General features: G+C 40.4%; 1 protein-coding gene, 3 long non-coding RNA genes and 1 other non-coding gene across 5 annotated transcripts; 1 reads left to right on the plus strand and 4 right to left on the minus strand.

Moving 5' to 3' along the window:
- Positions 1-6151: 6151 nt before the first annotated feature.
- LOC148668512 (uncharacterized) lies at positions 6152-7534 on the minus strand. Its single transcript, XR_015937020.1, has 3 exons — positions 7332-7534; positions 7115-7201; positions 6152-6641 (listed from the first exon to the last, which is right to left on the minus strand). It is a non-coding gene; the product is annotated as an uncharacterized LOC148668512 (long non-coding RNA).
- A 38-nt stretch (positions 7535-7572) lies between these two features.
- On the plus strand, positions 7573-10257 carry LOC148668513 (uncharacterized). Its single transcript, XR_015936966.1, has 4 exons — positions 7573-7683; positions 9091-9238; positions 9320-9433; positions 9542-10257. It is a non-coding gene; the product is annotated as an uncharacterized LOC148668513 (long non-coding RNA).
- A 2190-nt stretch (positions 10258-12447) lies between these two features.
- Positions 12448-12519, minus strand: trnaa-ugc (transfer RNA alanine (anticodon UGC)). The gene has a single exon. It is a non-coding gene; the product is annotated as a tRNA-Ala (tRNA).
- A 4650-nt stretch (positions 12520-17169) lies between these two features.
- LOC148668515 (antigen WC1.1-like) lies at positions 17170-49091 on the minus strand. The gene is made up of 15 exons (XM_088632412.1): positions 48971-49091; positions 35313-35624; positions 34380-34694; positions 33224-33451; positions 33051-33149; positions 30797-31111; positions 28591-28893; positions 28342-28410; positions 27714-28025; positions 27348-27386; positions 26962-27108; positions 21605-21694; positions 20835-20906; positions 19720-19791; positions 17170-18273 (listed from the first exon to the last, which is right to left on the minus strand). Exons 1-15 carry the CDS (start codon positions 48990-48992, stop codon positions 18182-18184), a joined length of 2487 nt encoding a protein of 828 aa, XP_088488538.1. The 5' UTR covers positions 48993-49091; the 3' UTR covers positions 17170-18181.
- A 4263-nt stretch (positions 49092-53354) lies between these two features.
- On the minus strand, positions 53355-59250 carry LOC148668516 (uncharacterized). Its single transcript, XR_015937044.1, has 3 exons — positions 59146-59250; positions 55542-55856; positions 53355-53663 (listed from the first exon to the last, which is right to left on the minus strand). It is a non-coding gene; the product is annotated as an uncharacterized LOC148668516 (long non-coding RNA).
- Positions 59251-60233: the final 983 nt, after the last annotated feature.

The raw sequence follows: 60233 nt of genomic DNA on the forward strand, positions 1-60233 counted from the left end.
TCTTTGAGGATGAATTACTGGCCAGCGTAACCTAGAAGACATCGGGGTTCATTTTTCAGCACCTATATATTTCTCTGACCTCGGAAGCCTTTACCCAACTATTGAATTTATCGCTCTATTTGCGCCACTTTACCAAAATCTGTTTGTTTTTTTCACGCCCCCTGGCTGCTTTAATCTTTTGGATGCGATAGACGCTCTCAGAATTGGGGTTTATCTTCTGTAGCTGTTCTGCGTAGAAAGAGCCCTTAATGTCATCACCTGCGTAGTCCTGCAGTTTGTAATAGAGTCTCAGAGCCGGGGTCCGCTCTTTGACAATGAAAATTTCATCTGTGAAGGTCTGTTCATACTCCTTCTCAAACATTCCCTTTAATTTTGGACACCCGCACATGATCACCTACATTAAATGAAAACTTTGACGGTTTTCGCTTAAAGTGTTCGCCATAGACGGTTCTCCACATCTCAAGGGAGTTATCAGTCGTAACAGAAGCCGTGGGTCGTTTAATAGTCATGTGGTAACTATGATTATAAAAGTAAATAAGATCAGACAGATCGATATATCGAAAGGTGTTTTTGTGTGTCAGGTACCTCCACATTTTTGTTTTAATAGTTTGGTTAAACCTCTCTATCACACTACTGCTCTGTGGGGGAAGGAGGGACATCCACCCTATAACAACACCATTGGTTGAAAAGGGGGTGGGACATGGGGTTTTAAAGTTTTGACAGACGCTGCACACCACAGTGGGGCAGACTTGAGTTTTAGTAGCTCTCAGTTACCAGCATTGGCTAGCAAGGTGCCCGGTACGTTGATTTCGGCCATTGCCCCTGTGAACACATCCCAATCTTTTAGCTTCTTACTGGCCTCAACTGATTGCTGTTGTGTGAGAGCCCTGACAAGATCAATCATGTGAGAGCCCTCAACGGGTGCCCCTTTGTACACAAATTTTATTTAATTCCCGGCTATTAACGGTTTATTGTGTGCCACAGTCTTTAACAATATCTCGGCATTTCTCTGGAACCACTGAGACGCACTGTCTAAAATATACCCAAAGTCAGCGTCGGTCGATGACGGCTGTTGTGGTAATGCGTGTGATAGATCGGCGGGTGCATTTTCGGGTCGTACAACAGTTAAAGTCCCCTCTTCAGAAACTTCCTGGCATACTAATGTCAAATACCGTTGTAACAGCTGATTATATAATTTCACGTTTTCATATTCAGGCAGATGCGAGTTCTGAAAAATGTCTCTCATTTCGTCATCCAACCTGTGGGTTGTTATTTTTCTCACATCGGTTTCTTTGCCGGACCAGTCTAGGAGTCGAGCTGTTTTTGAGGTACGAGGTACATTTTTTTTCAGTGTGGTCCATTATCGGTGTTGTAGAAGCTCCGTAATCAATGGTACTACAATACTCAACAGTGTCCCGATAAAACTGCCGGACTGGTTCACCAAGAGTCTCTTTCTTTTAAGAGAAAGACCCCTTTGACTCAAAGTCTTTAAAAGCTTATGCTTTCTCTTCAGGGTCCCAAACTGCTTAGCAGGCTTAGCTATTGCCTGTACAAGATCATCTGAAGCCCCACAGAGAATAGCTTTCCGGTGACTGGGGCTGGCTTTTACCAGAAAATGCAAGTGTCAGGTTTCTCCGAACGCGTGAAGACATGACGACGGCCCGAACGTGTTTTTTTGATTGAGTCTGTGGTTGCGAGATCACCGACTTTTAGATTCTTTAAATACATAAGCCACGGGTACATCTGGGGGGAAAAGACCTGTTCACAAGCGATAGTCATCTGGGGTGTCGGCATTTAAATCCACCAACAAGTAACCGAAAGGTTTTTTAGTAGTGTCATCAAACGCTTCCAAAAAAATCTGGCTTTACCGGGATACATATGCCGTGACAGGGTTGTAATCTGTAGTTTATCTCTAGGGTTTTTAAACAGCACCATGTACTTTGTATTTAACGCTATGGTTCTACTTTTCCGGCCTTGGCAAAACACATTTTGGACTATATACATGATGCTGAGGTTTCAGTGGTGTACGTATTTTGTAAAAGCTTTTTCTATCTCATTATTTTCACATGCAGACTCCATCAAATCATCAACTATAATCAAATTTACTCTATCCGGTGGCAGTAGCTGGTCATCGGAAAACGACGTCGGTAGCCCTTCTATAAACTGAATGTATGGAAATTTCACAAGCAACTTAGCGGATAGAGGTTGCCAGCAGCTGTAACACCAGACTATGTTTTCGGGTTTACGAGTCATAACGGTATCACTGTTCTCCAAGAGCTGTTTTATAAAATAACTTTGACCGCAATTCGAGGGTCAGGAAAAAATGCATGAAAAGGTGTTTTAACCTGACATCCATCGTGTTAATATCCGTAGGGCAACGATGTCAAATTTTCTTGCAGCACCCGCTTGTCGTACACCACCTTCTGGGTTTTCTTTAAGGTCCGGGTCTCACTGCGCCAATCCTTTTTAACACGCACGATCATCGGCTGTTGAATAGAAATGTGTTTAAATTCCCGGCACTCTGCATAAGGATTAATGCCATAGTCAAAAACCAAGTCCCGCAGACTCTCAAAGTTAACTTTTTCACAATTGTTCACATTGAGCGTAATGCCTTTCACCTTTAAACAGGCTTTCCCACCAGACAGCTTGTACCCGTACGACTTGGGTCCTGTTGATACAAACTCGGTGATGTGTTGTCCAGCATCGATTTCGCTGGTCAGCTCACCCAAATAGTCACCCAGCCCCGGATTCCACTCACCCTCCCGGCTCACAAAGATAACGGAATCTGTGTCGTGGTACAGACAGTGGCCTTGCAAAGCGTTTAGCAGATTGTATAACTCCCAGCGGGCATAGGCGGTTGTAAAGCTAGCGATGAAAATGTTAGTGTTTGAATGGCCTGTATAGTGGTGTTTAGTGTTTAGTGTGTTTCCACATAACACAGGCTGTGTTTTCATTGATAAACTTGCAGGCTGACACCTCATGATATGGCGTAAATAAGTACCTGAACAATTCATCGGGGTTTCTCACAATGGTGGTCTGTGGTAAATTGTCTCTTTGTCCATAATTCCCCCACAAACTGTTCAAGGCAATTTTTGAAAGCTGTCTTTTGGCCGGATTCTTTTTAATGTTGCCGGGGTCCAGCCGGACACCCTCTTTTTCATAATATTCGCTGATATATCTTTGTTGTTTCGCGACATCTGTACACCCCTCTGGAAACCCCGAAGCTTCCTGTTTCCCTTTCAGATGCAGTTTGATGTAGTCGGTAAAAAGATTGTGTGAGGACTTTTCGAAATGTCAAATTTCATAAATTTTACCCACTCTATACCCCAGATCTAAGGCCATAATTCAGGGGCGCACCAGACACCAGTCAAGGCGCGATCTTCATCACCGTGCTCACAGGGAGTGGTCTGTTTTGTTTCACCACATGTACGACAGTGTTGACAGTTTTTTTGTCAATTTTGGTTGGAAGAACTGGAAAGTACAAACATCTGGGTGGGTAAACTTTCACCTTTGCTAAACCGAAATATTGTTTTAAATCTCCAAAGTTTTTATAAATTATTCGGGGGTGCCCCAGTGGGTATTTTTTAGTTTTGTTCACAAATGGATACAGACTGGTGAAATCATAGTAATGGATTTTTTCACCGGGCTGCGCTGTGTAATGCAAACAAATCTCATTTGTTCTCCCCCCAAAAAGCGACTCGCTGTTAGAAATTTACCCAAGTCTCCATTTTCAACAAGCATGTCTCTGAACTCGTGCTCCCACAAAACACGCACGTTAAAACCTCTCATTTTGAGAAAATTAATTTTCACCATCGTCTTTCTGTACAACCAACCAAAAGTAGTGTTTGTCAGCGGATTAAAATCGTTTAAAATCGTTTTTACAATAACAAACGCTACAACCGTGAAAAAAGCAACCGTTGAACTCAAAGGCTGTCGGCACTCTGTCAATTACAGCATAACCATCCAGAAAATATGGGCCAACCTTGAACTCACTGGCCGTGGTTAACGCGTGTTGGATTTTAACGGGCTCTGTGTGTTCGATGTACATAAGCCATTGAATGCTGGGTGTAGAAAATCGTTTTTGCTGGCGGTGGTAATTTTCATGGGGTAGCAACGCAATCGTCTCTTCCTGTAAAAACATAAGTCTGAACATGGCCATGCAGACACTAACGATGGTCACAAACTGAAAGGGGTCGATGCAGACAACACAGGCGGCCCCTGACTCAGTCATGCGTGTCTGTCTGGTCATATTCATGACCTCGTCCCGAAACCTGATACAGCCTTCTCTTAGAATTGCCACATCCAACTGGCAGTAACGTTTCAACTCTCTCTGTAAGTTAAACACACTTCCCCTGCATTCTTCATACCAAACCAAAAACCCGGCTTTCTCGCTCGGCAGCATGTAGTTAACGCCGTAAAGTTCTGGCAGCGGCAGCGAGCTGTCATAATTTTGGTTTTCTGAAGTGTTCATCAAGTGTGGAAAATTCCCCTTAGCCCCAGGGAACCCCATGGCGGCCGGCAGTTTGCTTAATTTCATAGGTAGAACGTTTAAAGAATCGATAAATCTGATGTTCAGAGCTTTTACAGTCATACACATTATCTTACCACCCTGATTAATTAGTTCAACGTCCATCTTTTCAGCTAACAACTGTCTGATTACTAGGTAATTGTCATATCCCTTGCCATTGTGCGATATGAACGTATGGTTTTTGAAACGTTTATCAATAAATTTACACACAAAATCCTTTAGACAAGTTTCACCATAAAATTCCCAGCTTCGTTTATTGTCAATATGAAGGGCGTGGACGTAATTTGGTATGTGTGTCCCCGTTTCTTGCATGCATTCAAAGTAAAAAAAAAAATGTACTTGTTTGAAATTTTGGGGTTGTCCAAAGGCGGTATGTAGCACAAATGTGTGTCAGGGGTGTCGATCACGTTGTTACAACGCGAGCACATTTTCTCTTTACATTTGTGACTTGCGAGGTTATAAACCCCACATTTCTCACAAAAGACCCTGCGCTCACACTTACTCACACCCGTCGCCGCATTCCGCAAGTGTCTCGCCACACTGAGAGCTACGACAAAAGACCTTACAGGCCGGGCAATTCTGAATTTCTGCATCAATTTTGCAACATTGGGGATCTAAACAGGTTTTACAAGCTTTAACACAGGCGTGTGCGTTCTTGTGGCTATACGCCACATGGCAGTTAGTGCAAAAATACGCCGCCCCCACAAAAGCTTTAATATTTAAAACCCCATAAAAATGCTCTTCATGCAGTAGAACAAAAAGTATTTTAGAATTTGGTGGTGTGGGCCCCGTTGTAAAATATTTCCAATCACCCTGATCGTGGTACAAAATTTTTATGTCTGACAAACTAATTTTCCGATTCTCTGGAAAACCCAACTCTTTGTGCATTCGTTTAGCGCTCTGTAACATTTCCCTATTGGTACAACCTTCATTCAACAAACCGTACACACACCCGTCGAAACACAGATTACCGCCAGTGTAATGTAAGTCGATAAGGTGTGCTTTTTTCTGAGCAATTACCCGGCTGTACAGAACGGATTTAAATCTTCGGCGGGCACCCCCCTGCATATTCCTAACTATCGTCACCACTAAGCGGAGGCTGTCATCGGTGAGAACCTCTGTGTGGCTCTGTAAGAGGTCCGAGATGTGGCTTAAAAAATCGGCAGCATTTAATTCTCCGGGGTGTCTCCTGCGTGAGAACAAGGGTTTGTTAAAACCACCCGCAGTCAAACGCAGCTGTACAAAATCATTCGCCCCGATGTTTGGAGAAAATTCATCCAATATTCTCTGGATTGCACCATGCACAGCGTCTATAGCCTGTACATATGACATTCTTCATGGTGCTCTGTTGCTCTAAAATTATTATAAGACCTGTTATAACTACGTATACGCTCCAGGAAAACTAAGGGGTCTCTATTCGCCCCTGCACTGCCACCAACCTGATTCAGATCGTTCAATACAACCGGTTCTCGGTTACCGACATCCTGTTCTGCTACAACAGCCTCGGGCCTTAAGTTATTTTCTACCACGGCATTCTCATTGCGTGGTTCGGGCGGCTCTTGGGAAATCTGATGCCTCTCTCTGAATCTTTGACGACACAACAAACATGCTTTTGCCAGTTTAATTCTTTTATTTATGTACAAAAGCTTGTGGTTGGCAAGCGGTCGGTCTTTTAAGCACTTTTTAGACCGCATGTTTAGTCATTTATCACCGGGGATTTGCACCAATGAAGCATGAAATATCATCATCATGGTCTGAAATCCTGAGTTTAGAGCGGTATCTTCTGTAGAAATTATATCTAAGAGGTTAGCGGTGAAAACCTGGATCTGTTTTGGAAACAAGGTCTGTACACCGGCTAAAACCGCTTTTAGACGCTCTAAAGCTCATTTTTTGGCCACCTCATTAGTGATCGCCGTTGATAGTGACTGTGTAATACTGCGCACTGAATCTAGCACATCACCCAACACAAAGTCTTTAGGCACGTTATGATTTCTCTCCGCAGGCTTGACACGTCTGGCTTTGGTCAGCGTCTTAACAGCCGTCTCCGATGCAGTCACCACCTTGGGGTCCGACGTTTCCGCCACATTTGTTTCGCCGCTCGTAGATACAGCGGCTGTGTGAAAAAATAAAATACTTTTTATTACCACGCCAATGCTCCACATCTCAAAATCAGAAAACTACACGGTGATAAAAATAAAAGACTTTTCAACACAACAATCAATGAAATCTAAACTGTCAAAATCAGAAAACTACAATAACTATGATAAAAACGCCACACATGTGGCGCATCCTTACACACAGGGCTGTGGGTGAATGGAACAAGTTACCCAGACATGTTGTTACACCGGTTTCCTTTACGGCTGTGGTGGCGCTACTAGAGCGTGGTTAACGGCCTATAGACCCGCGCACAGACCAGTCGCTTTTAACTTTAAAAGCTAAGCAGTTTTAAAATAAGGTTTTTTAACACTCCCAAACAGAAAACTACGCGATGTAGGATCTTTCAGCGAATTAACATCCTAACAAAAGAAGCAACGTTTGCCGTAAGTGGATCATAACACATCTTGACCACGCTTAAATTATATTAACCTTTGCTTGTTGATTTCAGACGTTTTGAGCTCGTTGACCCAGTTAACATGTTGGCGCGTCACAGTTTATTTTTTGAAGGTCCGGGGTCTGCACGGAGTGGGAAAATACCATTAGTGAAAGAACTCAACACCGCAAATTACCAAAAAACGGTTGGTATTTTTTTATTATAGACACGTTTAAATGGCCATGCTAAAAGAATGTTTTATATAATACCGACCTCTTCTCTCAGGCGATCTGATAATATGCCCCGCACCCTCTGGTATGGCGTGAACATCTGTCTCCACAAGGTTTTGCGGTGGGATTGTAAACCCCAAACGAGTTTTTTTAAATGTGTAGCGACTTGTCCCTTCTCCCGCGTCTGTGGAATAGACACACGAGTTTTGGTGTGGAGTATATACCCCGGTGTCTTTAAGACTCACATGGTCGTAAAGTGTTATTCAAAACATTGTCGTAAATACTCACCAGTGTTGGACTGTGCGGTAACTGGCCTTTTTACAGCTGTGGTTTTTGGGGCTAATGGAAATGAATAGATACACACAGTCACGACCACATTATGGAGCAACTCCCTGGTAATTCCATTATAATAATTCAATATTGTCTAGTATACAAATATTATACAACGTTTTGTAACTATATCAAACATGAGACATGCATCGTGACGTTGTAATTGTCTCACAAAAAGCCGGATATACATACCGCTGAAATTCATGGAGTCCGGCCTTCGTCTACCAAGTCGAGCAGCGTTAAGTCTGTAAATAGAATATCTTCAGACTGTTTAAATTGATCGGTGTGATCCATTCTGACGAGTTAGGCGATAACGTGAGACTGTAAGAAATGGAATGCAGCCAAAACTTCGCCTGTTAAACCGCTGGTACTTATACACAAACCGATAAACTCTTCTAAGAACCCCCCCCACATAAAACCATTAATCTTTGGTATCGTTGGGTGTGCACGTACTGGGCTGTAGAAATTAAAAAAACATTTTAGAAAACATTTTAGACCGTTATAATGTTAAAATCTATATTATTTTAAGACATACAACGGTGTCTAAATTTCATAGCTGTTAAACGTGGTGAAAATGTGTCGCGGTGTCTGTGTTTGATTCACCAACAGACCGCTAAGAATATTATCAAACAAAATGTTTTTTATTAACGCTATAAGAAAATGTATCTGTTCTTTATAGGCATGTGTTCACAAACCAAGCTTGACGTTTTGAGGTTTTCTCTACTGGGAAACAATTTTAGAACATTAGGACCAATCTGTTAAAGTATGAAAAACAACACCCCATCATTTTTTGTCTGTTAATACCTTAAAAACTTTTACGCTTGCGCTGTGTGGAAATTTATCTCAAACTTTCAAAAATGCTGTGGCGCGAATGTGTTATTAAAAATAAACTGTGTCTTATTACGTTATTTTAAAAACTTTAAGACCAACCCCTGCGTGTTTAAAATTTATTTTCTGGGGAAACACATCATTTGTGTTTGCGTTGCGTGTTAATACTTTAAAACTTATAAACTGATAAGTGAATATAGACCGTTATAATGTTAAAATCTATATTATTTTAAGACATACAACGATTTCTAAATTTCATAGCTGTTAAACGTGGTGTAAATGTGCCGCGGTGTCTGTGTTTGATTCACCAACAGACCGCTACGAATATTATGAAACAAAATGTTTTTTATTAACGCTATACGAAAACTTATCTGTTCTTTATAGGGACGTGTTCACAAAACAAGCTTGACGTTTTGAGGTTTTATTTTTTAATAATGTTAAGAACATTTTTGCGTGAAATACATGGTGTGCTTGTAAATGAGAAAACTTAAAATTTATTTTCTGGGGAAACACAACATTTGTGTTTGCATTGTGTGTTAATACTTTAAAACTTATAAACAGATGTGTGAATACTTTTCGCGCTCGATAAATCGGGGGGGGGGGGGGTCATCACAACCAATTGAAAAATGTCTTGTGTTATGTAGGCGTGTTACACCATTGGCGCATATTCTTAAATGCTCCGGCCTGACAGAGTCGCAGTGCGTGCTTGGAGCTGTCAGACACCGCAGAGGTGCTGAGATGGCTTCTTTGTGTGAAGAAACAACGGGGTCCGCTACTCTACAAAGTCAAGAGGTAGGCGGCTAAAATATTTTTCTGATCGTACTTGTATCGGTGCTTAGCCTATGTCATTTTAATACTTGATCTTCTTTTTAGCAAAACCCGACCCCACCCTCTACACCGTGTGACAGCGGCGGGGGTGTGAGTTCAGCTGGGGTACCAGATGTTGAAGAACTGCCGGGTGCTAGCGATGATGCCACACTACAAATGGTAAATATTAACGAAAAACCTTAGCTCACAAGCGCGTTAAATGCTCAATATTTTAGGTACAAAGCATGTCTATTTTGTTAAGCCTTCCTTTTCTTTTTCCTTTAATAGAATAAAGAGGATGTGGACGGGTCAATCTTCAGCCTACCGGCACAAGTGAATGTCTCGTGTCTATGCTTGTGTGTTCGCCCAAATGTTAATAAAGCTGATGCTTATGTCCCTAATGAGCCCGATGTTATGCCCCAGATTGTGAAAGCAGTAGTTTATTGCATCTTCAAACACTGTTTAAAGGGGGTCCTGGTTGATGACTGCCGTCTGAATTCTTACTAAGAGTGCTTTACACACTTCTCTCTACAAAGCTTGATATGCAAAACAAAGAGTCGAATGCTAAGGTCCTTAAATTTGTTAAAGAGATAGATGTGTATGTCAAGAACTTGAGTGAAATTATTGCGGATCTGATGTTTTCAGATCAGAAAAGGAAGCCTGAGGGGTTCTACAGTGTGTATTCCAAAATACAGCGTGTTTTGCTCAGAACCTGTGGTAACACCATCCCGCTGATTACGCAGGCAAATTTTTTTGCCCTGCTAGATTGGATCACCCAGTGTGGTTCGCATGGCTTTAGACACGGGGAGCGGAAGGGGGTTATGAATGCTTTTTCAGATGCCGCAAAGTTTCTCAGCAATGTTGGGGTGGTGGTTATGTGTAGCGAACTAATTTTCCGCACCAACATTTAATTGTTGAATGCAAACAGGAGCCGGTAATGCATGTGTGCTGCGTTGTTTCACTGTTTGAAAACCCCCTGTTGAAGTAAAGCGGTTCACATTTCACATGGTGTTTGTCCTGCGAGTTCTTTCCGTGAGACTTTACGCAGTCAGTGTGTGTGTGCATGATTGCACCCCTGCTGCTTTGGAGACACGGCTTGTGCAGCCGGACAACCACTGGGCCACCCGGCTGCGGCTGGTGCCGCTCACACCCCGGGATCTCGCGGCCCGCACCAGACTCCCCGCGCCGCCGTAACTAGCCGATTTCCTAGGGTTATAATAGAGCGCACTCAACCCCGCGGCAGACATGGTCCCCTTCCAAACCAATACACGCCTGCACACACCTAAAGCGAGGGATGCGCCGCCTTGGGGCTTTGGGACCCTGAGGCTCCGGACCGACCGGCCGGGGGGAGGCGGGGGTTCCGACCCACACCATTGGCTCCTGAGGGGGCGGGACATGCACAAATAACAACACGCCATTGGATGGCAAGGGGCGGGACAACCAAACACCGTGGACGACCATTGGCTGGAAAAGGCAGGCGTGGTACCTGTCAAAAGTTTGACGAAAGGTGTCGCTTTATACTACTGATGTGCAGTGTGCCTTTCCTCTTGTCGTATTCAAGAGTACTCACTGTGTGAGCTCCTCACTGCGTGTTCTGTACTCTACTGTGATTTAATTTAGATGATTACGTGGAGTAGAGTGACAAGATCTACTTGAACATTTTTGGTTTGTGAAATGAAACACTAAATACACTACTGTAAATACAGGTAATAGACATTTAAAATAACCACAGTACAGCTAGAAGAGTGAAAGATAAAGGACTATTTAGAATGACATTCACAATAGACTTAAGAACAGTTCAACCGCCCGAATAGGGACTTGAACCCTGGGCCCTCAGATTAAAAGTTTGATGCTCTACCGACTGAGTTATCCAGGCTCTGAAAGAAAGTTGACACTGTCGGGATCCTCGCAAGTCACGTGTCTCTTGTGCGGAAGAGCAGTCATTACCTGACCCGTCTGGAATGACCACTGACAGACTTTATCCAGAAGCGACGGCACCACTCCCAGTAGAATGAGTGAGAAATACAGCATGACATGGGTAGTTAAGGGGCTCCCAGAATCCATCTTTCCTCACATTACTGATTTTTTTCAATAGCATTTTGACCTTTTTTCACATTCAGATTTTTTTCACATTTAATAAAATCTTTTAATCAACAACATTAAGAAAACAAATGGAACATTTTTTGGAACAATAATTAAAAAAAAAACTTTCAATGCCTTGGTTGTATACGTGTGCACACCCTTTATAAAGGGAGTTGCAGCAGTGAAGAATTTTAAAGAGCATTTCTGTAGAGAAAACAGCATTTTTTCTGCCTTGATGTTAAGCTTAGGGAGCCTGTCTTTTAGAAATTCTATTTCTAAAGACATTGCACAGCCTCCCGACAGACTAACAAATATTTTTTGGAGAAATTGGCTCACACACTGGAAGACACTAACGTTTATCTACGTTAGAATATGTGAATAACAGTTTAACAGAAAAAGTTTGTAATTGTGATTTTGTTAAAATTCAATAAATCGTCTATCAACAGTAAGAAATTATTAAGAAATTGTTTTATTTCATAAACTACAAGACAATTAAGAGAGTTTATAGGTCATATCCATCACTTATGTTCTTTTAACTCTAGCGTTCAGGATCCAAACCCAGGTGCGGACGGTTGTGTTTCTTGAATCTCTTGTAATCATCAAGAGTCGATGTGTAGTCCTTCAGTACTTTCTCGAGTTGTGCCATGGATATTTTATACGATCAATACTTGTCATGCTCTTTTTCATTTACCTTAACAAACGGAAAAAGTTCAAAGTGTGTTTATGGCTGTGCTTCACATTTACACGAGAGCAGTACAGGACACGGAGTGAGGAGTTCGTGAAGCTTTCAGTTTAGTGCGGAGTTCAGAAGGAGGATTCGCTCGCTGAATAATCTCTCAGGAAATCCCAGGTGAGATTCAACAGGTGTTTTCTGCAACAGCCACGACAAGTGTGAAGCAATCTCTGGATTTCCTGAATTTGAACTAAATTATTAGTTCAAATAATTTAAGATTAAACAGAACTAAATGAGGTACATTTAAAACAGCAGCGCAACTCTGCAGCACGTCGAGTGTGCCTGCATTTAATTTTGTAAACCTGTCTCTCTCTGAACACGAGCAAAGAGTTCTAACTCAACAGAAGATTGCGATGTGAGTACTATAACATAAAGCACCTGGAGATGCCAGGGATTGAACCCGGGACCTCTTACATGCAAAGAATGTGCTCTACCACTGAGCTACATCCCCGATGAAAAATTTTATGGAACAGACTTAGAGATGTGCAAATGCTCATTGATCACAATCCACCACTCACGAAGAATGCCTGCAGTTTCCCACTTTTGCGTTTCTTCTACTACAGAGTAAATTCATAGGAATGAAGAAATAAGGAAGGAAAAATAATCGCATCGAAGCTTCAAGAGACTGGGCACAAATTAATCTGTTATTTTTGTATCCAGTTACATGGGCGACGGTGGTTGATTCCCAGACGGGGGAGTGCTTTTTTCTACCTCCTTACTCGACTGTCTTTCAATTCTATTTTATTTGAAAGCTTTTTGCATCTTTTAAGTGCTCTTGATTAAACTATGCATAGAAAAACAGCAGTACTGATGATTTAACGTAAAAGGGTGAAACAACGCCCCGGCACAGGAATGGTAACAGGAAGGATCGTGTTCTTATTTAATATGTCCTTTTGAGATGTCTTGTCAATGCACACAGGCGGTAGAGCTGAATAATTTACTTTTAGTGGTGTTTTTAAACAAAGATGGAACACGTTCTTTCTATACCAGGAAGAAAGGAGCAGACTTTACCTTTAAGAGGCAAAAATGACACCTTATCAAAGCTAATATTAATTAAAATGACATCACAACAAAAGAGTGGAGCCTTGAGTGAATAAAGCCTTGAGTGGAGCCTTGAGTTTTCATTGGACGTCTGTGTCTCCATAACTTTGTAGGTGAGAGAGAGGATTGTGATAATTTCCAGGTGCTTCTCGGAAGTGCGTTGGTGGTACAGGTGCCTTCCAAATAATTAAGTCGTGTTTGAATCCCAGCCAGTACAAACCCAAATCTTTTCAAGATAATTTGTGGTCCGCTAACACATCTTTGGAAACACTACAAAAGGTAACACCCCGTGTGAAACACCATGAACATCTGTTAAAGCCTGAGTTTTACATACTCTCACATAAATAAACGTTAGTGTTTTCCGGTGTGTGAGACAATTTCTCCAAAAAATATGTGTTAGTCTGTCGGGAGGCTGTGCAAGGTGTTAAGAAATATAATTTCTAAAAGACAGACTCTCTAAGCTTAACATCAAGGCAGAAAAAATGCTGTTTTCTCTACAGAAATGCTCTTTAAATTTCAGCATTGTTGCAACTTCCTTTATAAAGGGTGTGCACACGTATGGCATTGTACAACCAAGGCATTGAAAGTTTTTTTTAATTATTGTTCCAAAAAATGTTCCATTTGTTTTCTTTTTAATGTTTTTGATTAAGAGATTTAATTAAATGTGAAAAAAATCTGAATGTGGAAAAAGGTCAAAATGCTATTGAAAAAAAACAGTAATGTGAGGAAAGATGGATTCTGGGAGCCCCTTAACTACCCATGTCATGCTGTATTTCTCACTCATTCTACTGGGAGTGGTGCCGTCGCTTCTGGATAAAGTCTGTCAGTGGTCATTCCAGACGGGTCAGGTATGACTGCTCTTCGGCACAAGAAGAGATATAACATCACAGCAGCACCATTTAAGGTGGAACGAAAAACGCGAATAAGAAGCCAACTTTAGCCTCGTAGCAGACCCTGGGAGGCACGCTCAAAATAATCATCTTTCCCAGTACTTAAGAGTCATATTTAGATCGCTTTACTGCAATTTTATTTGATTGATGGGAGATGTGAAGCCATCGAGCCTGTACTGCGCTTCACATTGAAATTGAAGCCATTTCTCATGCTTCTCTCAGTGTCGGGGCTGCAATTGCGTGTAAAGGAGGCGACTTGAAAATGTCGCTACAAAAAATCCGCCGGGTTAATTTACTTGTCCGACCACCTCCCTCCGTCCCCCTTTGCTGTTAGCACAATTCTTTCAGTTTCTTTTCTTGTATTTTCCTTGCTATTTTACTGTTGCTTTTCCCCATGAGGAGATGGATCCACAACCGAAACTGTTTTCACCCTGTTTGTGCAACGTCAGTCTGTATGAGGAGCATATTTTGCACAGCTCCAGTGGCGCAATCGGTCAGCACGCGGTACTTAGACAGCAGTGCACAGCGGAATCAGGACGAGGTTGTGAGTTCAAGCCTCACCTGGAGCAGTGCCTTTAGGTACCGAAAGCAACTGTCGAGTTTAGGTACTCTTAGGTATTTGATGGAGATAAATTAACATCAAACGAACAAGTAAAGGTAAAGGTTTATTTCGAGTCACAATCAAAGAAGACTCCACAGCTGAGACATTGTGTTTCCTTCTCTTTTCAGCATGGAATAAACCTATACTTTTCCCTTTGCAGCATGCCCACGCATGCTGACGCAGCTCCCTACTTAAATTACTATCAGCTGTGTACCTCCAGTTGACCTGTACACAAATATATGAGAGAGGTCTACTGAGATGAGAGGAGCACTGAAGACTTGATAAAGCTCTTGCATTAGATTCTGTTTTTGTTGTTCCCCAGATTTGTTTTTAAATGTTCTTTTTCTTTTGAAGTTGGTGCATTTGGTTGTTTTTTTATAGTTGTTAGACCACTACAGGGATTTACCTAGGTTCCCGGAAGACTTCTCATTTTGTGTTTGTTGTGTTTTTGGGTTACAACTATTTTTTTTCTGTTGATAGGACCCCACACATTACTGTGGGACTAGTTAACTTTAGTTCTTACATTGTACCTGAAATGACCTCAATAACTACTACTCTGTTTCCCTTTTTTAAAAAAAAAAGGCAAAACTGATGTTTGTTTCTCCTTGTTGCTGATTGGTAGCTACAACGGGTCAGTTGCAACAAACTTGGCCTCTGAAATTTGTCAGCAGCTCTGTACTGAACCTGTTCTCAATTGCAACAAACCTAAAATAACAGCTGCTGCCCATTAGATGTTACTGAAGTAGCAGACTAAGCGGAACAATAGATTACATTGGAACTGTCCTGAATGTAGTGGAAATAATATCTTCATTAAGTAATGAACTGATGCACCACTTGTTTGAAAATTATTTTTATATTTTACTAAAATTGCTTTCCAGACACTACAATTATTCACAAGGAATTTTATCAATACATATTTTATTGATAAAAGTGTGATATCTTAATAATAACGTTTAATGTTATCTTTAACATTAGTACTTTAGTAGCTGTATTATGCTTTTGGGAATTTCCAGGTATCCTGGTGGAGAGAACTGAAATTAAGGAAATACATATTTAAAGGGGTGTAAGTCTTAAATGTGTTCTGTTACATCTGGGTCTTAACTGAATAGATTTGTTGTATTATTTAATTTGATTTGACTCTACACTTGTGTTTCTCATGAGATAATATTGGGGATTTGCAGATACAGATAATAAGTTATAATAGGCCAAATAATAGGCCCTGTCTCTCTCACACCTGAAGAAGGCTCCACGGCCGAAACGTTGTGTTCTCCAGGGTGATGACCCCGCTGAATGGAATGAGTGGCATGTGCTCTACCACTTAACTGAACTCCCGACAACTACCTTTATCTGCAGCACTTTTAGGAAGAGTGAGGAGTCTACAAGTCCAGAAAACGTGAGGAGAATTCAGAACAGGAGGCTCTTCACCTTTCACTCGGCTTTCGTTGGACGTCTAAGTGAATGACAAATTTTCACTTTTTGATTAAAGAAATTAAAAAACACCTTTCTTTCAACCAGATTCATAATACATAAAGCACAATGTAGTGAAGTGTTCCTATTTATTTAAATCCCAGTTCAAAATCAAATCTCATTCCCATAGTCCTGATTAGTTTAAATTTAAGCAATTAACCAGGCTTCTACTTCTAGAAGATATTACAAATTGTTTGAAGGGACATCATTTCAGATGGAAATTGACTTTTGTTCTAGTGTGATCTCATTAAACCTTTCTTTTGGATTGAGAACAGGATCATTGTGAGATTCAAAACACATCTGTCTTTGCTTCTTTCAAGGATGAATGGATTATTGAGATGCAAACATTGGTTCAAATCAAAACAAAATTGTGATATACAGTACTTCTGTTTTTATTTTCAGCTACCAAAATGTAGTCTTAGTTGTAAAATTCCATATTAATATTCAATATTAAGTGGATTTAAACATGCACAGTAGAGAAACAGAATAAATGAAGTAATTGTTTCACTAACATCTAAGTGCAACCTATAGATCGTCTTTGGCCATTGAATTGCATAAGGCACCGCAAAACTTCTTACTGGGAGAAATACTGTGTGTTCTGAGTGGCTGCATCTGTATATAATGGTATTCAGATAAGTTTAGGTGGAGGTCAAATTCTAACCTCATACTTCTGGTTCCCTGCAGATAACAGCTCCCTGGCTACAGAGGGTCCACCGCAACACAACTGCTGCAGGATTTTCTCCCTGGAGAGGGGATGTGAAGACAGTGATCTCTTACCAGCACTATGCTTTCTTCAGCCAGGGGAGTTAAATCCAAAGCGCTGAGCACTCAATACCTTGATATTCATCATCTGGCTACAGTATTATTATACTTCTTTACCAAGCTGCTGGATCTGTGAAGTTCTATCATCATGGAAACATTATTTGTATCCGGAAGTGGATGTGGAAACACAATGTACGTCCTTTCAAAAGCTCACAGCTGTACTACTCTAAAACGTCATTCTAAATTGCTAGAGAGGAAAACAATCTTAGCTTGATACATTGTTGTGCAAGATTCTATTTTCACTATTTTATTACTGACCAGGAAAATGACTTTTACCAGATCAATGAAAAATAAAGCTTTATATAAAAGGTTAATTCAAGGTGATACAGTACATTCAATGTGTAGTAAATAAATCAGATTAACAACATATTAAAAATTTCCTCTGCAAATATAAAAAGCTAAATTAAACTAAAAGGAGAACCAGAAAAGCCACTGAGCAGGAATGAATCTTTCATTCTGTGTGTTCAGATGCCTGCCCAACAATCATCTTATCAACACTAGTCTTATTGTCTTATCCGAGTAATTAAGATTTTTTAAAAAATAATCATTCAGCACAAAAAACAACAACATATAGGTTACATTCAGTCTTTGAAAAGCTCATTAGAAAGGAAGGGTCATCAGTTCAGATTGAAAAGTCTAGAATTTGAGCCTTGCTGCTGTGTCCTGGGTTGAATGGTGGTCATTTTTCTTTGTGTGCAATGCTTTTATGCATCTAAATATACAGATGCAATTATAATGTATGCAGATTATTTTCCATATGTAGCATCTGTAAGTGGCAGTGACATGAAATCAGACCAGATTAACTGATCATTAATTAATGTTGTATCTACTTGTTCTGATAATGACACACATCTGTAATCAGTAGACAATGGGAAACAACAATCACAATTCAGTTCTTATCTTGGAATTGCAGGACATATAGACCTTCTGTTGTAGTGCAGTGTCTCTCAATGTAAAGGTATAAAAGTGCAGGTCAGTCTTACAGCCTGAGAGACACAGCAGGAGACACAATAACAAGGTCTCACTAGGCCAGTGACTGTGTGGGTACTGTACAGGTTCTCAGCTGTACAGTTACTGGATAATCTGAAATCAAACACCTCATAACCTACAGAACTATATACATTAAGGGAAAGATAACAGTATTTTAACAGGGATGACTCAGAAACACAAGGCATATTGTAATGGTATTATTCAGTTAAAAACTCTAAACTGACTTCAGGACGAATCCTCTACAAAGCTGCACAGTGCTCTGACATAATCATACTAAGATCCTTTTTCAGAGGGTAGTGTGGTCAGGAGACTCCGACATCATCATAGTCACATCCATCTTCAATGGACTGTGTGGCCAGGAGACTCTGCACTCCGGGAGAAATGGCGGAGACACCTGCCAGAGACACACAGTCAGCAGAAGAGGTGGACAGGGTATAGCAAACAGAGTAACTCATACAGAAACGGACCATATGTCCAAATTCCTCTATTAACACACTGTAATTTTCTTTTTTGACTATTTGCCTCATTCATCAGGATAAATACCAACAGTAATCTCATACTATCTTATACTGGCTAGATCTGCCTGCTGATCTCGTGGTAAAGTTCGCTGAGGCAGTGACTTGTGGAATAAAATAAATTGGTTAGAAAAAGAAACAAGGTTGTGGAAAAGATATAAATTGTGTGAAGCATCTGTCAAGAGACAAAATACATGTGGCATAATCAACACTGAGAAACTTGCAATGGGCATTCTTGCCATTATGTGAAAATTTAAGTGAAAGAAGTCAATACTAGAATTTAATAATTATTAATTCTTTAATGAAAGGATATATAGGAAATTATAGCTATGTTCGCCTTTTGTTTAGAGTGTACACATTTTGGAATACAAAAGTTTATTCCAAAAAATCACTAGTAACTAGCTTCTGATATCTGGGTACATTGCTTCAGACCTAGTAGCCCTTAATGTAAAAAGTCCCAGAAGTATGTCAGGGCAAGAATAGAAAATTAAAAAATACAGAATATGTGCCCTCCAGATTTTTTCATATCCCCCATGAAACAGAAACAAAATCATCAAAAACAGATGTATGTCTTAGATCATGTGTCCAGCTTAAAAACATCTAAAAATGTTATATTGTAATTTCTATAGTACTGTACATAAAGTCCAGTAGAAATCATATTTATTTACATCCATGTAATATTTTGTAAATCCTCCCTTGTCAGGGATTAAATTTACGGAACACCTCCTATAATAGACTATTAGAATCTGGCACTTCTGAGGGGAGGTTGGTGAATAACCTCATATGCACTCTTCAGAGAGCTGACTTTATCCATGATGACACATTTGTTGTGTTTAATCCCCTATTTCAGATGAGTATAAGTATTGTTACACATGCCTACCAGGGTTTTCAAATGCTCAGGTATTCCCTGCTGTATTTGTGTAATTGTTTAATTGTGAAAACATCCAGATAGGTACATTTAAATTTAGAAGAACAGGAAGTGAGATTAGGATAAAATCTTTCTTCCAAACTTCTGTTATAAACTCTATAGAAAACAGAATATATGAATAGGATACACTAATAGAATAATATATGTTTATTCAGAAATGTAATGTTTCTCAGCAGGGATTCCAGATGGGACTCCAGAGACTGAGTCAGACCCACTGTAAGAAACCCTCTTTCTCAATGTGCTGGGATTAAACCCTGAAGACCCCCTGACAGTTGAACCACAGTTAAGGTCTGGTCCTGGGTCTTGTTGACTTTGGAATGGTTCCCTGTGAACTATCTGAAGACCTGCTGAACCTCCCACACCCACTGTGAGCTCCCCTGGCTTCCACAGCCCTCACCTGAGATGGGATCATTCTCATTGTTCTCCACATCATCATATTCAGACTGCAGCTCATCACAGAGGAGTTTTCCTGGGAACAAGAGATCAATTACTTACAGTATGTGTTTCACCTAGTAAATTAATTTCATTAAACACATTTTCTTCTTCTGCTTCTTACTACTTGTGCATGTGGTTAGATTCTATATTTTAATCCCTTTAATTACTCCTAACTACGTCAAACTATTTCATCCTCTAAAATGAAAAGTTTACTCTTTAGTAGATACAGCTATCTGTTCCCCACTATATCTTAATAGGTTGTAGGAAACCAAGAAAAAAAGGTTTGTAGATAAACTGTCCATTATTCAGACTAAAAATATTTTAATATCATTACTTATATGCAAAAAAGTGTAACACATTTAGTACAGTCTTGCCACATATGAATGCAAGTCGTCATCAATTGTATGTGTGGCTGTATAATTGTTTGTGTCTGTGGAATTGTGTCTACGAAGATACAAATGAGGAGGATCTGGGGAAATATGTATCTTATGTTCACCACAGAGTGGCAACGTTTCAGTTTGATTTCATACAAATGAAAATGTTTTAGACTATATTAAACACATATAAGATGGAATGGAATCATTTTTGTTATTTTAACTGTGTGTGACACTTTTTCATGAGTAGTTATTTAGTTTCTGTGAAATGGACTGATTGATGCTTAGTGCCACTGTACTGATGGGGACACATCATCCCTGTATGACAAGTATATGATTCGGTGATATAAGACTCACAAAGCCATGAGTGACCCATATCGTGTACTGCAATTTTAAAGAATTATGACATTGGGGTTGAAAGTGGGATTATGACTTTGACTTAGGATTTGTTATAACACTAAGTGAAAAGAAATATTTAAAAAGTGATCAAGTGAAAATGACTGCAAAAATGAACTTACTATTGAAGGTGGCATTAATGTACCCAACAACATCACACTACCACTGCTGTGACATAACAAGCATGTTACAAAGACATCACTGAGCCTTTTGCATTGTCAAATTGATTTACCGAGATTTCGAACAACAAACTTGTTTTCTTCTAAGGGTGTTGATAGAAACACATGTGCAAGGGGGCTATGTTTACCTGGGTCTGGGTCTCCCTTACTGTCCTCCAAATCGTCGTATTCAGAGGGCACCTCATCAGAGAGGAATCTCCCTGTGAAAAGAAAGACAGAGCAGAGATACCTGCAGTCAGATAGCAGCCTCACTGTATCTAATGTCTTTTCCCACTGGGGAAAAACCAGGGTGTGAACACTAACTCAGAGTTTGTGCTTTTAAAAAGTGACAGGATGAATGCTGCACTGAATTATTTCTATTCAATTAAACAATGATAAGTCTTTATCTTTCCTCATGCACTGTTCCCCTAAGACTAAATTCACTGTTGCTATGAGGTGTGATATTCAAATGTGTTGCATAATAGTGCTGTGCATCCACTGATAATCAAGAAATTCACATCCAGTTATTAAAATAGGGAAGATTTTTCTCCAGCTGCTGTGAAGGCGGTGTGGTGGCTCTGTGGCTAAGGATCTGCACCTGTGGCTGGAAGGTTGTCGGTTGAATCCCATGGTCCCTGAGCAAGGCCCTTAACCCCAACTGCTCCAGGGGTGCCATATAAATGGCTGACCCTGTGCTCTGATCCCAAGCTTCTCTCCCTGTCTATGTGTGTCTTGTGGAGAGCAAGTTGGGGTATGCGAAAGGACAAAGTTCTAATACAAGATCTTATCTTATAATAATTGGTCCACAGAGTCAGTAATGACAACCTGTGCACACACATTTCTTCACGTGTTGAGACTGTAGTACTGAGTGCGGAGAGGGATGTTCTCTTGCCTCCTGTACAAGAGTGTGTCCACTCACCTCTCCTGAGGGCTCCCTCTGCAGTCAGTGTGAAGTCAATTTCCTGGTAGAGAGCTTCATTCATGGGCTTGACCTTTGCTTCAGCTAAAGCTTTGGAAAAGAACAGACAAGCAGACACATTGCTGCATATCTTAAGAAAAAGTTTAAAACATATTTTTATTATTAATATTATATTTTGTATGGGTATTTTTTATCAGAAGGGAGACAAAACCATTTTTTATTGTTTAATAGCAAATATCCAACTCAACATGTTGAGTTTAATACAAATTATTTGTCATATCTTTCAAGGATAAGTTCCTTTTTTTCATTTCGGAAGACGGCAGACCGTTACTGCTTCTTGAAATTCTAATTTGTATATCTTATATAGTGCATATGTAGTGCAGAAATGAATACATTAAAGGAACACAAATCACTCAGGTTAACTTCATGAGTGATACTTCTGTGGATAATTAAGGTTGATTACTTCTCAGAGTTGAACCTTGGATCTTTGATTACATCCAAATAGAATGTGAAAACAATGTGAATGTGAAAACAACAAAGCAATGCAATTTATAATCATGCCATTCCAGAAAAAGGGGCAAACTAGAAACCAGCAGCAGTCTCCTGATGCAATAAGGTGAAGGTCATTTCAATGTGAAAAACGAGTGACCACTCAGAAGTGTCTGTCAAATACCTAAAATGACAAGTGGGACCAAGTGGATCCTTAAGAGAACACAGAATTGTCACACCAGAACAACAGTCACTTGTACAGAATGAAGTGGACTGTTGAAGAACCTCACGTTGAAGCACCGAGGCTAGTGTACAATAAGGAAGGTAATTGGCTACGGCGTCGCGCATTGTGACGCGCGATGACGCAAAATACCACGGTACGTGATTGGTTGACCGACAGGGGCACTTGGGGTCTGTTGGTCGGTCATAGAAAGATTTACAGTAAATGTCTTTACTGTGCCCGTTTTAGGATTGAATATTTATATGGAATTTAACCACTGAAGGGAAATCTTAGTAGCTGAGCATAAACAGAATAGGAGCATACTGTAACGCATGTGAAGGCCATAAACGATATTAATTTTGGAACATAAACATATAGTATATGGCTGGTCTCGGTAAAAAATACACACCAGTATTCCATTTCTCCCTAAACATTTTAAGCTTCAAAGTCTTTAACTAACGTGATACCGGAGTCAACAAGCATACTTTTAGAATTTGATTAAAAGGGAATATAATATGGAATCGGATATCGAATATATATGGAATATAATTATATTAATGTACCGCAACACAAGATTGTATGTGCTGTACATTGTCTGTTGATAATGTTTCTTTAGTACTTTTTCAGCATTCTGCATGTGACCTTGCTGGTAGTGCTGTGGGTTGGGTTCCTGACTCCCATATCACATGGTCTGTGATCAAATCCTGCTGGCGCCATTACTCTTTTTTTAACAAACATTTCTTTGAAAAAATGAAACATTTTCCTGGGTCAGAGATTAAATAAAAACTCACTCACACCAAACAAATTTATATTTCTAAATATCACAACACAGTCGAATTTAAGTCATTTTAATAACAAAGTCACCTAGGCGTTACAATATAAACATTTATATTGATTTACATCACGTTTAAATCGCCTTTATTTAAAACCCATAAATAAAGCTGATACTGTTTAGACTTTTAATTATTTAAAACTGTATTACAGCAGCACAATGCACAATGCAACGTAAATCACTATCTTTGTCTTCTGCGTAATAATGTTCACCTCTCTGTCCTCTCTGTATATGGCGCCTTTAAAGCTGGCTCCTCAAAGCGCTTTACAGGATAAAAACAATAACAACAATACTGTTAGGCTGGGCAACCAATTTTTTTTTAAGAAATACAAAATGAGATATAATGAGGTGTTCCGGCTTAGACATTAACGAAGAGCATAACACGTGGGCGGCCAGCGGGAGTGCTGGCTGTGACGAATTAAACCGGTTTCACAGGTATTTTCAAAGTAGAAGGAGGCGAGAATTCCAGCGAAAGACACCTCCCCCCCCTCCAAAACCAAGGAAGTACAGTACTTACTAGTTAAAAAAGCTAGGCTCCTGAATGAAATCGCTTTAACATGCTAATGCGTTGGTGTAACAGTCCGGGCGTGGCAAGCTTCTAATGTCAACTCGACTACGGTGAAAGGAAACCTTCTTTCATTGGAAGACAATGAACATATTCTAGCCCTAAATGAATTAATAGCAAACATGGTTTACATAAAATACATTTTTCCAAGAAAGTTTAGCCTTTGTCACTAATGAAACCACTAAATAAAGACATAAATAAAGAAATCTTAAGATTTTTAAAATACATGACTTTGCTAAAATTTATTTAAAAATAAAAACGATTACAAACACCAGCAGAGAGAGAGAACAGGGGAGGGATGTTGGTTTTTCATAAGGGGCGGAGAAATGAGGTCTATTTGGGAATGTGGAGTTACATGTTCTGGCTGTTTGTGAATTATCGTTGTTGAGTATGGAGTGTTGAGGCAAAATGCAATTTAGCGCTTTCTGGCAAGAGGAGACCCCCAAATTAATAATGTAACATGCTTTTGTTTGTGCATGAACATAGTTACTGTATACTGTTATTTCTTTAGATACGCAATTCCATGTTATTTTTTAATCCCTGGCGGGACTGGGAATCCATAAGAATCGAGTAATAGGTTTCATTGCGCTTTGACAGATCATCTTTAAATCAATTGTTGATTTAAAGGTTGACAGTAAATGTTTATATTGTAATGCATATAGCCTCCATTGCTCTCTACCTGCTCTCATTGACAGCTGACACTCCTCCATACACTCAAGTTAAAAGTAAATAATGCCAATGTAAATTTTTTTAATCGCGTATCTAAGGAAATAGCAGTATAACCTTGTTCATGCACAAACAGTGGCATGTTACATTATTAATTTGGGGTGTCTCCTCTTGCCAGAAAGCTCTAAATTGCATTTTGAGTGCGGTTTTTGACTTTTTTTAAATTGCAACCCATAAATAAAGCTAATACTGTTTAGACTTTTAATTATTTTAAACTGTATTACAGCAGCACAATGCACAATGCAACGTAACTTGCAAAAATGCACTTGGAATCTGTCCAAGCCCTACTCTGTCAGGCATTTTCTTTTACTGTAACGGACACAAAAACTCCCTTGCTTTTAACAGAGCGTTTCATAATTTCCAACTATGAAAATGTCTCTGATTATGATTAAAAAAAACACATATAATTAAACACGCGTTTGCGATTTAAATCAAAACGCGATTTAAATCAATATAAATGTTTATATTGTAACGCATACTGTACAGCCTCCATTTCTCTATAAAAATTTATTCTATTACAAATTTACAATTTGTTGATAATAGAAATGTTAGGTTCTCTAAAGCTTTGTGATAGTTGACCCAGGCAGCAAAAGATCAGCTGCACTGGTAAGATGCGACACCGAAGATATGATTAATAACCTTTTAAATCTGAAGGGAGATCTGAAGGGATCCCCCCCCCCCCACACACACACACAATAGAAGCAGGAAGCAGAAGCAGGGACCGTTGTCAGAAGGTAAGAAGGTGACTATTCATTGTTATCAAAAATGACTTAGATTCGATCATGTTGTGAAATTTAGAAATATAAACGTCAATTGATTGTCCATAATATTGCTATTCTATTTTTTCGAAAAAATGTTTGTTAAAAGAAAAGTCACAGCGCCAGCTGGATTTAAACACACAACCTGCAGGTTAGTAATCAGGCATGTAGACCAGTGGGCTACTAGGGAAGAGAATGGGCTCACATGAAGAGAAAGGCAAAACAGCCCTACACAGCCCTCTCGCAGTACACGAATATAATCATATCGTTATTAATTTCTTTAGATACGCGATTCCATATTATATTAGCAGAAAAGCTTTAACGCCCTGTTAAAAGCAAGGGAGTTTTTATGTCCGTTGCAGTAAAAGAAAATGCCTGACAAAGTAGGGCTTGGACAGATTCCAAGTGCTTGTACAAATGTGCTAAAGAAATTATACTTTGAGTTTACAGCTTGTCCAAAGTCATTCATTATTAATACTATTTGTAATATCTTCGGTAAAGGCTTTGATGCATAAATATTTCTGATAAAGGTAGGTTGTGTACTTTTGTCCAACTGAGCAATCTTGCTTTCATAAAATATACCAACATTTTAATGACTGATGATTAACATGCTTTAATACACAGTTTAAATTTAAAAGCTCAAATGCTGTACATGAGAGGTTAAGTTTTATTGGCTCCTCCTGGCGGTTTTACAAGGTGATGCCGGATACTTTCTGGCATGACGTCAAAAGACACGATGTACCCCGTGATACTGCGTGATACTGCTACACGCCCACCGGGGTATACCGCGAAATACCCCACCCATTTTGAATGGCTGCATCTGTATGTAGTGCAGAAAGGAATACATTAAAGGAACACAAATCACTCAGGTTAACTCCATGAGTGAAACTTCTGTGGATAATTGAGGTTGATTACTTCTCAGAGTTGAACCTCGGATCTTTGATTACATCCACATAGAATGTGAAAACAACAAAGCAATGCAATTCATAATCATGCCATTCCAGAAAAAGGGGCAAACTAGAAACCAGCAGCAGTCTCCTGATGCAATAAGGTGAAGGTCATTTCAATGTGAAAAGAGTGACCACTCAGAAGTGTCTGTCAAATATCTAAAATGACAAGTGGGACCAAGTGGATCCTTAAGAGAGCACAGAATTGTCACACCAGAACAACAATCACTTGTACAGAATGAAGTGGACTGTTGAAGAACCTCACGTTGAATTACCGGGGCTAGTGTACAATACACAACGTACACTGTACATCTTCTTATGCCCTTCTCCCCCACACATGGCATCACTTTTCAGGGATTATAATACTCCCAGCACACAGGACAAGGAGAAGAAGCTCAGTTTTTCAGAAATGCAAAACTCAAATCCTTGGCCTATCATCTCACTAGACTGCAATCCCTGGACCATTGTTTATTGTTTATTGTCAGGTAAGAGCTCTGTGAAGGCCAGCACACATCTCACTGCCTGATTGTGAAATGATGAGAGCTGAATTCTGAATAACACAGGTTTGGACACCCAGTCTGGAAGCTCTGATTTCCTGACTTCACCTGGGAAGAATCTCTCACCTTGTAAGGTCGATGTATAATTTGAAATTCAATGTGAATAGATTATTTCTCATTAAGATTAATTATCAGGATATACAGTTGCAAATAAATGGATTTTATAACTCCAGATTGCACATACATGACCTCCTGCATGATCTTATCACTGTAATAAACACAAAGCTCTGCTCAGGGTTTTCCCAATTGGACTCACTTCTTACCTTTACGCAGTCTCCTGTTCTGTATCAGCTGCCCAACTAGCAGGACCAAAAGCACAAAGACCAGAGCTCCCTGCAGGAAGAAGACCACAGCCGGGACAGTCCAGCCTCCTGCCTCCTGCTTTGGCTGTCTGGGTGATTTAGTGACAACTGGAAAAGCCAGGAAAGGAGAAGAACTCAGAAGGGGAGATGTAGTGTTGGTTGAATACAAATCCTCAAAGCTTAGATCAGACGTCTCTTACTATCTGTTAAGAGTTTTCCAGGGTCCCTGTTTTGTTATGTCAGCAAAAAACAACAGAAGGTCAACCCACCTCCTCCACCAGACCAGTTTTGAAAACCCAGGATTGGAGAAAAGAGGTGATTTGGGACAGGAAAGCCTTGTTATTTACCTGTTGTTGCTGTTAGATTAGCTTTTGTAACTGGCAAACCTTGGAAGAAAAAAAAGCTTGTTTTAGAGCAAACAAACACATGGTCTGACTGTCTGTCCAAACAGAAACGCTTTCACATTTGTCCAAGAGGACAAAAGTGCTTATGAATGGGGGTCAGAGACAGAGCAAAATGTAGACTAGAAGACTAGATTGTCAGGGAATTAATTATATCTGGTTACTGTATATAGCTCAGCAGGATCTGATTGGTACCCCTGTTTATAATGGTGATTAATTTAAAGCAATGACAATGACAGAACAAGAAAGTCATGCAGAGATATGAATTCAAATTTGTAATGTATTGAAAATCCTCTATCCCTCCAATCTCACCTGTACAGGTAACACCTGCATCTTCCTTGTGCTGACAGTTGCTCTGATTCAGTCCAGAGTGACAGCAGTCCCACAGGTGAAGCTCACTGCCTGTGCAGTTCACCTCATCCAGCCAGATGGTGCCGCTCCCTGGTCTAAATGAGGCCTCTATTGCTGCGCTCACTGCGTCCCCACAGCCCAGCTGTCTGCAGACCACCTGGGCATCCTGCAGGTCCCAGGAGTCATCACAAACTGTCCCCCAGGAGCCCTCATACCACAGCTCCACCCGACCAGAGCAGTTTGTGCCTCCAGCCAGTCGCAGAGCCAGTGGGACTGAGAGAGAACAGAGAGGTTACTGAGTGTCCTCAGAATAGTGACACTGAAAGAGAGAATCAAGGTTTCCGAGTGCCCTCAGCTCAGTTACTGTAGAAGAGAGCAATGAGTTTACGGAGTGTCCTCAGCTTAGTGACTCTAGAAGAGGGCAATGAGGTTACCGAGCGACTGTAGAAGAGAATGTTGCTGTTGCTTAATGACTCTGACTCCCAAAGAGATCAGTGAGATATTGAGTGAATCTAGAAGAGAACAGTACAGTTACTGTTCCTCAGCTCAGGGCTGGAGTGTGCCCGACTGTTTTGCTCACTGGACTCACCTGGGCAGTACTGCTGAGGCTGCTCTTGCTGAGGGACTGGAGTGCTTCTGTCAGCTTCTTTTCCAGGACCTTCGTAGTTTAATAATCATATAAGAATGAAACTTGATGAAAATAAGGTGTAACATTTATTTTTATTTAATTTTACTTGTTTATATATATATTGACAAGAATTCTGTTTAAAGTCCTTGCCCTAAACATGTGAAAATAATTTAAGAACTGCTCGAAAAAGCATCACTCTCCAGTCTGTACCTGAGCAGGTGATCTCAGCCACTTCCCTGTCTTCACACTCATTCTGACCCCAGGGGGAGGAGGGACACTGCCACAGGGTGGAGTCGTGTTTGCGACAGGAGACAAAGTCCAGCCATTTGGGATCTGGGCTCAGCCTGGAGTTTGTCTCTCTGACGGTGCCCTTGTCTCCACAGCCCAGCTGTTTACAGATCACTGCAGCTGTGATGTCTGTCATACTGTTGGCACAGATGCTGCCCCAGGTGCCATTGTAGTAAACCTCTGCCTGTCCTGAACAGCCTGCAGACAGCCTCATCAGAGTGTGATCTGGCAAGACAGCAGGGAAAGTCAATGGAAACAAACCCTAATAAGAGAGCCCAGAGTTTCATTCTGAACTGGTTAGAGGCGGAATACAAAAAATGTGAACAGTTACCAGTCTCATTTCCTTTACTAATGCAGTAATAACTGACTCACATAATGAAACAAGGACAGCTGTACAATCACACAGTTGACATGAAGGTGACAGGAGTATGTGGTCTGTTCATTTCAGAATCTGGACAGTGTAATACACAAAGCTTTGTCTGAGAGATGTGTCAGTAGGATTAAATGTTCCATTAAGTCTTTGAGTCTTAATTAAAATAATTGGATCCAAAATGTCAGCAACTTTCTGATCAGCTTGCCTATTCAGCAGCAGCACAACTAAGTGACTGAGCCATGAGACCTGGCACCTAGATTTTACTGGAGGACTGAGATTAATATATTTACCTTCAGTGCCAGAGTTTCTTTATCTCTTTTATTTTCACTGGGATGTCAATATGTGCAGATGTATCATAAATATATTGATGGAAAAAAGAAACACAACACCTCCTCCTCCATACTCTGGCTCTCCCATCTGCGTTGAAAAGGCTGAAGTGTGACTCATCTGTGAAGAGGACCTGATGCCACTGCTGACAAGTCCATCGCCAAAGCCAGTCGGGTGTGACGTCTAGGAGGTGTGAGCAGAGGGTCTCTGACAGGTCACCTTGCTCTAAGGCCAGCAGCATGGAGCCTCACTCTCCTGTCACTGATGTGGGCTGTGGTGTCTCCGGGGGATAGTTTATGTAAACGAAGGTAGTACTTACACCACACTTTACTGTCCTCAGATCCGTGGCGTGTCTTCCAACACAGTCCGTTATCCGTTCCCTTAGTCCTGATTCGTTCCGAGTTCCAAAAGTCCGTAATAAAGACAATCCGCGATGTATCCTAAACCAGTGTCCGTAATCCAAAATCATAAACCTTTCTCCTTGCAGTCGTTCGTTGTTCCTTAGCCCGATCCGTAACAAGCACCTCTTTCCACTCTTTTCCTCCAAAACGCATTCACCTTCCCGGCTTCCGCCCTGTTCACTGCCTCCGGGCCACTTATATCCCGGTTCCTGATGCGTCTCAGCTGTGTCTCGTTGTCTCTTAAGGTAGACCCTTTCCATCTGCTGGTCAGCTGATTCTTTTTGTCCGCCATCTCGCTAAGGTCCATCTCTAGCATTTTCAGCGTTTCGTTTCGGAAGTACCTGTTAGAGATGACCCTTCCCCGTGTCCTCTTACAGGGCATTGTGTCTGCCAACAGTTTCAGCAGCATTACGGGTGGCAGATCTGAAACGATCTCTCAGATGGACCAGTCTGATGTGTCGGTTCTGCACTGGTGTGGTCACTCGAGGGTGACCAGATCTGGGATGGTCATCTGTCCTGCCAGTCTGTTGAAACCTTCTCTGCAGCTGGGACACAGTGGAGTGGCTTACTCCATAGTGTCTAGCAAAGCCGGCATATGACATGCCTGCCTGCAGCATGCCAATGGCCCTCTTCCTTGCTTTTGGTGACATATGAGGCATTATGAAATGCACAGAAAACTGACTAAGTGTGGCCTTTTTCATGCAGTGACCTAACCTTTGAATTAAGGCCTTTGTTCCGCCTGGACCTCGTTGGGTAAAACAGCACCTAACGGGTTTTTGTGTGATTGGCAAGTTGCAATGCCTCACTGCAGAAGCTGTATTGCTTGTACATAAATTATAACTATAGTATATGTATTCCAGAAAATGTTGCATTTCTTTTTTCCATCAGTATATAAATATTTATTTTTAAATTAATTCTGCATCTAGTTCAGTCTTTTCCTCAACAAGATATATTTAAGCACTCCAGACGCAAACCATATCCAATTCCAATGTGGAATTTAAGATTCTGGATTATTTAGCCCACTTACTTGAACACAGGATTCTCACATCCTCCTTGTGTCCACAGTCATGCCGTCCCCACCCTGCTGAAGGACACTCCCATAAAGACGACTCATTCCCGAGACAGCCCACCTCGTCCAGCCAGATAGGTCCAGTTCCCTGGCTGAAGGAGACCGGCACTGGGGCACTGAGGGTCATCCCACACTGGAGCTGTCTGCACACCACCTGAGAGTCTGCCAGGTCCCAGGAGTCATCACAGACTGTCCCCCAGGAGCCATTGTGATAAACCTCCAGCCTCCCAGCACAGTCACTACCTGCCCCAACCAGCCTGAGGAACCGCTGGGCTAGGAGAGACAATACCCAGTCATATAGAGACATATATCATTACAGGTGGTGTGGTGCCATTCAAGCTATCGTTGAATATAAAAACGTTAGGAGTCTAAAAAAATAGTAGTTTACTCAGCTGCAGAACTCGTAAGCACAGAGGAACAAAGGGAATCTTTGGTTTACCTCCTCATTAGAGTCATCAGTCGAAATTCACAGGATAAAATATAAGCATAATATATTAATATATAATATAAAAGAAAGAAGAGACGAGAAGAATTGGAGTTCACATTCTAGTTAAATAATGTGAACCTTGTTTAAGAGGGATCTCAGACTTGTAATTTAAGAAAAGTCTGATTTCCTTCATTGTCCGGTCCTCAGGCTAAATACATTCTCCCCTAGTTGGTGAAGGAGATTTAAAATAAAAGGTTTTCATTCTCTTTCAGGCATCATATTAATGATATTCTGTTCATTAAGGATGCAGGGTGATTCTCTGGTTAGCCTGGTTATGCATTATAGAGGATTTCATATTATAGAAATAATAAAAAAAAGTTTTCTATAACTAGGGAAAAACTATAGATTTTTAGCCTATAATTATACCGCCTATAGAAAATCCAAACAGATAGGTATAAAAAGCTGTCATTCAGTGAAGTCTGACCATTCACCAGGCTTAGGGACCTATTATAGATGTTCAGGGAAATTCTTAGCAAAAGCCAAGCTTACTTTTACTTTTCATTGTCAGCCTGTCAGTCAAGTGAAGATCAATCAGATTCTTATCAGCGAGTAATCAGTTAGTAAGAAGTCTTCTTTTTTACTGCTTAAATGCTATATATAGCCTCTCCAGCACAGACTAGTTCAGTATTTAAAAAAATTGTTTTATTTTTTGGGGAAAGTGAAAAAACATTCCAGGTTATGTCTCCATATAATATACGCAGACATTTTTTGGATATTTGTTCAATCTGTCTCAAGTGTCTATCTAAGGTAGTAGACTCATAGGAAAAGGCTTATATTTTCATCTTTCTCAGAGTGCCTCAACATGAAAAAAAATAATTCTGAAGAAAGACAAATGAAATGTGTTATGCATATTTCTTTCGTGTGACTGTACACAGTAAGACATACAAGAAATCTGATGATTCAGGCTTTATAACCAAGATATTAGCTTCAATTCAAGCTCTGAACCAGCCGTAATCCTTCCAGCCATAAATTGCACTTGGATTCTGTGACAACATGATACTCTATCTTCAATAGAGTTGTTAGAAATCGGAATATTTTAATACTTATTTTCTTGTGATATCCACTGAAACCCAGCTCAATCAATATAAGACATTACTAATCATTAGTACAACTAAGAAGAGTGTTTTTATGGACCTAATAAAGCAGTTCCTTTTAATACTCTGCTCATGATGAAGGAAGTGCATCTATATCCATACATTCTGATATTGCCCACCAATCATTCATTTTCAAAAAAGAAATACATACAATTTTTGTTTCCTTAAGCTGTAGGATTTCATCATTCCCAGCTGTTTTAACTAATCTTTTGACTTGTCATGCAGATATTCTATATAGATAAACTATATAGATATAGTTTTTATCTCTGTTGCTCACAACTGCAAGAAAGGAGCTCTTACTGAATTAGAAGTACAGGTTTCACATCTGTGGTCAGGAGTGGATTAACCTGATGACTAAACACGGCATCTCTACAGAATGGGATGATTCGATTGAACAACATATGGAATCTCTTCTACAGTCATACTCAAATTTCAGGAAACATTTATCCCAGCTTTTTACCTGTTCAAATTAATGGGCTTAAGTCTTTAAGAAGGTACAAATATCACTTCTTACAATATTTTAACTTGTTTCCAGGTCCTGTTATTATATGTTTTGAATTTTAGTGTTTGTGTTTTATGTCCTACAATATGTATATGTTAAAAATCAAAAATTACTTTGAGTGGTTCCTACCTGAGCAGATCAGGGCAACATCCTGTCCAGTGTTGCAGCTGACTGTATGTGGAGAACTGCAGTTTACCAGGTGGGACTCATCCCCAGAGCACTGAATACCTGTCAGACACACAGCACTGTCACTGTCCCATACAGAGAGGAGTTATAGACTTGTACTACAGAGCACTGAATACCTGTCAGACACACAGCACTGTCCCCTGTCTCATACACAGAGGAGTTGGATATTTGCATCACAGAGCCACAGCCCAGCTGTCTGCAGACCACAGAGGCCTCTCTGTAGCCCCAGGAGTGCTGGAGGAGTCTCCCCCAGGTGCTGTTGTAGTGAACCTCCACCTGGCCATCACAGTGACTCTCTCCTCCTGACAGCCGGACTCCACCATCTAGAGCTGACAGAGAGGAACCTATAAAAATGAATCATAATGTTTACTGTCATTCTCACATCAGAATCATAAAACAGAAGGGTTATCGGGAACAACATTTTTTTTCATATAAAATTAGCATGACACATCCCAGTTTATTAAATCAGAACACATTGTTTTAAACATATTCCTAAGAATTTTAAAATGGTTAGAGACATTTGGTTGGACAAGTTCTAATCTCACACTTCCTCTCTGTTCAGTATAAATACTGGCTGGGTGCCCACAACTCTGCACATCTTTTCTAGTTTCCCTTCCTTCACTTCAACTGCATCCATGCAGCAGCTTCCTCATGAAGAGGATGTGCCAGTGCTGGGCAGGTCAGTTGAGCCCACGTGTGAGGGGATGGAGGGATTCTCAGCACCTCAGCAGGTGACTTGAACACTAGATGGTGCACAAACTGCAGTGTGGACATCTGTGGAGGAGAGGGCTGTGAATGAGGAATGTGAATGTGGACTGACTTGTGTGTTGATAACACAAGGAGGGTGGAGCTGGAATTAGCTGCAGGGCAGGCTCCTGTAGAACAGCATGAAGAGGTGGGTAATGGAAGGAAAAGAGAGGGCAGAAAAGGATGGAGGAAATGATGGAATGATGGGTGGTCTTGAGGTCTTGAGAAGTTGTGCTGGACCTCTGTGTAAATGAGAGAGGATTATGGGAATAAAGGTCTGAGTGAGAGGTGACCATGGTTGTGCTGGAAGTCAGGACAGTTTGAAAATGAAGGGAGGCTTGGTGATTCCAGTAAGAGGATTGCTTTCAGTGGCACTTTGAACTGCTGGACTGGTGTAGCTGAGTTGGAGGTAAATAGATTTGGCTGCTTTGTGAGTAATTGGGAGAGATTTCGATTTGACCTCCTACTGATCTTTTATTTGAAGCTTTATTAATTCTGAAAATAAAAATATATGTTAATTCTTACTAGAACAAATGATTCCAGTGTCCTGCCCGTGAGGGCAAGCTGCTCTGCCCCATGAAGAGACAGCACACTGAGAGAGATGGGTCTCGTTGCCCCGGCAGTCAAACACATCAACCCCTCTTGATCCACTGCCCTGTCCAAACCAGGCCTGTCCTGGAGCTGCTACAGCCTCCCCACAGCCCAGCTGCTGACAGAGAACAGTGGCATCTCTCAGGTCCCAGTACTGGTCACACACTGTCCTGTATTCACCGCGGTACTGCAGCTCCACCCGGCCAGAACAGGAGTCAGGGCCGCCCACCAGCCTGTAGCCACTGTATTCTGCAGACAGGACAGGAGCCATAGAGCATTAATACCTCTCTAGACTTTATAGAAAAGACAGGAGAGTCAGGAGCTGTACTGTATGAACGCAGTGCTCAATTATTTAAGTATTATAATGGTTGATTTTACAGTGTATTTATTGTCCAATAACATGTCATACTTACACATTATTATTGAATAATATTTTACTTTAATACACAAGAGTAATTATCTGTCACACTGTGACAAACAAAAATGAATCAAGCAATATGGAAATAACATGACCACAAGACCACTGCCTGCTGCAGCTCGCTGACAGATCCAAAGATATTAGCTTGGGGCCCAATATACAGTGCCCTGAAATGCAAAAGGCAAAAACATATGCTAATTAAAATGTCTAAAAAGTGGCAAAACATATTCTGAAAAGCAAGGACATGCAAACTAAAAAAGAAATCAGGTGCGACTAGTGCGATTCTGTCTTTAGGTATTTAATTAAACCAGATGATGACACAGTAGAACAGACAATACTCTCAACGTTAGTAGGCAAAGTTATGAGGAAGAGAAGTAATTAGCCCACACTGCTCAGAGTGAGAGTTGATTTACACAGCTGGGGATCAGTACAGACAGCATGTCTCTCACCTGTACAGGCCAGGCTGATGTCGTTTCTGTGAGAGCAGCTCTGATACTCCCTGGTTGAGGTGGGACAGTCGTGGATTCTGGTTTCATTTTCCTGACACTGGATCTCCTCTGTCCTGATCAGCCCCTGCCCCTCTCCGAAATGAGCCCCTCTCAGCAGCTCTGCTGGAAATCCACAGTCTAGTTGGCGACAGACGACCTCCGCGTCCTTCATGTCAAAGTCGGCCTCACAGATTGTACCCCAGGACGGCCATCGCAGAACCTCGACTCTGCCAGAGCACAGACTCCTGCCCCCTGCTAACCGCACTCCTGTACCTGAAGAGAAGTTGACACAAGACATTAACTAAGGTTCTTATTAGTTCCCTTTCTAGCATGTATTTCATCAAAAACACCAGAGTGAATCCTCTGTGTGCTTAAAGTGTCTCATACTGCTCTGGCGTGGTAGTTGTAATCTCAGTCTAGTTTTACAGTCAGGGACACATCCATCTATGTCCAGTACAATAGACTTGACCAGACATGTGACACAGGTATACACAAAGCATCTGACATATTGTAGCAGTATTAAAGCAAATTAATAGTTTGCATAACATGATTGTGATGCCCTGACGAGCCCCAATGCTCCTGCAATAAGTCCATCAAATTCCTCAACAATCAGCTTATCAGCCTCGTTAGGGGACCTTGCCAGCAGCCATATCACTCTGCAACTCACAACTCACAACTGGTAACCCACTGAAGCTAAGTAGGTGTGAGCCTGGTCAGCACCTGGATGAGAGACCTCTTGGGAAAAACTAAGCTTGCTGCTGGAAAAGGTGTTAGTGGGGACACTATACTGTAAAACAGTATAAAAGCCTGGCCTGTGTCCTGGAGCCTTCTAGATACTGTAAACAGATGCCATCCTTTGGATGAGACATAAAACTGAGGTACTGACTCTCTGTGGACATTAAAAATCCCAGGGCATTTCCTGAAAAGAGTAGGGGTGTAACCCTGGTGTCCTGGTCAGATTTCCCATTGTCCCTTACCAGTCATGGCCTCCTAATAACCCCCCTCTCGTAACTGGCTTCATCACTCTGCTCTCCTCCCCACTGATAGCTGATGTGTGGTGAGTGTTCTGGTGCACTATGGCTGCCGTCACATCATCCAGGTGAGGCTGCACATTGGTGGTGTAGGAAAGACCACATTACCTGTGCTATATAAGTGTAAGCAATTATTATTATTATTATTTAAGCAATGAGGAACCTTTCCTCGGGGCTCAGACATTGAGTCAATAACCCTACTGTGTTTGTTCTCTATTTCAGGTTTCCAGGAGGTAACTACAGTTTTTTCCCAGTTTCTGGTCACGGGCCTGCCATATCAAAGATACACTGAAGTAAATGTAAAGAGATAACTATGTGTAGATTTTCTGTATTAAATATTTTAATCCTAAACTGAAAACAGCTTGAAACCATCTTTGTTAGTCCATCTAAGAGTTTCTGTAGTTTTTCTAAATTACCAGACACATAAACTGTTAAATAAACTCAGTTTCATTTTTTAGATAAATTAATATAGGCAGGTAGGTGTAGCCACAGCACCCTTTCATCCAGGAGGGGGTGCAGAATGACAATCAGAGAGTTAGAGTACAAACTGAGATCTTAAGAGAGAAAGAAGGAGGGCTGAGATCTAGACAGACAGCAGGAGCACCTCATGAAGTCTCAACAGCAGTCAGAGAAACTGAAGTCTCATGCCGAGATCTATGATGAAAATGTAGCTTTAGCAACAATGAAGGTCATCAGATTATGTGTACAAGTTGTAAACAACCTGCATTCTGTAGCTCTTGTGCTGTGGTAGCTCATAAAACTGTTAGGTTTGGAGGTGGTTTGTTGGATTTAAATCTATACAAGTGAATCCAATTGACCTGCAATAAATGAAACTGTAAAGTTTAAATAATTTTGAGGCCTTATAGTGATTTTCATTATAACAGCGTAGCGGCGAGGCTTATTAATAAGAAAGAATTAAGTGTTCTGAGCTTTCCCAAATGAGGCTCCATCTCTGTTCATCTCTGTGGTGCAGCCACAGAGAAACTATTCATGCAGGCTGATTTAAGGTTTCCTTTGATAAGGGACAGCTCCCAAAGGGGGATGCACTTAGCTAAGCCTGGCTATCATGATCAATGGTCATCTATTGGCGCCTATCTGTCTAGGGAGTGCCAGATGGACATCTGGACTGCATTCCTAAGTGGCAGGAGTAAGTGACTCATATCTCACCTTGATCAACCAATCAGGGACTGGTAGGGCCGAGTAACCCACGTAGGACTCTGATGCCCATGGAACTTTCAGCCAATCAACGAGGTGAAGTTCCAACACAGAGAGCCTGTAGTGGACAATTCTGTGGACTTTTCTAAAGGGAATTCAAAGGAGAATTCCAGGGCAGGACGGCCCAGGAGCAGAAGGCTCCCAAGGGCAGGACATTCTCGCAGCGCGCCTCCTGACCATCCTGAGATTCAGCCCGGACAACCAAGGAATGGCCAGTGTGTCCGAGTGCCAGAACTTTCCTTTGTTCTAAGAGTCTAGAGGGGAGGTTGCCAGAGAGTAACCAGAGGATCCACCCGAGGTTAGCACCAGCAGCAGGCCTTGTGAACAGATCAGAACTGTGGACAGCTGAATAACTATTCAGAACTAGCTCTTCATCAGGAACGAACCGGTCCTCTTCCTGACTTGCTGGGACCCACAGTCATCTTTTCTGCTGTGCACAAACTTTGCTAGTTAAAGCCAACACTAACTAGCCGGTCAGTGAGCATCAGCAGCACACCGTCGCAAACCGCACAGCACAGCCTGGCACCTAGCCAGAGAGCGCGGATTGGACAGCAACAGCCGGCAACTGTTTCTTTGTGCCCGCAGGAGATCTGAATCCCCAGAGATTGGATGAGTATTCAACTTCAATGCATTACAGCTCGAGAATTCAATTGTTATCCCAACCAGCTGATATCAATTTAATTCCTAAGAGTTATGTACTTGTTTTGAGTATCTAATGTAGAAGTTATAACCAAGTTCATTTACGAAACAGTCTATATGAATGATATACTGAACATATGTCCTCTTGATGTGTAACTCTTCGTAACTGACTGAATATATACCTTTTGTATTCTGATAACCCTCTCGATAAGATCTGTTAGATTTACATGCATATTCTATGTATTAATAAATGTATCCTCGTGTATTAGTACCTGTGTGCGTGCGTTGTTTGAGTTATATCGCATGGTTGGATTCTAAAGCCATCAAAAGAATCAATTTTGTGATTTACTGCTACAATTAATAATTGTCCCAGTAAATGCCCAAACCCTACAGAACTGGTGCCTTCAGAGAGCACACTACAACAGCCTCTCCAATAAAAACATACCCACAAAAAATACAAAACAATCATGAAATTAGTTTGTTCCTTTTTCTTGGATATGATGCTGCCAGGGTGTTGAGGGTTTCTCAGATCTCTCAAGTTCCTTTCAACAGAAACAATTATTACTATAATATTAAAAATATTTGGTTTACAGTGATATTTTGCTGTTCTATGTACAAAAGGATTCAGTGTTTCTTATTTGCTATTTAATCCTAAAATTGCAGTGTGGGGTCTATTTCCAGCTCTTGAGTAAGTGTCAGAGACTCAGCTCTAGCTCCAGCAAATAAAGCATTTCAACTATCATATAATTATTGCTGCCCAGGATGTCCATAGATATTCATGAACTGATAAAAAGAGAACCACCCATGGAACAAGAGAATCAAGCAGGACCTCTGACCTGGGCACTGACAGACACTATGGACAAGACCAGGACTGTCACAGCCTGGCATTTCTGGAGCAGACCAGACCAGAGTGTCACGTTCGTTAACCCCTCGTCTTAAGGACTCTCCAGCCCTTCCTTGTTTCCTACTCACCCTCTGCACCTGCTCCCTGTTCCTGCCCCCTATTAAGTTCTCTTTAAAAGCTAGGCGCTAACTCTATTCCGGGGTCTGCATTGGTTTCCATACCAGGCGAGTCCAGGACCTGGAAGTACCTGGTCCTGTTAAGGTTTTAGTTCCTGTTTCCGTTCCCCAGCCAGTTTGACCCGATTCCTGTTTTTATTCAGTTTGTCTCAGATTGAAGCCCGGTTTTGGACTTTTGCCTCCGCTTGGATTCCCCCTTGGACTTATTTCTGGATTGTTTGCCTAGGCCACACCTCCCCTGAACACCAGCGCACCATGGACACGCCCCCTGTTTTCATTCCTGACACCCGGATGCTTTTTCCCTGTGTTTTTCCCACTCTACTCCGGATCGTGTTGTCTGCATAGGGTCCTGAAAGACCACTTTCGTAACAAGAGTTGTTCTCCACATAATATCAGATCACATCAAAACACTCACTGTTATGGAGTTCAGCTCTATTTATACACACCTGGGTTTTGTCATGGAAGCTGGGTTGGTCTCCCATAGAGGGTGGTGATTAGACCCTATGTGGGGCGGTGATTCAAGAAAAAGGACCATAGACAGGGTTTATTGGTGTTCACAGTTTCCAGCACCAGTTACATACAGATGCAGCCATTCAAAACAAGCGGGCGATACCGCATTATTTTGCGGTGCGCTTTACGCATTCTAGCGCGAGTTACTGTAAATTCTCCTATAATACCGCAAGTAAAATAATAGTATCCGGAATTTCCGCAAGGTGGGGCTAATAAAGCTCAACCTCTCATGTTTGAGCTGTCGCCATCAAAGTCTTTAACGAAGATATTACTAATAGTATTACTAATGAATGACCTTGGACAAGCTGTAAACTCAAAGTATCGCCCTGGTCCACATTCTTTTTTTCATTGACCGTCTTTGTAAAAGTAACACCACAGCATTTCGCAATCACACATTTGTTTCCAATCATGCAAAGTACAGTAATTTTTGAGAATCGATTCACCATGCCTTTCACATGCTCATAAAAGAGATTGATTTAGGAACATAAACATATTAATGTATGCAAACTGTAAGGTATACAGTATGTATATGTATATTTAATGTCTTTACTGTGCCCATTTAAGTATTGAATATTTATATGGAATTTTACCACTGAAGGGAAATCTTAGTAGCTGAGCATAAAAAGAATAGGAGCATACTGTAACGCGTGTGAAGGCCATAAACAATATTAATTTTGGAACTTAAACATACAGTATATGGCTGGTCTCGGTACTTTAAAGAAAACATACACAGCAGTATTCCATTTCTCCCCAAACATTTTAAGCATCGAAGTCTTTAACTAACGTGATACCGGAGTCAACAAGCATACTTTTAGAATTTGATTAAAAGGGAATATAATATGGAATCGCGTATCTAAAGAAATTAATAACGATATAATTATATTCGTGTACCGCAACACAAGAATAGTACACGCTGTACATTGTCTGTTGATAATGTTTCTGTAGTGCTTTTTCAGCCCTCCCCATGTGATGTTGCTGGTGGCGCTCTGGGTTAGGTTCCCATGCTGTGTGTTCAAATCCCACTGGAGCTGTTTCCCTGGCTCAGAGATTAAATAAAACTTCACTCACACCAAACAAATGTATATTTCTAAATATCACAACATGATCGAATTTAAGTCATTTTAATAACAATGAATAGTCACCTAGGCATTACAATATAAACATTTATATTGATTTAAATCGCCTTTATTTAAAACCCATAAATAAAGCTGATACTGTTTAGACTTGTAATTATTTAAAACTGTATTACAGCAGCACAATGCACAATGCAATGTAAATCGCTATCTTTGTCTTATGCGTAATAATGTTCACCTCTCTGTCCAGCAAATTAACAATAGTAATAATAATGAACTTTATTGTATATGGTGCCTTTAAAGCTGGCTCCTCAAAGCGCTTTACAGGATAAAAACAATAACAACAATAGTGTTAGGATGGGCAACCAATTTTTTTTTAAGAAATACAAAATGAGATATAATGAGGTGTTCCGGCTTAGACATTAACGAAGAGCATAACATGTGGGCGGCCAGCGGGAGTGCTGGCTGTGACGAATTAAACCGGTTTCACAGGTATTTTCAAAGTAGAAGGGGGCGAGATTTCCAGCGAAAGACACCTCCCCCCCCCCCTCCAAAACCAAGGAAGTACAGTACTTACTGGTTAAGAAAGCTAGGCTCCTCAATGAAATCGCTTTAACATGCTAATGCGTTGGTGTAACAGTCCGGGCTTGGCAAGCTTCTAATGTCAACCTGACTACGGCGAAAGGAACCCTTCTTTCATTGGAAGACAATGAACATATTCTAGCCCTAAATGAATTAATAGCAAACATGGTTTACATAAAATACATTTTTCCAAGAAAGTTTAGCCTTTGTCACTAATGAAACCACTAAATAAAGACATAAATAAAGAAATCTTAAGATTTTTTAAATACATGACTTTGCTAAAATTTATTTAAAAATAAAAACGATTACAAACGCCAGCGGAGAGAGAGAACAGGGGAGGGATGTAGGTTTTGCATAAGGGGCGGGGCTATGGAAATGAAGTCTATTTGGGAATGTGGAGTTACATGTTCTGGCTGTTTGTGAATTATCGTTGTTGAGTATGGAGTGTTGAGGCAAAATGCAATTTAGCGCTTTCTGGCAAGACCCCCAAATTAATAATGTAACATGCTATTGTTTGTGCATGAACATAGTTACTGTATACTGTTATTTCTTTAGATACGCGATTCCATGTTATTTTTGAATCCCTGGCGGGACTGGGAATCCATAAGAATTGAGTAATAGGTTTCATTGCGCTTTGACAGATCGTCTTTAAATCAATTGTTGATTTAAAGGTTGACAGTAAATGTTTATATTGTAACGCATACTGTACAGCCTCTATTTCTCTATAAAAATCTAAAAGATTGTTTGCGCAGCCTAAGAGGGGGGCGAATGCACTACAATAGATTAGCATACTGTAGAGGAACACAGTATAGGCATCGTTGATATGAGGACTTTTGAAACCAAATTTCCCAAATTTAATGTGTGCTTTCTATGTTTATTGTCAATTGATTGTCCATAATATTGCTATTCTAAGCAAGGAGCACTTCACGCTGCCTGCTGTGGGAAGAGTTGGCTTATTCCTTCCCTGCCAGGCCCTCGTCGACACCGGTTTGACCATCACCCAGCTGCGGCCTGGTGTTTACACTATTTTATTATAACATTTATATTGATTTAAATCGCGTCTTGATTTAAATCGCAAACGCGTGTTTAGTTATATGTTTTTTTTAATTGTAATCAGACAAATGCAACATAAATTGATACAGTATCTTTGTCTTCTAAGTATCTTAATAAACTTTCAGCATAGCTTTCTCCCCGTTTAGATTTATTTTTCTTGGGATTTTGGGATCAAACGTGGAAGGATTAGATTGTAATTGTTTTTATTTTTTAAATACGTTTTAGAAAAGTGTAATCTATACTAAAAAGCTGTACACCACCTGCTATACAGATACATATTGTAATACTTTCGGGTTTGGATAGGACGGACACAAGAACTCAGACTTGCGGAGTTAAAGCAAGTTAAAGCCTTTATTTTTCTTCTCCGTCACCACCTGCTAGCCCGGCTCTCCCGCGCCCCCGTCCTCCAACAGCGCGAACCAACACACCGCCCGCGTGCCCGAGAGAGAGAGAAAAGAGAGAGAGAGTAAGACCCAGGGGTGCAGAAGCAGGGAACTATTTACAAGGAAAACGGATACCTCCCCAGACTGTACGCCTGCTTCACACTGCAGCACTGGTCGGCGGCCTTCCTAAACCCCGCCCTGACCACTTTCACTCCTGTCCTGCTCTTCCCCGTGCACCCAGGCCGGGCGCTCATCGGTCTTTGCCCGGGGCAAATGTATATTTAGATATTTAGACCTGGCGCGGCACCGAGAGAGCGTCTGCATTTATAACTTAGTTTTTAAAATTAGTCAAGCAATATGAAGCATCTCCTTTTACTTTTAAGTCCCTTAATTATCATTGAGCACAGCTTTCTCACCACTTAGATTACTTCTTGATACCATCCCTACACAAAGCAGAAACTTCTTGTATTTTCCGATGACATACAACAGATTTTGTTACGTTATACGTTTTAGGAACGTTTCATCTATACAAACACCACAAAACTATTCTCGATTGTATTTCTGAATGTTATGTTACACTTACAGTAGTTCACTGTTTTAAATAAATCTAATTAAGAAAGTTAGGTGTAAACACTTTAGATCTTTTTTTCTGAACCAGGGAAAATCTGATCATGTTTCTCTATAACAAGTTTGTCACTAGTATACTTTTAACACAGTCTTTGCTGTGCTCTTGAGGATCCTTGTGATATTTCGAGCTCTGGTTGAATGATAAGTGTCGCAGTTTAAATAATAGTTTAAATAATTTCGTAGTTTATGAAACGCTCTGTTAAAAGCAAGGGAGTTTTTATGTCCATTACAGTAAAAGAAAATGCCTGAAAAAGTAGGGCTTGGACAGATTCCAAGTGCATTTTTGCAATTTACGTTGCATTGTGCATTGTGCTGCTGTAATACAGTTTAAAATAATTAAAAGTCTAAACAGTATCAGCTTTATTTATGGTTTGCAATTTAAAAAAAAGTCAAAAACCGCACTCAAAATGGAATTAAGAGCTTTCTGGCAAGAGGAGACACCCAAATTAATAATGTAACATGCCACTGTTTGTGCATGAACAAGGTTATACTGCTATTTCCTTAGATACACAATTAAAAAAATATATATATTTTTTTAATCTCCGGTGGAACCGGGCATCTATAAGAATCAAGTTATAGGTTTATTCCATGCTGAAAAAAAGAAGAAAGAAACACATTCCATAAGAATCAGCGCTTTTATATATTGCCTTTAAAGGTGGCTTCCCAAACAAACGCAAACATGTTTTTAATAAAAATGCTTTTATTCACTCATAATCTGACAACTTCAGGAAGACTAAAGAAGGACTAAAGGAATTGTCATCTGTTGTTGAAGCTCTGTGAGCTCGGTGACTTTGAGACCACTTGTTATTCCAGGTTGTTTGAATCTTAGTAGCTGAGCATAAAAAGAATAGGAGCATACTGTAACGCGTGTGAAGGCCATAAACGATATTAATTTTGGAACATAAACATACAGTATATGGCTGGTCTTAGTACTTTAAAGAAAAAATACACACCAGTATTCCATTTCTCCCTAAACATTTTAAGCATCGAAGTCTTTAACTAAAGAGATACCGTAGTCAACAAGCATACTTTTAGAATTTGATTAAAAGGGAATATAATATGGAATCGCGTATCTAACGAAATTAATAACGATATAATTATATTCATGTACCGCAACACAAGAATAGTACACGCTGTACATTGTCTGTCGATAATGTTTCTGTAGTGCTTTTTCAGCAGTTTGCATGTGACCTTGCCGGTGGCACTGTGTGTTAGGTTCCTGACTCCCATGTCACATGATCTGTGATTGAATCCCACTAAAACTATGACTCATCTTTTAACAAACATTTCTTTGAAAAAATGAAACGTTTCCCTTGGTCAGAGATATAAATATATAATATATAAATAAATTAAATTTAACTAACATGTGAAATAGCGTGTGAAAAAGTGGTAGTTTTAAGCTTTTCTGCTAATATAATATGGAATCGCGTATCTAAAGAATTTAATAACGATATGATTATATTCGTGTACTGCGACATGGCTGTGTAGGGCTGTTTCGCCTCTCTCTTCATGCGACTGTACCAGGAAGAGGATTTATTTCTATTCTAAACGTGTATTTTAAAAGTTTAAGAAGTAAAAACCTTACAGCGTACACAGATCTCTAAACTGATCAGGATCGTTATCTTTGTCTTATGCATAATAATGTTCACCGCTCTGTCCAGCAAATTAATAATAAACTTTATTTTATATAGCGTTTTAAACGAATAAGTAATTAGATTGCTCATAAACCTAATCAGTTGCTTTTTCTTTTTATTTAGGCTCAGATTTCAACTATAGATCGTATTATTAATAACCATAATAACAACCAACCAACAAAAACAACCATATAAACATAATACCAACCAAAAACATAGATAACGACCACAATACAAAATCAAATATATCAAACCATTATACTCTCGCAAATTCCTCCAATTATCATAATCCCGCCCCTTATGCAAAACCAAACCCTCCTCCCATCCCAGTTTATCCTCTTTATCATAAACAAAATCCACCTCAATTTTCAACATAAAGCATTACACAAAATCAATACCTCAAGACTCCATACTCAACAACGATAATTCACAAACAGCCAGAACATGTAACTCCACATTCCCAAACAGACCATAGCCCCGCCCCTTATGCAAAACCAACACCCCTCCCCTGTTCTCTCTCTCCCCTGGCATTTGTAATCGTTTTTATTATCAAATAAATTTTAGCAAAGTCATGTATTTTAAAAATCTTAAGATTTTTATATTTATGTCTTTATTTAGTGGTTTCATTAGTGACAAAGGCTAAAAGGGCTTTTATGTAAACCATGTTTGCTATTAATTCATTCAGGGCTAAAGTATGTTCATTGTCTTCAAATGAAAGAAGGGTTCCTTTCGCCATGGTCGGGTTGAAATTAGAAGCTTGCCACGCCCGGACTGTTACACCAACGCATTAGCATGTTAAAGCGATTTCATTGAGGAGCCTCGCCTTTCTTAACTAGTACTGTACTTACTGGGATTTTGGGTGGAGGTGTCTTTCGCTAGAAATCTCGCCTGCTTCTACTTTACGAGTACAACCCCCTCTCTGCCGGAGTGCTGGCTGTGACGAATTAAACCAGTTTCACAGGTATTTTTAAAGTAGGAAGTACAGTGTTAACTGGTAGCTAGGCTCCTCAATGAAATCGCTTTAACATGCTAATGCGTTGATGTAACAGTCCGGGAGTGGCAAGCTTCCAATGTCAACTCGACTCGATTGGAAGACAATGAACGTATTTTAGCCCTAAATGAATTAATAGCAAACATGGTTTACATAAAATACATTTTTCCAAGAAAGTTTATAATAATACGATCTATAGTTGAAATCTGAGCCTAAATATAAAGGAAAAGCATTTTCAGAGAGCAATCACGCTGTATTTATGTAGAAAAAGCGATTAGGTTTATGAGCAATCTAATTACCTATTCGCTTAAAACGCTATATAAAATAAAGTTTATTTAGAGATGAATGATAAGTGTCGCAGTTTAAATAATTTTCGTAGGAGGGCTTGGACAGAATCCAAGTGCATTTTTGTAATTTACGTTGCATTGTCCAATGTGCTGTTGTAATACAGTTTAGAATACAGTTAGTCTAAGCTTTATCAGCTTTATTTATGGGTTGCAATTTAGAAAAAGTCAAAAACCGCACTCAAAATGCAATTTAGAGCTTTCTGGCAAGGGGAGACACCCAAATTATAATGTAACATGCCACTGTTTGTGCATGAACAAAGTTATACTGCAATTTTCCTTAGATACGCGATTAAAAAAAATAAAATTTTTGAATCCCCGGCGGAACACACTCCATAAGAATCAGCGCTTTTATACAGTATATCGCCTTTAAACACCCGAAATCAAAACGTGATTTAAATCAATATAAATGTTTATTTTGTAACGCATAGGTGACTATTCATTGTTATTAAAAAGACTTAAATTCGATCATGTTGTGATATTTAGAAATATAAATTTGTTTGGTGCGAGTGAGGTTTTATTTAATCTCTGACCAAGGGAAAAGTTTCATTTTTTCAAAGAAATGTTTGTTAAAAAATAAAGTCATAGTTCCATGGGATTCAATCACAGACCATGTGACATGGGAGTCAGGAAACTAACACACAGCACCACCAGATTTGATAACACTATAAAAATGTTATAAAATAATGTGACTAGGCACAGAACAAGTTTACAGCACAGTACAATAATAAATGCTGACCATGACTTTAGAAGCATAAATTACCTTACACTCAATTTAAACACAAGCTGTCTTTAGCCCTCTAAGCTGGTTCATACAGAAATGTAGAGATTCAGGCTCAGAACACACAGCTTCATTAGCGAATACATATGCAGGACAACTAGAGAAGACGTTTTACAGAGGATGGATTTTTAGAAACATCCCATCAGTGACATCACTGAAGTCAACTCCTAGGTACTGTAACTGTCGTGTGGATAGTTTCACAAGAATCAGACAAAGGTTTAAGCATCGCTTGTTCTAGATAAAACTGCAAAAAAAAACAACAACCCATAATGTACTTCTTAGCGGCTCTGTTTGCCCAAATCATATATTCACAACGTGAAATTTAGAAAATAATATTACGTAACCAAAATCCGCAATATGGAAACAGAACCTGTGTAATTGTTGATAGATGATGTACTCGTAACATTTTTACAAGACGAACTACAACATTTAAAAAATGACTTGTATGTACTTGATATCTCTAATCAATCCACGGCGACATTGTTAAAGCAGAGTCCCAGCACAAAACGAAACTAAAATGCCCTGGGCATACCGTTTCGCGTGTCTTATTAGTTGCTCAAAAGTAATTTGACCGTATGAAATGCATAATATAAACCTAGAAACATATACGTGAGCAGTATTTACGTAGTATCGGTGTTAAGACATACCTCTCAAATACTGTAAATCAAGTTAAAAATATCTCAAGACCGATTCTGGTCATAATGAAACCATGTTTCGTGTATGTTTTCTTTAAAGTACCGAGACCAGCCATATACTTTATGTTTATTTTCCAAAATTAATATCGTTTATGGCCTTCACACGCGTTGCAGTATGCTCCTATTCTTTTTATGCTCAGCTACTAAGATTTCCCTTCAGTGGTAAAATTCCATATGAATATTCAATACTTAAACGGGCACAGTTAAGACATTAAATATACATATACATACTGTATACAGTACAGTTTGCATACGGTAATATGTTTATGTTCCTAAATCAATCTCTTTTATGAGCATGTGAAAGGCATGGTAAATCGATTCTCAAAAATTACTGTACTTTGCATGATTGGAAAAAAATGCGTGATTGCGAAATGCTGTGGTGTTACTTTTACAAAGACGGTCAATGAAAAAAGGAATGTGGACCAGGGCAATACTTTGAGTTTACACTTACAGCTTGTCCAAGGTCATTCATTATTAATACTATTAGTAATATCTTCGTTAAAGACTTTGATGGCGACAGCTCAAACATGAGAGGTTGAGCTTTATTAGCTCCACCTTGCGGAAATTCCGGATACTATTATTTTGCTAGCGGTATTTACCGGTAACTCGCGGTAGACTGCGTACAGCGTACCGGAAAATAATGCGGTATCGCCCGCGCATTTTGAATGGCTGCATCTGTAGCCCATATTGCAATATGGCAGTGAGGTTAGACGCAAATATGAATCACTGGATTACTCTAATAAGCCCAACAAAACTGTTTTAGTTATTTTTTTATATCCAGTGTTGTACTGAGAGTTCATCTTTCAATTACATTCATGTGAACCAGAATGACATTCACTACTCTCTGAGTGAGAATAATCTCCTAGGCCAGCGGGTACTGCAGCTGAACACACAGTGCACTGCAGCACTGAGCTCCACAACACTGAGCCCACAATACCATTAAAACACAACTGATACTGACCATATCCACTGACAATTGACACCACAATACCATTAAAACACAACTGAAACTGACCAGATCTACTGAAAGCTGAGACTGACCTGACACCAGGAGAGCAGACATTTCACCCCACAGCACACTGGAACCCCAGCAGACTCTCTACTCACCAGTGTTAAAAATTGAAAGACACAGTGAAATAGATGCAGACACACTAACTGTCCTGTACAGACAGGATGAGCTATTGTTTCAGACAGACAGAGGCTTCCTGTTTTCGTGCTGCAGAGACACACAGATAAGAGAAGAGTTTTCTCAAACTGAAGAGTGCAGTTTCTGAATATGCAATATGTCTACAATATATTTATTAATTACATCAATTACATTGATTACATCATATTTATGTAATCTATGCATTTCTTATAGTTATGTGCACTATATAAATAATAGTATATAATGCATTTAAAAAAAAAATGTTAATTATCTGGTTCATTGTTATCATTGTTAAAAATAGCTATAGAGAGAGGGAGTAGTAAAGTGGAGAACAAGACTACTTGAGAAATGAAAAGGGTTGATAATTTACATTGTTTGGTGGACAGACTGGACTTGTAACCCAAGTCACTACTCTGAAACACTTGACATACAGATCCAGGGTCCGGGATTTTGATTTGTTCAGTTCAATCAATCGTTCATTTTACTGTCTTATGATATGAATTCTTGTGCTTTGATCTTGCTTTTAGTGAAAGAGTGTCTTCTTCCTCCCTGAGAGACAGCAGACAGGAGGCGTTTGTCCTGCTGTAGCTCTCAGACAGTCTGAGTCTCAGACAGAGTCTCCTGTCTGAGAGAGTCTCCTGTCTTCTGTATTTGTACCTCTGGTCCCCACACAGGTAGAAAGACATGATGATGGACTCTAGATCAGTGGAGGAGTTTTATTGTTCTCAGTGCTGGAGGCTGAAAAAATGTGATGTCTCCTACCTGAACACCTCACTCCAGCATCCACATTGTGAGGGAGATTTAACTGTTTTGCTTCTTGTTTTCCACATTCCCTCAGCCCAGATTCTGAACCGCTGCAGGAGACTGAGTGCCACAGGACTGATCCAGACCCTTGTCCAAAGTGAGCACCTCCTAGTGCTGAAAGAGCAGATCCACAGCCTAGGTGTCTGCACACCACTGTAGCATCACTGATATCCCAGTTATTACTGTACACTGTCCCCCACTCTCCTTTATAGTGAATCTCCACTGTCCCCTCACAGGGACTGGCTCCATTCACCAGCCTCACATCAGCTCTGCCTGGAGAGAGAGAAACGCTACACATTACATTAAAATCACAACCTTTATTTTTATTTTCTTTTACCTGTATGACTGGATTGCGGGTGAACAAGAGACCATCTTACCTTTCACTCCACAAACCTGTGTTCACATCCTGACTGTGTGTGAGATACTAGAGAGTCTAGCAACACAGTGACTGTATGTGAGACATTGGAGAATCGAGCAGTACAGTGAGTGAGTGTGAGACAATGTGCCTACAGAGGGCTGGGACTTGTATTCTCGCTTTTTTTGGAGGTGTGGTCACTACAGTGGTCAGCTGCTGTGGTGTGAGAAAGCTGAATCTGTTCCAGTCTGTTGTATCTGTGCATCAGAGTCCCACATTTAAGAACTGCATGATAAGACTGACCACTAGTCTATATCAGTACTGATAGTACTGATGAGTCACCTCATCAGTAGGTTGACACAGCACATTTGTTATGTATCAGTTACGTTTAATGTTTTGTGCTTATGCATTGTGTTCTGATTTTGTTCTGAGACATTCTAAATAGTAATTAGAAATGAAAGCTCTAGCCAAATTGATAGGAAACGATTCCACAACCCTTACAAATAGTTAATTGCAATTGTGGGTGTAACCATTTGCCTTCCAAATTACACAATAAGTTAATTGATAATTGTTGATCTTTAATGATTTCAAAATAAAATTAGCTGCTCTTCTTTATCTCAATGCACAGATTCAGTCATCTTCAGGTTTTTGGTATGTTGTGGGAAAATTCTGCTAAGAGGTGTGATGGGTTAATTTTGTAGAATAGGTTGTTCACTGGGTTTTGGAAAGAGGGAGGGTCTTTAGAAGAGCTCTTTAAGGCTTTTTTTTTTCCCTTTGTTGCTTTTAAAGAGGGCAAGATGTCAGTTGATGTAGGAGTGAGAACTGTGATTCTCACTGAAGAGTGGAAAGAATGCCAAAGCAGTCAGACTGAGTTGATCTCTCAAAGAACGATTTTACAGAAGGATCTGGGTGTTTAGGTAGAGGAGGTGATTATTTTTATTCTGCCTGGCTGTAGTTTCACTTTTGTCTGCTTGCTCAGCCTGCTTTACTCAGACCTCCTGGCTCCGGGCCACTTCTACCAGTGCAATGCAACAGATAACACAGTAAAAATATTTTATTAAACTAATGAAAAACCTTCATACAGACCAAATGAATCCTACCTGAGCAGAGCAGTGACACTTCCTGTCCAGCACTACAGTTGACTGTCTGTGGAGAGCTGCAGTTCACCAAGTGAGACTCGTTACCAGAGCACTGAATACCTGTCAGACACAGAACACTCTCACTGTCCCATACAGAAAGGAGTTATAGACTTGAACTACACAGCACTGAACACCTGTCAGACACACAGCACTTCCACTGTCCCATACAGAGAGGAGTTATAGACTTGTACTACAGAGCACTGAATACCTGTCAGACACACAGCACTGTCACTGTCCCATACAGAGAGGAGTTATAGACTTGTACTACAGAGCACTGAATACCTGTCAGACACACAGCACTGTCCCCTGTCTCATACACAGAGGAGTTGTAAATTTGCACCACTGAGCCACAGCCCAGCTGTCTGCAGACCACAGATGCCTCTCTGTAGCCCCAGGAGTGCTGGAGAAGTCTCCCCCAGGTCCTGTTGTAGTGAACTTCCAACTGACCATCACAATGACTCTCTCCTCCTGACAGCCGGACTCCACCGTCTAGAGCTGACAGGGAGGAACCTATAAAAAAATGAATGATCATCAAGTTTTATTGTCAGACATCAGGACCATAAACCAGGCCCACAGAGATGGAGAATTTATTTTGTCCAGGTGAAAGGATGGAAAATTTGTTCATACCTGACAGATTTCACCTACATCTTTCTGGTAAAATTAACCTTGATACATCCATGTGTTCAACCTCAAGAAGCATTGTTTTTAATAATCATTAATTGTTTTTCAACAAAATGTTTGAAAATCAAGTTTCCTTTATTTGGTGGCATTGTGGTGCAGTAGTTAACATTACTGCCTCATAGCAGTAATGATCTACATGTTGTTTTTCTGTTTCCACAGTCCAGAATTATTCTGACAGGCTAATTAGATTTTGGGATAACTGGTCCAAGAATAAAAGTGTGTTTGTGTCTGTGTGTTCACTGCAATGGTATCCCACCCAGGGAGTATTTCACCTTTCTCCTCTTGCTTGCTAGGATAGGCTCCAGCTCCCCCATGACCCTAAATTGGATGGATGGAATTTGAATTTGAAGGACAATTTTTCATTAGGATCCAACAGATTGATGGAAGTGGAGCATCCGCAATGTGTCAAAATTGTGTTTACATTCTGCATGCAATGGCTGCATGCCCATTTTTTTTGTAGTTTACATCTCTAATTATCAAGTGTGTTGGTTCTCACCAGAGCAGATGACTCCTGCGTCCTGTCCATGAGAGCACCCTGCTCTCCCCCATGAAGAGACAGCGCAGTGTGAGAGACGGCTCTCATTGCCCCGGCACTCAAACACATCAGCCCTTACTGGTCCACTGCCCTGTCCAAACCAGGCCTGTCCTGGCGCTGCTACAGCCTTCCCACAGCCCAGCTGCTGGCAGAGAACACTGGCATCTCTCAGGTCCCAGTACAGGTCACACACTGTCCCCCATTTACTGTCGTGCTGCAGCTCCACTCGGCCAGAGCAGGAGTCCGAGCTGTTCGCCAGTCTGAACCCTGTGTATCCTGCACACAGTATAGGGGAGAGAGTAGCGTCACAGCAAATTGAGCTTCATGCAATTTCCAGCAATAACCCCTCAACCTAGTACCTCTGATCAATGGGGCTCTACAGCTCTTCACTGATTAAACCCACAATACTGACTCAGACAGTAATCAATGGGACTTGGGCAGCTCTTTACTGCTGTATGATGTTAGGAGCAGAACAGAACATGACCAAGTTATATTTGCTTTGTTTTCTTTCATGCTTGAAGAAAACAAAAATGGATGAGACACTGATAGTCCCTGTATCCAAGGGCACAGGGCTGCTGCCCCTGCTGTATTGACATTGAGTGAGGGGAGGGGCTATAGACCAAAGACTGCTGGGAATGACAGGCTGCTTTGAGCAGGTGACTGGAGAGAGTTGAGGGTTTTCTCTCTCCTAAACTTCTGATCATTTCATTCAGGAACAACGTTACAAAAATAAATTAAATCAATTATCCTGCTCTTACCAAAACACTTCAGTCCCACGTCGTTCTCGTGGGTGCAGTTCTGTGATTTTGTGGATGACTTTGGACAGGAGAAAATCTGAGATTCATTGCCCTGGCAATGGAGCTCCTCTGTCCAGACCTGTCCCTCTGCCCTTCCAAAATGAGCCCCTTTCAACAACTGTGAGGGAACCCCACACTCCAGTTCTCGACAGACAACTTCTGCATCCTGCCAGTTGAAGTCAGAGTCACACACTGAGCCCCAGGTCTCTCCGTGCTGTACTTCCACTCTCCCAGAGCAGAGATCACTTCCTCCAACCAGTATGACCCCTTGATGAGCTGGAATATTAGAACGATAACAGAGATCACTAGCGGAGAGACCCTTTGACAATCCACATTGTAGAGGAGTTGGGAGCCACAAATCCTATACTGAAGCTAGGAGAAACTTGAAGCCGGGCAAAATCAGGTATGCGATGTAAAACACAAGGGCCAGAGCTGCAGGAAACCCTGAGAGCTGACCTGGATATCTGAGATGGGTGAGGAGGAATCTGGGGGCTGCTGAATACTGGTTTTGAATATCAAGCAGGAGAAAACATATAAAAAAGGGAAAATGATTCACAATTTGCAACTGGAATCCATTAAGCTGTTTTAGAAGCCCCTCCAAACTGGAGCTATGGTTATGGAACATCAGGACTGACACAGCCTGGCACTGCTGGAGCAGGACTGTCTGACCTGGGCACTGGCAGACACTCTGGACAAGACCAGGACTGTCACAGCCTGGCACTGGTGGAGCAGGACTGTCTGATCTGAGCACTGACAGACACTCTGGATAAGACCAAGGTAGTGCTTCTCCTCATGATATCAGATCACAGAAAAACACTCACTGTCATGGAGTTCAGCTTTATTTACACACACCTGGGTTTTGTCACGGAAGCCAGGTTGGTCTCCCATGGAAGGTGGTGTTTAGACACTATGCAAGGCAGCGATTCCGGAAAAAGGACCATAGACAGTGTTCAGGGAAGACACACAGGATTTATTGGTACTCACAGTACCAAAACTGAGTGCCAAAGGCAGGAAGGAGTAAACGTAAATAGGGAAACTAAAACAAGGCACACCCGGAAATAATGCAGGTAATTAAAAAAGGCTAACATGAGGAAGTTTGAGCACCCTTTGAAGGTGAACGTGACAGGTTTTAGTCTCAGCTCCTGGCTACAGTGCATAAATACATGACCATCAGTGCCTTAAAGAGGTCTTTAAAGGCTCTTTAGAAAGAACTAGTCTTTCAAACTTTAATTCCTCATACTGAGGAACTAAGACGTAAGAGGTCCAGTTTTGAATTGTAAACCTGAAATCATTTAATTAGCTGAACAAACTAAGAGAACTGGTCTAATTCATCTCTATTGATAGGCAATGCTGTTTTGAGAGCTCATCTAGAGCTCAATAGCATTAAAAACCAACTAAAACTGATCAGATCCACTGGCACCTACCACCAAAATACCATTAGAACACACCTGAAACTAATCAGATCCACTGTCACCTTTCATTCCACAGCACACTGGAACCACAACAGACTCTTACCTCATTGGTATTAAAACAGTAAAGACACAGTGAATTAGATACAGACTCAACTGGCTGTTTAAAACGTCCGACACTGAAGGTCCTGGACAGACAAGATGAGCTACAGGTTCAGAGAGACAGAGAGAGACAAACTTCCTGTGTCCTATTGTATTAACACATGAATGAGAAAGTTTCCTCAAACTAATGAGGCATGTGCATGAACTTCAGAGATGTCGATAGAAAATAAGATAGCAATTCCACTGGGAGATAGTATAATTGATGCCACATCAGTGGGTCATCAGTGAGGTAAAATGGTGTATATACAGATTTGTTCCTGGTTGTATCTGTGTTCATGAAGGTGGGAATCTAATTTCCATAAAGGTCTCTCCCACAAAGATTTCTCCCTTGGAAACACCAGCTTCTTGGTTTGAAATTGTCACCAAACAGTTGTCCTTTTAGAACTGGTCGGGTGACTGACAGCTTTTTTGGAAAAATCAGAACCTGAAACTACTGCCCTAACAAAATACAAAAATAATACTTCTTGTAGACAATATCCTAGTGTGTTCTAGTTTAGGATGATAGAAAATAGGGAAACAGATGAATACATTTGGTATCATAATTAACACATATTTGGAATTAAATTAATGTACACTATCTTACCAGAGCAGATTACACCAGCATCCTCATGATGGCCACAGTCTTCTATTCTCCAACCTGCTGATCTACAGTCCCTGAGTGCTGACTCCTGCCCGGTGCAGGAAACATCATCCAGCCAGGTTGGTTCAGATCCTGGTCCAAAGTGAGCCCTTTGTGGTGCTGAAACAGCAGATCCACAGCCCAGCTGTCTACACACCACTGCAGCATCATCAAGATCCCATTCATCATCACACACTGTCCCCCACTGTTCCTCATGATAAATCTCCACTCTCCCCTCACAGGGACTGGCACCATTCACCAGCCTCACATCAACACTGCCTGCAGAAAGAGAAACAATATACATTTATACATTTATACACATATACAATCTACATTTATAACGTACATACTTACAACCATGTCTACAGGATATTTTATATTTACACCTATTAGAATCACACCTGGTAATTGTATTTTAATTTTGTTTTTCCTGTTTGACTTGACTGTGTGAGTCTAACAGCACAGTGACTGTGTGTGAGTGTCACGATCGCCATCCCTCCTCTAGAGGATGCTCTGACCCTTTTGTGTTTAGTTTCATTATTATGTACACCTGTCCCTGGTTTCCCCCTAATTATTTAAACACCCCGAAGCTCAGGGTTCTGCATTGGAAGATGGACAGCCAGAGGCCCGCCTAGCATCAAGTAGCCCCACGTCCGCAGCTTGAGGGCATAGGCTTCAGAACGGTGTCCTGACCAGCTGAGTCTGGCTCAGAGTGCCTGGCCTCGTTATCTTGTTTTTAACTTTCTTGTTCCTGATTCCGTTCCTGGTTTTAATTGTCAGTCTTGGATGGATCTCCCGGCACTTGGACCCTGGACTACGCCCTAGTTTCCAGTTTGGACTTCCCTCATTTGGACTTGGTTGCCTACGCTTCCCCCATGCACCTGGATCACTGTCGTCACTGCACCCTGTTGGTCATCCCGTCCTTCCGTCACTGTGTTTTCCCTGTATCCCTGTAGAATCTTCTGGATAATACCATCTGCATAGGGTTCTTAATTACATGCTTCACGGGAGTCAGGACTGGCTCCCATTACAGTGAGACACTGGCGAGTCTAGCAGGACAGTGACTCTCTGTATTTACACACTTATGAATCTCTGTAAAAGTGTTGTATTTGAAAGTGTGATTTATATGGAAGCCTGTTTCCGCCAGGGAGTAAAAAAAAAATGCGCTATGGTATCTCGCAGTTTCGACTCTAGATCTCAACATTATGACTTTAAATCTCGAAATTGTGACTTAAAATCTCATAATTACGACTTCATATCTCACTATTGCGACTTAAAATACTGTGCTTCAGAGTTCATTTCTCGTATTCACGACTTGATATCTCACAATTTTGACATCATTTCTGGCACCAACAATGAACTTATGTAGGCCAGGTTGCTCATCTGACAAAAGAGGCCCACTTCTCCATCCGAGTCCAATGAAAGCCTCCCTGGCGGAAATAGTCTTCCATAAAAATTACTGTAGACCTACAGTAATTGACAAGACAAGTCTTCAGGCCTATAGATCCTGTACGATTTATGAATATAGTGTAATGGAACAGCCAACATACAGGTTGTACAAGCCAGTTGCTGTGTGGTGACGGCACTGCCCTCCCCTGTGCATAACAGCAATGTTGGCCACCAGGGCTAAAATAGGTCTTTTTTAGCTCAGCTGGCAAGACCCTTGTTGAGCAATGCCGGAGACCTGGGTTTGAGTCCATGGGGTCACTAGGGAACTAGCGTAGGAGCAGTGAGGGCACAAGCCCTAGAACCCAAAAGGATAGACAATGAAATGTGGGTTATTTCTGTGTTGCAATTGTGAGATATGAAGCCGTAATTAAGAGAAATAAAGAATTTGTTTTGCTCTTGAAACATTAAATATATAAAAAATGTATTTTTTTAGATTTGACCATTAAAAATCTTAATAGATGCTTGATTCACAGATTGAATTATATTTATTTCAAATCATATTTAACATGATAATTTTAATAAATATCCATAAAGCGGAATTTAAATGAGAACAAAAAAAGTCTTAAAATTCTCCTTAGTGCAGTGTCACTGATGTGGACAGTGGCTGTTCAGTGGGCTTTGATTTGTGTTCCTGTATTTTTACTGGGACATATGGTCACTACAGTGGACAGTGAGTGAATTGACTGTGTCATTGTGTTATTGGGAGTTGTGGTCCCTGCAGTGGACAGTGGCTGTAATTAGTGCGTGACTTCAGAGAGCTGGGACTTGTGTTTCTGGGAACTGGGTTGAGTGGCTGCCTAGGATTCCAATATTTTACTTTTTCAGTATTTTATATTTTTCAGTATTATATCTCGGTATAAGGAATAATTCACACTAATAACTTTCTATCATAATGGAACACGAGATCTTATAAACTCTTGATTTCACAGCAACTGAATCTTACACAGCTTAAAGACAGAATCCAGGTCTGTCTGAACACACAAGAGACATAATGGCTGCATTAAATTTCCAGTTTTATTTCTCTAGCATAAAACTTTAGTCTTTAATGACACATTTACTAGTTGTCTTTAGTTGAGCACAATAAAGCAATAAACAATCCAGGGTAAACATTTCTGAACCACCCTGTGTGATAATGAAACAATCAACAGGCTAAATATTTCTGAATCAGCCTGTATGCTATTATATAATTATGGAATCATTTTTCTAATTTCTCACATGTTCCAGCATATCCTCAAATTTATGCTAATATATGAATAATTTTATTATTATTAGTGTAACAGATTAGGATTTGTTAACAACTTTTTAAATAGAGTTTATATACTAATTTTTATATAATATCACAAATTATGAAGAGAGTGATAATGACCAGTATCTACTGTAGATGATTAACATGGTAACAAAAAAAAACACTTTTGACCCAGCCTGACATGTCTTATACAGCATAGTTTCTAAATACGTATAAAATTATGTATTAATAACATGTTAATTAACCAACAAGTATATTGGAGAGATGAGTGTAGTACATGTAGCATCCATGGTATAAATATAATTCATTCTGATTTATTTAATAAAATAACCATAGATTGAATTTGTTTAACTTGCAAACCCAGACAAAAATAATTTTAACAATTTTTGATAAATTCCCACAAAGCTTCATTTAAAATAAAATCTCTCAACCAGAGTACTCTTTGCTCCATTTCTATCGAAAACTATAACCCTATGATTAATTGTACATTAATGGACATGGAATTATAATTAATATAGGTGATTGTAAAAACTAAAATTGTTCTAAGAAATTATTTTTCCTGAGTTATAGAACCTGAATAAAATTAATAATATTAATAACTTTTTAAATAATTTAAATAATATTTTACTAATATTCTGTAGTGGATTCATGAAATACAAAGATCTCAAACTAAAACTATTCTAAGCAACTAATTATATTTCCTCACTCACAAACTCAGAAAAAAAGATATAATAAATTGTAATAATTTTTATTATTTTTTTATAATTACAATAACCTGCAAAGCTAATTGTTTTCTACCCACTTTTTTCTCCATTTCCATCTAAACTTTAATTTCAAAGGACAGGCTGAGACAGGAGAAAAGAGAACTCTTACTGGCTGAGCTGTGCAGCACCAGGACAGCGAGAGAGAAGATGGACAGGCAGATCTCCATTGTTATCAGGACAGAGTGCAGTTGAGACTCCAATCTTCACCCCTGAGCCCACAGGACAACTGAACTGCTGCTCTGCACACCAGACCCCCAGTAACAACACAGCCCCCTGCCCCGCCAATCACACACAGCACTGCCTTTTCAGACTGACAGCAGAAACCTCTCACACAGGCAGGACGGCCAATCAGACAGGGCCCTTTCAGTCTTCTCCATATATATCAGAGCCACATCACTATTTCCTCTACCTGAAGACACCCCCAGCAGTGCGGAAGAGAGGAGAGACAGGAGCAGCTCTGTGTCTCACTGGAGGAAACACACAGACAGCAGGGCTACAGGTGCTGCAGGGGCAAGCAGAGCTCAGATATTGAACTAAAAAAATCTCTGCAGTCGTAGAAAGGTATTATAATTATAAATCAGTATCAAGATAATCAATTATGTATATATGATCCTGTGATTCTTGTTGTCTGTGTCAGGCAGTGTCCAGTGACTGGTGCCCTGAATAAGGTCCTGTGTCTCTTGTTGCCTGTGTTCCTTGTTTCTTGGTGTTATGGTCACTATAGTGGACAGGGACTGTAATAAATATGTTCCCTTGTTTCTTAGTACTGTGGTCACTATAATGGACATTGGCTATAATAATTGTGTTCCTGTGACCTGTGGTCACTGCAATGGTCAGCAGATATAATGACAATGTTCCTGTGCTTTTTGGGAGCTGGAGGTACTGCAATGGATGGTTTTAATTACTATATTTCTGATTTTCTATGTATTATGTTAACTACAGTGGACAATGGCTGTAATGACTTTGTTCCTGAGATTCTTCACCTATGGTAACTATAGTTACTGCAGTGGACAGTGCTTTTAAAGACTGTGTGTCTTCAGGTCAGAGATTTGGATATTTGTGTCCTGAGAGATGTGGTCTCTATACAGTAACTACAAGGACTGTAGAATTGTGCTGACCCTATTTCTTCCTGTGGGTTCCTGTGTTATTGTGATCTGTGGCCACTACAGTGGACAGTGGTTTCAATGGCTGTGTGAC

This window comes from Lepisosteus platostomus, chromosome 5 (assembly GCF_059453375.1).
Source record: "Lepisosteus platostomus isolate fLepPlt1 chromosome 5, fLepPlt1.hap1, whole genome shotgun sequence".
Taxonomy (NCBI): Eukaryota; Metazoa; Chordata; class Actinopteri; order Semionotiformes; family Lepisosteidae; genus Lepisosteus; species Lepisosteus platostomus.

Bases quoted from the DNA above. Each gene is read 5' to 3' on its own strand.
- LOC148668515 (XM_088632412.1), bottom strand. From the start codon at position 48,992: ATGTCTGCTCTCCTGGTGTCAG. The intron at 34,695-35,312 runs GTGAGAGACATG...TCCTGTCTGCAG, and splicing joins CATCAGCCTGGCCTGTACAG to AATACAGTGGCTACAGGCTG. The intron at 31,112-33,050 runs GTAGGAACCACT...TGTCTCTCCTAG, and splicing joins TGTTGCCCTGATCTGCTCAG to CCCAGCGGTTCCTCAGGCTG.